The sequence below is a fragment of the Lampetra fluviatilis genome, chromosome 45, assembly GCF_964198595.1.
Source record: "Lampetra fluviatilis chromosome 45, kcLamFluv1.1, whole genome shotgun sequence".
Classification (NCBI taxonomy): domain Eukaryota; kingdom Metazoa; phylum Chordata; class Hyperoartia; order Petromyzontiformes; family Petromyzontidae; genus Lampetra; species Lampetra fluviatilis.
The window spans coordinates 870,646-942,734 of NC_136319.1; the positions used below are offsets into that span (position 1 = coordinate 870,646).

At 47.8% G+C, this 72,089-nt stretch overlaps 1 protein-coding gene across 2 annotated transcripts; it reads right to left on the minus strand.

Moving 5' to 3' along the window:
• Positions 1-21,628: 21,628 nt before the first annotated feature.
• Positions 21,629-55,872, minus strand: LOC144947461 (uncharacterized). Of its 2 annotated transcripts, XM_078876693.1 has the most exons (6): positions 55,748-55,872; positions 28,033-28,128; positions 27,571-27,804; positions 23,483-23,505; positions 22,117-22,134; positions 21,629-21,861 (listed from the first exon to the last, which is right to left on the minus strand). In XM_078876693.1, exons 1-6 carry the CDS (start codon positions 55,772-55,774, stop codon positions 21,687-21,689), a joined length of 573 nt encoding a protein of 190 aa, XP_078732819.1. In that variant the 5' UTR covers positions 55,775-55,872; the 3' UTR covers positions 21,629-21,686. The 2 variants fall into 2 exon arrangements, with proteins under 2 accessions (XP_078732819.1, XP_078732820.1); XM_078876694.1 differs by lacking the exon at positions 22,117-22,134 and having other exon boundaries at positions 55,748-55,870.
• Between the last annotated feature and the right edge of the window lie 16,217 nt (positions 55,873-72,089).

A 72,089-nucleotide genomic window follows, 5' to 3' on the forward strand; every position in this document is an offset into this window, starting at 1 on the left:
CATTATTTGGTAAAATAAAACCTGTTTATATTTTTTTATTTAATTCAGAACAAATTATGCCAAAAGCTTACAGCCACACTAAAGCATAGCTGTGCGTTATCAGCTGTGTGACTACGCATGCAATGATATCATGACTAGACTGAGTGTACTCGTACACCCAGAGGGAAATATATAAGCCATAGTACAAGCATTGTTGTATACACACTGGAAGAGCAGCGGCATATTGGATGGTGCACTGCACAAAGTGGGGTCGATTACTGGCTCAGCAGTGTTGAGCCTGGCTCGTGCTGGAATGGATGACGACCATGCATAGCAGGTGCTAGAGGCTGCGGTGCTACGGGATGGGCAGCAGACGGCAGTGCAGTGTGAACCATTGCTGTACTGCACCTCTGCACTTCTACGGTTACGATCCCCACCTTCACCAACGCGCACTCACAAGAGTGATGAAGTATGGTCAAATAACCCCCATGACCTGCACGGCGTGGGGAGGCCCTCATTCAGCAGTGGAGTGACACAATGTTTGTGCGTGGATGTTATTATGTGAGGCTGTGGTGACTATTGTATACGTGTCGTGTTTATAGAGAGATGCTACGAGAATGGCATTAACATCGTGGTGCTGGCAGAATCACCAATATTCATGACCACTGCACACTAATTTATGGTGATATTAGTAGCATTATTCATCAGTACATATGTAGGACTTGAGAAAACACGCGTCACGCGTTGGCTTGTGATACGGACATGCGGCGGACAGTGAGGGTAGACGGGGACACGGGGAATGGGGCGCCACACTGTTGTTATTGCGCCAATTAAGGGAGTGAGGTAATTAAGGGAGGCCGCAGGTGTTGGGGGTAACTGAGGACGCTGGCTGGTGATTGGTCGAGAGGTGTGAGTGTCTGAGATTGGAGCCGCGGTGTCTACAACAACAACATCACGTGAGGCTGGGGGCTGGGGGCGAATGGAGGAGCGGGGGATGATCTAATTGATTGGAGCAAATTGGTTCGGGGATAAAGGCAAAGGGCGTGGGGAGAAACGGGAATTGTTGTTGGAGTCGGAGTTGGTTGGTGCCTGGGACAAGAGTCAGATAGAGGAAGAGACAGAGCAGCAGACAAGAGAGATAGTATACGATAGCAGCAGACAAGAGAGTATAGTATGCGATAGCAGTAGACCAGAGAGTATAGTATGGTAGCAGTGGACAAGAGGAGATAGAGTAGGGTAGCAGCGGATAAAGAGAATACAGTACAGGACAGCAGCGGAGTAACGGACCTTGATAGAGAAGCTACGACGGAGTGAGACGGCAGGGAGAACAAAGAGCGACCGCGCTAGAGAGAGAGAGAGGAGAGAGGGAGGTCGCTGGAGGAGAGGACGAGAGAGAGCGTGCGGAGCCAGCGGAGCGAGCGAACGGAGAGACATGGAGTGATGTTGATGGGGAGTTGTGCGTTGGAGAGAATGTAGGTACATTGTGCGATGCCGATGGAGGAGATGTGAACTATACGCGTTAATAAAGAACCGAGAAAGACAAAGCTGTTGCATCAGTACGAGTCCTACACGTACACTAGTATTCGTTAGTATTTGTGTACACATGTGTAGGGACTAGCTCGTAGACTATAAGACTTGGAGGCATCGGTATAATACACACCCTATGTGGGTACACACTCCACAGTCACTCGCCTATACACAACTCTACGTGGTGCACACTATTACTGTTGCTAGCTTATACACAACACTACGTAGGTACACACTATTACTTTTGCTAGCCTATCCATAACACTCACTGTATAACACTGACGGCGCTGAACCGAGACGGCCAACAACTCTAGCAGCGCAATATCGAGTGAAGACGACAGCGACGATGGCAATGATCTTGAGCAGCACGACGGGGATCCCACTTCAACAAAAGCCAAGAGGTCCCTCACAAGGACCCTTCATATACTCTCAGCGTGGCCTCGCTCTGTCCCGGCCTCGCCCCCTATCTGGAACCAACTAGCAGGTTTCCGAGGATTCCGGATGGACCCCCCTCCGTGACCTTTCCCCTAGATGTCCTCCTCTCGTGTCTATCATGGGCTGCTGACTTCAATACTGCCGTACACCACAATTCCCCTTTTTCGCCAGCAGCCAGCACTATGCCACTACACATGTGTAGTGGTGATACGCGCTGGGGTAGCGATCGGGTGCCAGCGCGTCGTGATTGGCTGTGTGTGTGGTGACGCGCGCTGACGGTGAGGGATCAGGGGTCAGCGCGGGGTCGTGGGTTGTGTGGTGCTGATTGGCTGTGTGCCGGTGACGCGCTGGAGAGGGAGTGATCGGGTGGCAGCGCGGCGTGATTGGTTGGGGAGTGGAAACACGCGCTGGGGGAAAACGGATCGTAGAGATAGCGCGTCGTGATTGGTTCACTAAGGAGCGATGCTCACGTCGAGGTCCGCATCCGCTCCGTCTCCCGGGAGGAGGGACTATATAAGGTGATGCACACAGGCGTACAGAGAGAGTGTAACCAGCGAAGACTGAAGGCGGAGAGGAAGAGATAGGGCCCTGCGGTACCCAGTCCCGCTGTCCTGTGGGGACCGGGACTCTGTGTAACCCAGAGGCGGAGTATAGGGTGAGCATGCAGTGTCAGCATGCAGAGTGTGTAGCCGGAGGCATAGGGTCTACACGAGACGAGTGATGTGTGTGTAGCCAGAGGCATAGGGTCTACACGAGACGAGTGAAGAGTGTAGCCAGAGGCAGAGAGTCTACACGAGCTAAGTGAAGAGTGTAGCCAGAGGCAGAGAGACTACACGAGCTAAGTGAAGAGTGTAGCCAGAGGCAGAGAGACTACACGAGCTAAGTGAAGTGTGCAGTCGGAAGAATAGAGACCACACGTTGTATTGTGACAAGTCAAGATTCAATAAAAAGTGTGTTACCCGTCAAGGAGTTTCCTGCCGTCATTTCCAATACTTCAACTGGCGTCAGAAGTGAAACTGTCTTCCAAGCATGGATACAAGGAAGACCAGTCGGACCCACGGGATTGACCGCGAGGACGAAGAATGGCCCACGCTGCAAGATCCGCCGACGGCGCCGGATGAGCGACTGGGGACCGAGGCCGTGCTCCGCGAGGCGCACTCTCGTCTGGCGGAGCTGCTGCTCGCCGCCGCGTCCATCCTGGCGGAAATCAGCTCGTCGGCTGGAGCGGGGACGGCGGCGGACATTCTACAGGGTCGCCCCGCAGATTCCCGCCAAAATGACTTGGCGATTCCCGCCATTTCATCTGCGTCGACTTTTGGCGGGAACGGCGACCGCCACGTGGCGGCGGTTCTCCAAGCGCGCCCTCTTACGTCATCAACGCGCGCGGCGGACCGCCATCAGACATCCGCCACTGGGGCCGCCATCTTACACACCGACGGGGCGGCGGGAAGGAACCACGAGGCAGAGGACGACTTCATTTTTCAACAGCGCCTTCCTGCATTGTCAGCCTTCAAGGCGGAAGGCGGGGACTGGGGCCAATTTCAGCGCAGGTTTTTGGCGCATCAGGAGATGTCTGCCTGGTCCGATGCTACGGCGCTGCGGGCACTGCCTGCCATGTTGGACGACAACGCGCTCGCGGCCTTCATGTCAGTATGGAGGTCGGACCGCTCCACGCTTAAGGCAGCGCTGGGTCTCATGGCCAAGGTCTACGGACCTCCCTCGGCGTGTCGCCATCATTTTTATGCAAGGCGGAAGGCGGACACGGAGACCGCGCTCGCCTATCGCACGGCGTTGCTGGCTCTCGCCGATGCTGCATTCCCTCGTATGGACGAGGAGGGCCAGGATGCGATGGTTTTGGAGCAGCTGCTTAAGTTGGCGCAGGACCTGGGGGTCCCCATCAACACGGCCGACGAGATCGATATTTCTTCCTTGCGGGTCGCTACGAGTATACAAGCGCACGAGGTCCTTCAACGCAAACAGGGGGTCGTTTGCAACGCTGCCGTGGCCTCAGCTCCGGGTCCGGTGATCACCGAACCCCAAGTCGTCAGTCCACGAGAGGAGGCGTTCACCGCGGGACGACCAGGGGACTGGAGGTCGGGGGGTCGGTCGCCTCTACGATCGGCCCGCAAGCTGGAGCAACCGAGATCACCAACGACCCTCATCACGTGTTATAACTGCGGCCTCCGGGACCACGTGGCGTCCAGTTGCCGCGCTCCACGTCAGCGCGCCATGGGATCTCGGCTGGACGACGACCAAGGCCCCAAGTCATCCCTACAAACCCCGGCAAGTCGCGGCACCTCACATGCTCGGCCCACACACTCGACACGCATGGGCCGTCGCGGGGCGACGGAGGAGGGCCGGTTAGGGTTCGGGGATTCGGTTCGGCGAGGGGGGTTCGGCCGGGACCGGGGAGACATTGAATGGTTGGAGTTGGGGCACAGAATTGTAGCTGCTTCAGCGGGTTCATCCGTCGTTACGGGATCTATTGATGGGGTCGAGGTCAGGGTATTGGTGGACACGGGGGCGTCAGCGACTATTATATCGGACCTCATTTACAACATTCTCCCCGTCCAATGCCGTCCGCTGCTCCCAGTGGATGTGCCATTTTACGCCGCTAATGGGGGATCGTTGGGCATTATCGGTCAGATTAGGGCGTCCATTTGCATTGGAGATATCAAATTGTCGGGACCCGTTTTCGTTTCGTCTTCTTTGGCGGTTCCTTGTCTATTGTTGTGTTACGGGGCACACTGGGGGGTGGGGGTTTTGTTGTGTTAACGTTGTGTGATGTTGTTGGTTAGCAGCCGGGCCGGCTGCGAGCTATGTGGGAGGGGGTGATGTAGTGGTGATACGTGCTGGGGTAGCGATCGGGTGCCAGCGCGTCGTGATTGGCTGTGTGTGTGGTGACGCGCGCTGACGGTGAGGGATCAGGGGTCAGCGCGGGGTCGTGGGTTGTGTGGTGCTGATTGGCTGTGTGCCGGTGACGCGCTGGAGAGGGAGTGATCGGGTGGCAGCGCGGCGTGATTGGTTGGGGAGTGGGAACACGCGCTGGGGGAAAACGGATCGTAGAGATAGCGCGTCGTGATTGGTTCACTAAGGAGCGATGCTCACGTCGAGGTCCGCATCCGCTCCGTCTCCCGGGAGGAGGGACTATATAAGGTGATGCACACAGGCGTACAGAGAGAGTGTAACCAGCGAAGACTGAAGACGGAGAGGAAGAGATAGGGCCCTGCGGTACCCAGTCCCGCTGTCCTGTGGGGACCGGGACTCTGTGTAACCCAGAGGCGGAGTATAGGGTGAGCATGCAGTGTCAGCATGCAGAGTGTGTAGCCGGAGGCATAGGGTCTACACGAGACGAGTGATGTGTGTGTAGCCAGAGGCATAGGGTCTACACGAGACGAGTGAAGAGTGTAGCCAGAGGCAGAGAGTCTACACGAGCTAAGTGAAGAGTGTAGCCAGAGGCAGAGAGTCTACACGAGCTAAGTGAAGTGTGCAGTCGGAAGAATAGAGACCACACGTTGTATTGTGACAAGTCAAGATTTAATAAAAAGTGTGTTACCCGTCAAGGAGTTTCCTGCCGTCATTTCCAATACTTCACATGTATGCATTCGTATTTGCGTACATATACTAGTGTAGTAGGTTCAAATTAGGTGCACACACACGCAACTTGGAGGCAACACTATTTATTAAACGGTAAATAATATAACACTCTACATGAGGTGGTGACCACCTTCCTCAACTCACTAACACTCTGGAACACGACACAGACTGGACCAGGCAGGCAACGGCCTGCCTGGCCCAGGACGACGACTCGGGACTTGACGACCGAAGATGTCTTCACCTTGGAGTACAGTACAACAGCCGCAGCCTCGCTCTGCGTTCACACCACGCTTATATTTGGTTTGGCGTGGCTGGCTCCGCCCCGGCGTGGCTGGCTCTCTTCAGGCCACGCCTCCCTTCCCAGGACACGCCTCACTTCCCCCACCTCTGGGAGGGTCCGGATCCCTCCACCACGTGACCCCCCAGGCACCCCCTTGGGGCCCCCAGCCTTCGTACGGGCCGACACAGTAGTGACCTTTCTCTGTCACTACATCACCCCCCCCTGTATAAACACACAGCCGTCCCCGGCTGTAACACAACTGTGAAACATCGAAAAGGTGTGCCTCCGAACCAACAACATCAATAAATGACCGGCGACCGATAAGAAATACAATCACGTAATATATACAGAATCGACGAGGGTAAAAGGGAACCGCATAGAAAACGGGGAATTAACAACAATTATACATGAAAACTGGCTAACCCACTTACGCTCCAGCACAGCCCCCCCACCCGTTAGAATCACGCATGCAATGACAGTCACCCGTTAGCACCCCCCCGCCTTTCCAACGTGGCGTCACAACTAGTAGCACGCGTTGGCCATATCGGGGGGGGGAATTTCCATGTTACCACCCCACCGCCTTTCCGACGCGGCGTCACAACCAGTAGCACGCGTCGGCCATATCGGGGGGGGGAATTTCCATGTTACCACCCCACCGCCTTTCCGACGCGGCGTCACAACCAGTAGCACACGTCGGCCATATCGGTGGGATTTTAACCCAGTCTCTCTCCAAGACTCGCATCGCAGCATATAGCTGTACCGACCGAGCTGAGACCCAGTCTCTCTCCAAGACTCGCATCGCAGCATATAGCTGTACCGACCGAGCTGAGACGACCCAGTCTCTCTCCAAGACTCGCATCGCAGCATATAGCTGTACCGACCGAGCTGAGACGACCCAGTCTCTCTCCAAGACTCGCATCGCAGCATATAGCTGTACCGACCGAGCTGAGACGAGCCGGTCTCTCTCGAAGACTCGCATCGCAGCATATAACTGTACCGACCGAGCTGAGATGACCCATCGTTCACTCATTGCACAACATGCACCCTAACAACTGAGGGATACAGTCCCAACGTAACAGGACAACTCCACCTGAACCTTACGAATCTCCAGCCCACTGTTTCAACGCACCTCCGAGTGTCTCACTCTCCGGGCCGTCAGGTCAAGCCATCAGACACAGCATGATGGGACCACACTCTCTGAGCCATGTGAGCACACAGCCCACTTGGCTAGACAAGCCACGGAGTGTCTCGATCTCCGGGCTGTCAGGTCAAGCTGTCAGACAGCATGACGGGACCACACTCTCTGAGCCATGTGAGCGCACAGCCCACTAGGCTAGACAAGCCACGGAGTGTCTCGATCTCCGGGCTGTCAGGTCAAGCCGTCAGACACAGCATGACGGGACCACACTCTCAGAGCCCTGTGAGCGCACAGCCCACTAGGCTAGACATACCACGGAGTGTTTCAATCTCCGGGCTGTCAGGTCAAGCCGTCAGCCATTGCATGACGGGACCACAACGTTCATGTTAGACATGCAACACTCACTGGGCCATCCTGGTCAGGACCTGCGCCCCAAGATAGGTGACAGCCAGCAGCACAATTACAAATCCCTGGCAGCATGTCACCATCGCAATTTAACACCATCACAACACATACAATTTGAATTATGATCCCCCACTGAACTGATCCAATGCCGAACAGGTACGCACAATTTGTGACGATCCCGAATATTCAATGGTCACAACAATACACCTCACATCCCGTATCCGTACACATCATCTCCGAGACTCGCATTGCAGCATGCAGCTGTACCAACCGAGTGGAGAGAGCAACGCAATTTGACGGCAATTAACGGAAACGCACCCCCGATCCATGTAGAACACAAGGGGCATTCCCGCACAAAAGACATCATCTGTGCAACAACGGACAGGAACCAACCAGCGAGTTTGAAACAAACCGAAGCTGTCATTTCTAAATCCCCTTCAACATTAACCATGGGACTCAGGGCATTCGAATTTTGAGAGCAAAAAAACTAGACACAAACCCCAAGAATCGCCGAATTGATTAATACAGTATATGCAGTATACGAAGTTCGTACAGTAAATCGTTTGGCGCAATGCTCCATCCAGTCCCCACATGGCAACACACACAATCAATACTCCAGACAATCCGTACATAGTAAACAATCACAAGCAAGTACCCAACATTCCATACACTGTTAACAATTCCAAGCAAAGCTCCATACGGTCTGTACCTTGGCAACAATGACGATCAAAGTTTCTTACAGTTACACGTGACAATCACGAGCGAACCTCCATACAGTATACACAATAACAATGGCGATTTCGCAACAAAACGATGTAACACGAGTCATTAACACGGCAACCTACAGGATATCAACGGAGCTCGGGACACCAACACGAATTAATCATTAACTACACCCAGAAGATACCGATCTCGACGCCGTAATTAACAGCAACACTTGTTACAAGCAGAAACCTGCATGGTCGCCGCGTCAATTTATCACGCACACAACTGGACGAACACGCTCCGCAACCCAGCGAGTTAAAAAAAACACACGCGATCGCAACCCGGCGCACGTAAGATGGGTGAAGTTATTATTATTCTTGGGGACGGGTGCTTGTCATGTGACGACTCGCCTGGCAACCTTTAAATAGCGGAGCGCGGCAAGGTGGAGCACGGGGACGCCCCAAAGAATCTTGCATGATGAATACGGCCTGCTCTTGCGAACCCATCCACCCTCTCGTGCTCGAGCAGAAGACGGGGGCGCCACCCGAACGTGTGGAACTCCCCCTTCGCAGGCGTTGATGTCGGCGGGAGTGGCATTTCAGCAGCAGGAGCGGCGTTCCCGCCGCCGAAATGGCGGGAGCGGCGCTTTGGCGGGAACCGCGCCCCGACCAGCCGCCGAAATGGCGGGAACCGCGTGGCCCGCATGGCCGGGCCTCCCCTGCCAGCCCCCGCAGCGACGATGGTGTCCTCTCCCCGCGGCTCCGTTGCTCCATTCCCGATGGCGGCGAAGCAGCAGTGTGGTGCCAGTCCCGCCGCTCCGCGTGCAGCGCCATCTCTCTCTCTCTCTTTGTCACCGGGGCTGCCATCCCCGGGGCTGTCCGAAGGATGGTCGTCACACCGTCCCCGTTGTACGAAGGCGTCCAGGTGAGTTGTATATTTGTTTTTCGTGTGCCCATTTTACTTCCCTAGGATAACACCTAGCAATATTTATTTTTCCAACTTCTGACGCCAAATGTAGTAGGTTCAAATTAGGTGCACACACACGCAACTTGGAGGCAACACTATTTATTAAACGGTAAATAATATAACACTCTACATGAGGTGGTGACCACCTTCCTCAACTCACTAACACTCTGGAACACGACACAGACTGGACCAGGCAGGCAACGGCCTGCCTGGCCCAGGACGACGACTCGGGACTTGACGACCGAAGATGTCTTCACCTTGGAGTACAGTACAACAGCCGCAGCCTCGCTCTGCGTTCACACCACGCTTATATTTGGTTTGGCGTGGCTGGCTCCGCCCCGGCGTGGCTGGCTCTCTTCAGGCCACGCCTCCCTTCCCAGGACACGCCTCACTTCCCCCACCTCTGGGAGGGTCCGGATCCCTCCACCACGTGACCCCCCAGGCACCCCCTTGGGGCCCCCAGCCTTCGTACGGGCCGACACAGCAGTGACCTTTCTCTGTCACTACACTAGTATTCATTAGTATGTGTATACAAACAAGTACAGTATTCGTTAGTATTTGTGTACACAATATTATGCATTTCTCATACATGTTATAATCATTGTGCATTTGTGATTTGTTTTTGTTATTTATTGGATTATTACAATAACTTAAATGATAATAGAACGTACAATGTGTATTAGTATATGGTATGCTCGTGTTGCTACTGGGCACGCGTGGCTGTGATCACTATGCGAACTTCATCACTGTTGCCACCACAGATGGACGCTCACCGACTTTGGACACAAACTCAGCCCATGACCTCCTCCAGATTTCCTCGATCTCAGGACGGTGACATGAGCGATGTCTCCCTGGGTTGTCCCCATCACCCACACTGGTTTGATGTCTAGTCACAAGCCCTGTGCTCTGAGAGCTTCTCATCGGGTCAGCACTACTGGGAGCTGGACGTGGGGAGCGCGGGGCGGTCGTGGTATCGGATTGGAGTCGCGTATGGGATGATCGCACGGAGTCCCGACTGGGAGGGAGTGACATCTCCTGGAGTCTAAGGAAAGTTGTCGGCTTCTCAGTGGTGCATGGCGAAGTAGAGACCTCATTGTCAGTGCCGGAACCTCCACGGAGAGTAAGGGTTCATCCGGACTGGGACGCGGGGCTCCTGCCATTTTACAGCGCCGATTCCATGGAGTTGTTGCACTCGTTTCACCAAACCTTTGCTCAACCCCTACATCCTGGACTGTACGTGTATGGTGAAGTTAGTTGCTCATTGACGATTGTGGATCTGAGTCGTGTGTCCTGAGAGAGGTGGGATGTGTTGATACACTGGTGGTGTAATGGATAGGAGTGCAATGATTAGCAATGGTGAAATGGAATGCGTTTATACACTGGTGGTGTAATGGACTGTGGGAGAAATAAAATAATAATTAAAACATAAAAAATATATAAACATACAAAACGAAAATATGCATAATAACGCTTATATCAATGATTATACAAAAAATATATAGAATACAAGTAATAATAATCCCATTTTATAGAGGTTAATTCATTTTCATTGCATCCCGCAATGCTGTACATTCATTACATGTGTAATGCGGGCGTAAACGGCCTCGCGGATATGACGTCACGGGGGGAGGGGTTAGGTCACGTGAGAGAGAGGGGTAAGGTCTTAAGGGAGAGAACCGGAAGAGACGGGAGGAGAGTTTGGGAATAGAGACAGAGTGAGGCCACGCAGGGCGGAGAGTGGAGAGTGTTGAGATCGCCACACGGTGAGACTCTGCACCGTCGGCCAGCGGTGACCGAGCACGGAGGAACGGGGAGCAGCGGTGGAGCTGCAGTGAGAGCAGCCGGAGGACTGCACAAAGGGAACCTGCAGCGGAGCTGCATCAGAGTGGAGAAAGACTACGGGAGCGACGGCAGCTGTCGAGCTGCCAAGCGGGGAGGCTCTGAGCGAGGGCCGTGTGGGACAAGTGTAAAGAACCCAATAAAGGACAACGGAGACAGACCCAGTGAAAGAGTCCTTTATTACATATGTAGTGAGTTCAACTGAGTCGCAGACGTACTCTTTGGAGGCAACACATTTATTAACACCAACACAAAGGGGTAACTTTCCCTTTACCAGATAACAACCCATGGTGGTGGACCACCAGGCTAACTATGCTAATCACACTGGGAGTAGCTGCAATGGACAGGACCCTGGCTTGGGTCCAGGTCAACGTGTTGGTGACTCTCCTCGGACATAGAACGTAGAACGTCGATCTTCAAGATAATAACAGCAACGCTCTCCCCCGGTCCCTGCCATGGCCAATGCAATTTTAGAGAGGTACATAATGGGACTTGTGGGCAATGCAACCACGCTTTGTCGCCTACTGCCCAGGGAAGTGTGTGAACCCATCGCAGTATATTTCGCTCAGTTTAACACACAGGTTTTCGCGATCAATATCATCAATAAATCTGGCTGTCGCCTGATGAAGCTAATAGTAATTACTGGCGAAACGTTACACTCAGATTGTAAATGTTGTGGCGTTACTCTCCAACACACCGGTGTGCTGTAGTAGTAACTAATTGTCATGTTTTGTTTACGTGACAACCCTTACTAAATGGCTGTGTCGGGTAGTGGCGGGTTTAAAGACATTACGCGAGCTAACCCCCAAAAAACTATATAACAGATTATTTCACTCATTATCGGCCTGTGCATTCACCTTTTTCGCCATTGCTACTGTCCATGCTTCGAGAAATCAATTGAGTGCGACCTGCAGAGACGCTGGTCGATCGCAAGCACCCGGCTGGGTTTCTATGGGAGGTTCAGGCTCACGGCTGTACATAAGGTAGAAGGCATGTGGGGCCAGCCTATATGCTGCCAAGACCCCCGGAACAAGGAGATCCCAGTCGGTTTGTGGAGCATCTACAGACTGGCAGAGCATGGCTGCTATTGTTCTGTTCAGCCGTTCCACCATACCATCAATTTGAGGGTGGGATGTGGAAGTGTGAACATTCTTTATGCCGAGTGCCTCGCACACCTCCCGCAGGAGATTTGATGAACAATTTCATCCCTGTATGGTGAGAAGGTGCTTTGGAGGGCCTTTGTCCATTACCTATCCGTGAAGGAATGCATCCTCAATTGATGCGGCCGTCTGATCAGGTAGAGGCCAGGCCATCGCCCACCTCATAAAGTCTTCATCCCCCACCAGGAGAAATGTATTTCCCCTAGGTGAGCATGGGAAGGTTCCGAGTACATCGAGGGCGACTAATTCGTTTACCCTGTAGACCATAATGGACTGCAAAGGAGGCTGTGACCTGTGTGCTGACGGTTTTTGTGCACACAGTCCGTGCAACCCGCGATCAAATCATATATATTGGCAGACATATGCAGCCAGTAGTAATCACGTTGCAACGGTAACAGCGTCTTTCGGCACCCTAGATGCAGTAGTTTGTTTCGTTGGACCTCCCACGTCAATCTGCCTCACACGGATGTGGGCACCACTAGACATTGCCGGCGAGCGATCCCATCCCATCACATCAACAAACTCTCGTGCAGCACAAACTGAGACCCTATTGGGGAGTTTGACACAGATTGGTCCGCATTTATCCAGTGGCACAAGAGTAGCAGGCTGGCATAATCGACCTGCAGCTGTCCACACTCTGTGTACGAGCAGTCCCTGCACGGTTCCTCTGCCAGTGGCTGCGCAGGCTGAACCATTGTTATCGTTGAGCTATCTGACTCTAAAGATAAAGGTACCACATTAGTAAGCACCGTCCCCATCTTAACAGTGGTCAGACCCTCAACATTGAGCACTTGCAGGAACAGTCTGTGGTCCGCATTCAAGACTGTCTCTGTGCCTATCATCATTTACCTGCAGGTCATTGCATTCGACGGGGAGACCACAGTTGGCGAGTCAACCTGCATCGTCACTCGTGGTTTGTGGTATCGGGAGGGTACCATCATCTGCATGCCTGGAGGTACAGTCATGGACTCACTCACTAGCACCTGCACAGACAGCCCTGGTTGCAAACACTGGCCCATCGGTAGCGGGGAAAAAAATGCGAGCTCCCAATGGCATTTCTATGCAACCCTGGTCAGTGAGTATCTGGAGGGCATCCTAATGAAGAAATTGTTTCCCAGCAGGCATGGAACCACCGACATGCTGGAGACCAGTTTCGGTCCCGACAATGTAAGCTCCCCTATTTGCACCCACACGTCAATCTGCCCTACAACCCCCATGTTACCACAATTAGCTGCCACATATGTGCTGGTGACCGGCGCCAAGCGATCGTAACTGGACGGCAACAAGTCATATACATGTTTTCATTATAGTGGCTGATGCCCGTGTCAATTAAAATGCGGACCTCTACTCCTCCGACTGAACCCACCACGGCCGTGATTACCGTGGCTGCCGCGACGACCCGTCGAGCCAGCTTCTTGTCCTGGTTGCCCCATTCGGACCACCAGTGCAGGAGCGAGTTCACCAACTGGTGACGTCACCACCCGCGCGTTCCATGTGTGCGGTGATGTCACCATGCGCGCTGCCATCCACAGAAATTTTTACGTGTCTCCAAAGCAAACAGCATTTAACACGGTAAAACATACCTTACATTTATATATATATATATTTTAACACTAGATAGCAGCACAGCCCTGACGAGCAGAGACAGCGACAAAGATCCAGACTGTTGGGGGTAAGTGCGAGCACCTGTGAAGCCTGGCGATGTGGTACACGAGGGGGTGGGTGGCCAGCACAACGCCCGCCCAACCGCTTTTGTCTCGCCAGTGGGGATGTTTACTACACAGCACACCAGGTACACATTTGAGACTGGGTCGACCTAGTGGAGACCCAGGACCGGTTGTTCAGATAATCATCAACGGTGTTGGAGGCCGTGAGCCGGAATCGAACTCGGTTGGCCCGGGTTCATAGCGCAGCGCGCTGCTAACTGCTGCGCCACCGCTCCAACGCCAGGTGGCAGCATAACCCTGACCAGCAGAGACACAGACACTGGCATTGCCATTACGAGGAGATCCCACGTGGAGATGTTTCAACGTAAACACGCACCATTGACATTACTCCTTCAAACCATTACTGTAGTCTAGAATGTATCACATATTAATAAAAAAAAAATCAAAAAGTCCTTTACCTCTTGGTCTGTAGGGGTCACGGGGACCTTCTTTCCCCACACATCTGATTAGCACGGTTGGCTAAGTACGGTACAAAAGAAGTTCAGCATGCATCAGAATCAAAATCTGTATTTATACTGCAGGAGGAATCTGATGAGCTATAAAGCTCTTTTTCACAGATGGCACAGGGTCAGAACGTTACAATAATACTCAAACACAATAGAAGTGCACATCATATAAATAAATAAAAATTGCATAAAAAATACAAATAAAACTAAACAATTTTTCATATTACCAGATAATATCCCACTGCGCTATTAGCTCTTTTTTCAGAAATGACCTGGCCACAAATGATAGCTCAACCAAGTGGTGGCAGAGGTCCGCAGCTTCATCGGATTTGCCTCTTACTATCGTCCGTTCATCACTGACTTCGCGTCGATCGCAAAGCCCCTCCATGCCCTGACGGCGAAGGGCTTGGAATTCCACTGGGGGGAGGCTGAGCAGTCCGCATTCGACACACTGCGTGATGCCCTGGTAAGAGCACCACCATTGAGCTACCCCGATTTTTCCAGGCCGTTCCTTCTGGACACTGATGCCCGCAATACCGGTATAGGTAGAGTGCTCTCCCAGGTTGTCGATGGCATCGAACGAGTCATTGCATACGGCAGCAGGGTGTTGTCCTCTGTGGAACAACGCTACTGCGTGAATCATCGTGAATTGTTAGCAATTGTGTTTTTCGTTCAGCAATATCGACCGTATGTATATGGCCGGCACTTCACCGTACGATCCGATCACTCGGCGTTACAGTATGCCTTGCGTGTTGATCAGCCATCGGATCAACTGTCACGATGGCTCGAGGTCCTCCAGGATTTTGATTTCACCATCACTTACCGCAAGGGTACCCACCATACCAACGCCGATGCGCTGTCACATCTCCCTCCTGCCGACAACTGCGCGTGTTTTCTTGGGTCGGGTCGCTGCAAACCCCCTGCCGCTGCCCCAGCTCCACCTCTGGTGGCGGCTGCGGTCGTGTCTGCTCCTGCACAAAACCCTCGGGTTGCTCTAACTTCATTTCTTCTGGCCCAGAATGCTGCATGATGTGTCCGACCTCCTTAAGGGCTGCACACAGTGTGCACGGCGGAAACCACCGGCTAAGCCATCCTGCCCGCTGTTACAATCCATCACGGTGCCTCGCTTCAACGAGTTGGTGGCTTTAGATATTTTGGGGCCCTTTCCTACCACTCCTAGGGTTAACAAGTACCTGCTGGTTCGGGGTAGAATACCTCACGCGTTGGCCCATGGCCTGGCCACTTCCCAACCAGTTGGCGGCAGCCGTCGCTGAGGCCTTTGTCCACGGCTACGGCATGGACAAGGGCGCTCCTGAACGGCTCCTAGGAGATGTGACAGGGAAATATTTTTCCGGCACCTTGTTGTGTGATGTCTGCACGCTGTTGGGAACAGAAAAAGTCCATACTTCACCATACCACCCACAAACTGATGGTATGGTAGAGCGTCTCCACAGGACGCTGACGTCAATGTTGTGCCACCAGGTTAGCAACTCCCAGCTCGATTGGGACCTCCAGATTCCCGGGGTCCTGGCCGCATATCGATTGGATCCTCATGCTGCATTCTTCTTGATGTATGGTAGGGACGCCGACCCCCCCTGTGGATGTTCGGCTGCACGTTGACTCGCCCACACCGAAATCCAAAATCTCAGTCCACTTGCGTTTCAACATCAGGAGATTGGCTGAGGCGCGTGAGGCCTCCATCGTCAATTCAGGTTTCTAGCAGAGAGCTAATGAGCGGCTGCGTAACCCCAAGTCATCCACACACGCGTGGTCCAAAGGGGACAAAGCGTGGCTACACTATCCCCAGGTGCCTTTGTCCACATCACCTAAATTGCTTAAGCCCTGGAGAGGCCCCGTCGACATCGTCCAGGTTGTCCATCCCTAATGCATCAAGGTTAAATGGGGTAGACGATACTGGTTCGTTCACCCCTCACGTCTGAAGCCTTTTGTCGCACCGCACCCTCCCATGCCACTTACACACTGCGGGGGCCGGACTTGTGATGTATCAGATGAGCCGGGTGATGCGGCCGTGATTCCTAACCCTCAGATAGATCGCGCCATTGCCCTACCAGATGACGCAGGATTGACGGGCCCGGCCCCTCCACGCTGGCCGCACCTGCCAACGGACAGCCACACGTCCTGCCGAACGTGCCCTCCGGAGAGCCCGTCTTGCCTGCGCCACCTACGACGGGCCAGCTACGCGCACACGCGCAAAGACTTTGCGGTTCTCTTGAGATCGCTCCGTGTTCTCCGCTCACAAACACCGTTCGACTCACCTTCTTCGGGACCACAGGGTCGCCTTGAACTATGCCCATTGCCGTGCCATGTCGAGGGACGGTTGTTTTCCTCGCGGGTCTTGTGTGTGCTAGTGCGCAATCCATTGTATACATGTATATAGTGTGTATTTGTACGGGGGGTTAGGGTATTTATGTCGGTTTTTGTTATTGTTGTGTTGTTTCCATACGAGGCACACACGTTCTGTTTGTTAATTCCGCCTTTTATTGGGAATTTGTTACAGCCGGGATGGCTGGGTGCTACGAGGGGGGGGGGGGGGGTGATGGAGAGGTGTTATTCCGCACTCCCCATATTGTCAGTGGGTAGCATCACTATTGGTTCAACAGGGGGCGGAATAGTGACTACGCCAATGTTAAAGGACTATGTCAAAAGGGGCCAACGGTGATCTCTGGGATAACGGATCCTGGGACACAATCCCCAAACCCCGGGAGGGGGGACTGGGGGATGATGTCACCCTTCCAGGACCTGGTGGAAGGTTCTGGAAGGAAGGCGTGGCCGGGGCGGAGCAAGCCCCAGACCTGTATATAAGTCGGACCTCTGAACGATAGTCAGTTACTTCCCAGCTGAAGACCAAAGACCTGGGCTGAGGATAGGACCCTGGACCCAAGCTCCGCCGTCCTTCTAAGGGCCGGAGCTGAGTCAGGCCAGTGGTCATGACCCGAAGACCCTGGCATGGTCGGGTCAGCATAGCCTCCTCTTGGGCCCCAAGCCGGAGGACTGGGAATTAGCGTGGTCCCAATATTAGGGCCCGTGTAGTCCGGAGGCCATACCTCCCCATGTATCGGGTGGAAGGGGCCGCTACTCGTTTGTGTTAGGGACCCTGTACGATGATGGTGTTAATTAAATATCGTGTTGCCTCAACTGGTGTCTCCTCTGGGTTCTGACCCACTACACATGTAGAGGCGTGGCCAGCTGCAGACTGGGTGAATGCAAGCCAAAAGCGGCGAGAGACTGCTGCCTTAACCTCACCTGTGTGAAGGTGACAGATTTCGTCTAATTATAACATCACTTAATCACATCACTAACAAGTATAACCCGTAAAAACAAAGTTTTTCACTATAAATCCTGTATATGCGTGGCAGCTAGAGTCCTCTCGTCCTCTGGCTTGAGATGGCTGCCACCTATGGGTCAGATGATTGCATTGCACCATTAAGCAATTGGTAATTGAATATAATTATTTTGTCCTAAAAAGTGTAACATTTTTGAAAAAAAAAATTTCACGAACATTAATTGTCACGCACAACGAGTCTGTGTGGAAAATGTCAGCTCGATTGGATCACGGGAAGTGGGTTACAAAACGACCGAAAGATTTGCACGGTCGTAAGCAAGCAAGCACGCAAGCAAGCAAGCGAACTTAATATAAAGGATTTAAAAATGGGCAGAGTACACTTTAGAGGGCTCATACGTTCGTTGATTGTACACCTAGACATTCATATTTTTCTTCATCATACTAGCCTTTTCCCCATCCTAGGACGGAAGCTGTAATATTTACAAAAAAATTGAGCAGAGAATAATTGTATCTTTTGTCAATGTAATGGCAGTGAATCTTGCACGAAAAAATGTCATCAAACACTACACTGCATTTCACTGTAGCACTGTATTAATGGCAGTGATGCTTGCACAAACTATGTCATAAAACACGCCACTTCATGTCACTGTAGCACTGCATTTAACTCACCTTCAATTAGTTCGAAATCACTGCTCTGATACTTTATTTTCTTCTGCTTTCGCTCGCTGGGGTTGTAATCAATTTGAATTAGACACAATGTCTGTAAAACCACGGAGAAATGTTTATAATTTATCATAATTTAGAAGCAAAAATTAAACTTACCTTTTGTTCGAAGTGCTGAAGAAATAAAGACACCAAATACACTTCGCTGCTGCGTATAATTATTTATTTGATTAACTTTCAATAAAGAAACATCAAATTTAAAGCGAATTTGCGTAAAAAATTGTATTTCCGCTCGACCTGTGGAAGTGTAAAAATCAAACTGCTCATGATTATTAATAAGGGGGGGGGGCGGCTCTTTTGCAGTGACGTCACGTACTGTGCTGCGTATATTTATTTTTAACCGTCACTTTCTGTAAAGAAACGTCTGCGTATAATTATTTATTTGATTAACTTTTAAAGCGAATTTTCGTAATTTTTTTAATTTCTGCTCGACCTGCGAAAGTGTAAATATCCACCCCCTCATGATTATTAATGAGGGGGGGGAGCTCTTTTGCTGTGACGTCACGTGCGGATGTAGCACTGTGCTGCGTAGATTTATTTTTGACCGTCACTTTTTGTAAAGAAACGTCATATTTGAAGCGACTTTGCGAAAATAATCTTTCCACTCGACCTTCTTCCGTGTGAGTGTAAAAATCCACCCGCTCATGATTATTTTATTGTTAATGACGGGGAATGGGTGCGGCATGTGGAGTGACGTCACGCGCATTACACACATTTCTGGGCTATTATAGTAGTAATATTGGTTTGTATTATTGCGTCGGTCGCGTGTTTTTCATATAAATCGTATAAGAATAACGATGCAAACTTGACGTCATTATGACACTGCTTGATGCTTTTATTGATTAAATGCTCAGCTATGTAGCGTATTGCGTGTCCAAGTGGTTTATTTCTGTTTTCTTAGTCGTATTGCTTGAACAAACCTGTACTGATGGACGGATCTGTGAACCCGGTGACTATTGTGGAAGTCTTATAATTGAGGTAAGAAAACCCCTTGACACAAGCTTACGAGAATCAATTAAATTAAATATTAAATATATTAAGACCCTCCACATACAAACACCCCACGACCCGCACGGCCTGTGGATGCTGTAAATTATTTATTATTAATATATATTGCTGAATAACTGCATACCTTGACATGGGTGGCTCTTAAATGAAAATATTCATCCAAAGCAGAAATACCCGACTTTAAAGATATATCTCGACATCGTACCCCTTTTTATTCCAGCAGCTAAAGTCTTTGGGTTTTTTTGTCATTCACAAATATCTCCGCAGAATTTCCAACCACACTTTTTTGCCCTCCAACAACCTACTCCACCCTCATAGCACGTGCCTAAAATCCAGCGCTGGATTCCATTGGGGAGGGAGGGATCCCCTGTAATCCAGGTGGATCACTCTCTTTCCATGGGCATTGAGTTCACCATACCCTGACTTGCAAGCAGATGGCAGTATAGCAAGTGGATTCATCTCCACCTGCTCCATCGCGTGTGTCTGGTACTCGGGTTCCCTCCTGCATGTACAATCACTCATTAATGGAGTAGACACGTCGCATTAATTACTGGTTTAAAATATAGTTACCACTGCTGTTAATGAACAATGCCACACCTCCACCCACCAACCCATACTAACAGTCAGACAAGACTAAGACAAAAATCCCCCTTTTAGATGTAAAAGTATGTTTGGGCAAATAGTGGCGAGCACACCAGGGGTTGAGTGGCCAGCTGACCAGCACCACGCCCAGCTGCCTTTGTTTCCCAATGATAATGTTTACAAATCACAACAGGTAGTCATTTGAGGCCGAGTTGACCAAGAGGAATCCCAACGGCGGTTTAGATATTCCTCACTGTTATTTGGCCATGAACGGGAATCGAACTGGGGACACTGGGTTGGTAGCATTACCCAATGTGTACTGTGCCACCGCTCCACACACGGAGTCGTACACAGGCGCACGTGCACGTACATGCTGAGGGGAATCTGCGCTGTGTGATCAGCGCCCTTCTGCCCCCACAGCCACCCAATCCTGATCCCCTCAACGCTTCCTCGGAGCTGCCCCTCCCACTCACGCAGCAACAGCAGCAGCCAGGAATGTGCCGATATCGTCAGATCTCAGCTGATCAGCGCGTCTGGATGGTGCTTGGATGGGTTACCGTGCATACAGCACGCGGTGTCGACTCGTGGGGCTACACTGCCAAGCGTGGTGAAGCATAGCCATATAGTAGCTCTCAGATGTGTTCGCAGGTTGTACCTTGTGCTGTGGAGATGCATAACTAGATTCCTTTCATCTTCTTGGTTCTTTCGGTAAAGTTACGTAGAAGGGAAGTAATAAAATAATAAAAATTAAACATAATAAAATAAAATAATTCTCACGACGTTTCGGCTACAACGCAAGCAGCCGTCTTCAGGTGAAGAATGAGACACTGCCAAGCTAGGAGCTTCTTCTTGGTTCTTTCGGTAAAGTCACGTAGAAGGGAAGTAATAAAATAATAAAAATAAAACATAATAAAATGAAATAATTTCATTTTATAAAATATTTTTTATTATTTTATTACTTCCCTTCTACGTGACTTTACCGAAAGAACCAAGAAGATGAATCCCTGCAGTCACGAAAGCTTTAAATCGAAAAAAGCTAGGAGCTTATATATAAGCTGAGTTGGAGGTGGAAGAAGAAGAGAGCCTTAACAAAAGAATGTGCATATCAAGAGGAATTTAGCATATTCATGGCAAATGCGTAGGCGGTGGGCGGGGGGGTTTCAAAGTCATATTATGCCCATGCATTATGCAGGATCAGCAGCACCAAGGGAGGGTGCAGGGAGTAGCATTAACAAAGGAAAGGAATGTTAATAGTATGTAGCTGCAGTTACTAAACAACCACGTAGAAAACTAAAGTATAAACTACATAAAAAGAACTAAAGTATAAACTGCATAGTACCATCAGTATATTTACTATACTCTACAATAAGCTGAGTTACTAACAGCAAGTAATACATTACAATTCTACTGGGCGTGGTGCTGGCTGCTAGCGACGGGGGATCATCGTCTTTCCAGGTATTGTATATAGAGTGTTTCAATCTGTGCCTATTTTTCTCACTGGGTTTACTCTAGATCCGCCTGATCTTATCTCCTTCGCCTAGTATGCAGGAAGTCGCAGGTTCGATCCCGACACCTGTATATTTGAAGTGCATGTCCTCCTCCTGGTCATGTGGATATTTCTCCAGGTCTTCCGGTTTGTCGCTCCGCAGTTAGAAACATGCTGCTACTATAAATTTCCGCGTGATAATCCACTTCCTTGAGATACAATTTGTAACAAAGTCGCTTCTGGAAAAGCGATAAATAGCTCCGTGGGCTTAGCCTGACAAAAAATATGTTTAGTGCTTTTTTTTTAAGCCATACGTCTCTATGCAATGTCATCTGGCACAACCAAAGGGCATTCGCCTACTGAGCAGTGCTGGTCTGGATCATTGTGTTTGTAATGAACGATGTTGACAGAGATCAGTGTCGAGCACAAAGAGAGACTCACACACGAGAGCCATGAGCTTCATCTTCACTCCTCCTAGTGAGATGTACTCTGTGAGCTCTTGGTGACTGAATGTGGGAGGAGGGGCATCCTGAATGCCCTGCAAGTCCGAGCTCCTGCACTCACAGAGCACAGGACATGGAGTCCATGAAGGGTGCAGTCCCTCTACATCCTTATGTCGGAGCTCAATATTTAAATGTACATACGATCAGTGTTATTATATGTGTGATGGTTCAACCAAAAAGGGAAGCATTGTTACACTCATAAATAAGAATTAATATTCTACTTCTCTAAATAATACCGTTATACTCTATAGTAAATAAAACATTAAATAAAGTAAAGTGAAAAATGTCAGTTTTAATTTCACTTACCTTGAGTCCTCATACTGGCTTTCTTGTCAGAAGGGGGCGAAATTAGTCTCATCGGAATAGATGGCTCCACCGAATAAAATTGTTTTGCGGTTCAGTTCATAAGCTTCATAAGTCGGATGGTTAAAAATAATGTCTTATGGCAGTTCGTCATAAGTGTGGAAGTTTGTAAGTCGGTTCACATCTCGGTCACTGCCTGTGAGTAACATTAGACTTAACGCTGGGGTTAAGGAGGAATGTGGTCATTCACTATTAGTAAAGGTTAATATGCTCATTAAGGAATTTAGTTAAATAATGGTAATGTACACAATGTATATATGGTATAAATTATATCTGGATGATTGATAGTGATTTTAGAGAGATTCGTGAATCACTTTGTTTGAAAATGAAACAAACCAAATATACTGCCATAATCCATATGAAATGTATTTTGGGTTAGATCACGTAAATATAAATGTGGCGTTAAAACCGCCACTACCCGACACAGTCAATTCGTAAGTTTTGTCACGTAAACAAAATATTCTAGATTTGAAGTTTTCGTGACTGCAAGGCCACGTATGTAAACAAAATATGCCAATTCGTTACTAGTTCAGCACACCGGTGTGTTGGAGAGTAAACCGACAACATTTAGAGTACAACATTTTGCTGGTGAATACAACTAGCTTCATCAGGCAATATCCAAAACTGTCAGGAATTCCTTCTGCTTCGGTCTTAAATACAGGGAGTAAAGGTGATGTCATCAATGTGGGCCTATCAGGTGTGAAGATGGGAGAGGTTAATGTAGTTATATAAATTACAATGGTTTATGTTAATCTGAGAATATCCTGTACCTATTAGTTGGGTTATTCACAATTAATGAAAATCCATAATTGATAGTGTTTGTACATTATGTTGATCTAAGAGAAAACGCAGTGTAGATTATTGGCTCCTCACAGTTATTCAACGTACAATGAAATGCTTATTTTTAAGTTAGTTTTTAATTAATGTCTTGTACCTCCAACCAGTACAGTTGACAGTAGCTATATACACATTCAGTCACAGTTAATCGACGTACGGAGACCTGCATAGGCATGCAATTAAACAGGGAGTTTACTTGATGATACGCTTCTAAGCAGCATTAAGCTTGTAACAATCAGAATGGTTAAATTGTGTTTCATTCATATCAATTTCAATACATTATATAATTAGTCTTGGCCAATCGTAACTAGTTATACAGAAAACCTCACCATTATCAAAATCAATTGAATGTCCTTGTTGGCATAACTGCCGACATACAATATCGTGTATTACAAAGCACATCACGACCGTTCACTGATTAGCCCACTAGGTGGCAGAGAGAGCTCGGGTTTGAGTCTGGGTTGGTACTGACCTGAGTTTCTCATGCACGGAATCCTGAAAAATACAAACCCACATTCCACACAAAGTCACCTGCTGTTTACAGTGTAATGCAACATCGTGGAATAAACAAACACCTGAAAATTGAAAATAGTGAAAAACAGGGTTATCTATGGAACCTTCATGCAAGTATCAAAATTATTAAGGTAAAAATAAGCATTACATTTCTGGCAATAAAGGCATCACTGCTCAACATGAGCTATTACAACTTTCATACTTGCATTGCCTTTGTACTTTTAACTTTTTGGCGTTCTCTGTTCTAACATTGGTGCAGGGACAAGGCCATGATTAAGGCTTTCTCTGGTGTAGGCCAAACAGTATCAAAGACAATGCATATATTATCAGAACATGTTTGTTTGCATGTTTTAGCCACAATTATGTGTGTTTAGTGCAGACTTTATACCTTACGATACATATAGATATGGTGTTTGAACATCTTACCACCTATAACAATAGGTTTTTCCCCTTTTTTCTGGCACAAAAAACTGAAACCTTTGTACGAGGAATCATGTCTGCATTAACCACAATACTTGTGGTCAGAATGCAAACAAAAACACATACTTTGATAATATATGCATTGTTCATGAAACGGATTGGTCCACACCAGAGATAGCTTTCTTTGAGCCTCATCTCAAACGGTGTTAGTTCTGAGGATGCCAAAAGGCGTACAGCTCAAATACAATGCACTATCAGAGTAATGAGAGACCCGGGTGAGCATCTACAGTACCAAAATATAAGAATAGGTTTTTCTCCTTTTTCTGGCAACAAAACTGAAGCATTTTACGAAGAATCATGTCTGCGTCAACCACAATACTTGTGGTCATTACTCTGATAGTGCATTGTCTTTGTAAGCCTTCTGGCATCCTCTGGTCTAACACCGTTCAAAAGAAAGCAGTCTCTGGTGTGGACCAATCAGTTTAAAGGACAATGCATATATTATCAGAGTATGTTTTTTGTTTGCATTCTGACCACAAGTATTGTGGTTAATGCAGACATGATTCCTTGTTAAAAGGGTTCAGTTTTGTTTCCAGAAAGAAGGGGAAAACCCTATTCTTATCTTACCACCTGTTTTCTTTCCAGAAAACGTAAAGCCTATTCTTATTTTTTCATCAAAAACAGGATTTGTTTAACTGAACACCAACAGACCTCTACAGATGACAAAACCACTCTTTACAGATCTACCGTATTTTCCCGCAAAAACCCGCGGGGTATACCACTTTCTACAAACAAAACAAGACCCTGCGGGGTATATGGAGGTGCGGGATATCCCAAAAATATTTTACACGTGTGACATGGTAGGACTATCCACTATGCAACACTTACCTTTGACTAAAGCACTGCTGAATAAACCACTCACACTAAAATTGCACATGTTATCACGTTATAAATGAATTGTTTATACAATTAAACGACAATGTTTGAAGTGCACGCACTGTTTACCGGCGACGGGAGAGCTGAGAGAGGTGGGGGTTGGCGGGTGGGGCAGCTGGGGGGAGAGAGAGGTGGGGGGGGGCGAGGCGACGGCGTACCATAGTTCTGCGCAGTGCGCAATCTACCAGTGCTAAACTATACTTACTTATCTACCAGTTATGTGTATTTATTGCATATGTTACTTATTTACTATTTTTAGGTTTTTTCGGTAAAGTCACGTAGGTAAAAACATTAAAAAGTTAAATAAAATAAAAAATAAAAATCACGACGTTTCGGAGGCAACACAAGCTTCCGTCTTCAGGTGGTACCGTCACAGCCACGACAGCTGTATCAAGTAAATTAGAGATTGCAGGAGTTACCACTGCGTTTATATAATGGTTGGAGAAGGTGGTGGGGCAAGGGCCGCATACTTATTATTAATATGGTAAGGTGAGGTTTGAGACTAAGAATAGACTGCATAACAAAGGCTGAGCCTTTGTTATGGAGAGGTGCGGTTTGTGACTCAACCTGTAACAAGAAGACCACCACTAAACATGGTCAAACAGTAATGGTTGTCTGTCAAATAAGATTGGCAAATAAGTGTAGTTAAATCTTTTTTGCATGGTTAATCACATCTTTCCAATGATTACTCATTTTGTAACCGTCATCACGGTGGAAATTATGTCTGTGTTTGTATATTTGTATGGCTTCGTGTACAAACCTTTGATGGTAGCCAGGCGGTTTGCAGAGAACCTTGGTCTCGGAAAATACAATTTCATGAGAGCACACCGAGTTGTAGCAATGATCGGCAACGGCCGAATAATCAGTTCTGCCATGTTTCAGATCTGACTTGTGCTCGCGGACACGATCAGAAACATGACGTTTCGTTTCTCCAATGTAGCAATCACCACAAATGCAGGCGTGACCAAAAAGATCTCCAAAATTCTAAACAAACATAAGATCCAAGTCCGATTCAGTACAGTGCATAAAATCCGTGATCTGATTCCATCTGTGAAGGATGTCGTTCCTGACTTACAGTATCCTGGAGTCTACAAATTGAGTTGCATTTGTGGTGATTGCTACATTGGAGAAACGAAACGTCATGTTTCTGATCGTGTCCGCGAGCACAAGTCAGATCTGAAACACGGCAGAACTGATTCTTCGGCCGTTGCCGATCATTACTACAACTCGGTGGGCTCTCATGAAATTGTATTTTCCGAGACCAAGTTTCTCTGCAAACCGCCTGGCTACCATCAAAGGTTTGTACACGAAGCCATACAAATATACAAACACAGACATAATTTCAACCGTGATGACGGTTACAAACTGAGTAATCATTGGAAAGATGTGATTAACCATGCAAAAAAGATTTAACTACACTTATTTGCCAATCTTATTTGACAGACAACCATTACTGTTTAACCATGTTTAGTGGTGGTCTTCTTGTTACAGGTTGAGTCACAAACCGCACCTCTCCATAACAAAGGCTCAGCCTTTGTTATGCAGTCTATTCTTAGTCTCAAACCTCACCTTACCATATTAATAATAAGTATGCGGCCCTTGCCCCACCACCTTCTCCAACCATTATATAAACGCAGTGGTAACTCCTGCAATCTCTCATTTACTTGATACAGCTGTCGTAGCTGTGACGATACCACCTGAAGACGGAAGCTTGTGTTGCCTCCGAAACGTCGTGATTTTTATTTTTATTTTATTTTACTTTTTAATGTTTTTACCTACGTGACTTTACCGAAAAAAACCTAAGAATATTAATCATTGCAGTCACGAAAGCTTCAAATCTAGAATTACTTATTTACTGTTTTAAGTTCACTCTTTTCCAGTTAGTTTGTTTTCTTTGTGCACGTTATGATTTTAATGTTAACAATTGATAGTGGAATGTATTACAAATGTAAACTTCGTATTAATATGATGGAATTAAGCTGCGGTGACGACGTTAAATATATGAATGCATGCGGGGTATATGGAGGTGCGGGCTATCTGATTTTTTTTTTACACAAAACGCTATTTTTGCGGGGTATATGCGTCTGCGGGTTATATGCGTATGTGGGCTATATGCGGGAATGTATATACGGTAGTCCAGCACCTAATTTTTTTTTATTAAATAATGTTCAATTTTTTTTGGAGCTATGATTAAACGACACTTTTTTTTTACCTGGTAAGCCCGACTGAGCTATTTCAGTAGCGACCTGGCCACAAATGATATTTCAACGTAGTAGCTTATCATGTGGACATTAATAAGTCACAAAATACTAGAAACGTGTGATGTTGATTATAAATATGGAGGGAAAAACTGGAGGACCCGCATGAATATCCACACAACCACGGGGAGAAAGAGAGAGAGATACACAGACTCCAAATAAAGAGCAAGCATCATCAAGGTCAGGGTTAAACCCACAACCTCCTCCATATCAGGTGAGGCAAACGGCGAGGTTGTACTGGACAAATTCAGGTAATAATGTCACCCTGAAGCAAATTTGTGTCTATTTATGGACACCACAGATTCCTCCAATATCGAAAAACACTGAAATAAAATGCCTACAATGTCAACGCCTCACTGAGTTGTGACCCTCTCTTGGTTGTAGACAAACTGTCTGATAAACCAAGGCTGTAAGGGAATGGAGGTGGGGCCACCTGCAGGAAGGAGAGTGGGTCCTGCATGGCGAGGGCAGCGAGCAGCTGGTTGATCTCCCGCTCCAGGCCGCATACTCTGTTCTCGTAGCGAGCGATATCTGCCTGGATGCGGGACAGCACGAAGCGGCCCTCCTCATCTACGCGCTCCAGCGCCTCCCTCTCCTCCTCCCTCAGCTGCTCCCACCTGCGCTCATACTCTCGACTGATCCCCTCCTTGATCCCACGCAGAGACTCCTACACAGAGATGCGATGATGCATTACAGAATCGCTCATCATTTAACACAGTTCAACGTGAAATCATTAATCATTTCTACAGCACTATATATCCATACAGTAGACTTAAATTATGCAAGCATGGGGGAAATGAAACGTATCAATGATAATTAATAACGGGATTCAATTTAATACAATTCACAGGCGAATAATAAGAGGGAGTCGTGAAGCTGCCATCTCTCTCTGTACCTGCACGCGACGGTAGTCGTCCCTGAGCGACTGAGTATGTGATGCTGCTGTCTTCTTGTTTTCCTCTCTCCTCGTCTTCTCGAGTCTGAGCTCCTCCTGCGTGGGGTAGAGGAACAAACGTGCTCAATACTTTCATCATCAGCGTCATCATCAGCAGCAGATGGTCACCACATTGTGCGCTTTCAGATGTGCTTCTGCGGCCATCTAGAACGCTTTTCCTTTCGATATTAGAAAGCCACTAGAGCTACGCAATTTTAACCAATCTAAATTGAAAACTTCTTTCTTTAGAACGGCTTTTTGAGTTTAGTTTGTTATCCTTCCCCCGCAACTCCGATTCACACGGTTGACTAAGTACGGTACCAAAGAAGTCAAACATACATTCATACAAACTGTATGTATGTATGTGTCTCTGTGTGTGTCTCTCTTCGAGGGGGCTAAACGGGCGCGGGACGGGCTAGAGGGGAGATGGAGTGATGTGGTACAGGAGGACGTGGAGCTGAGTGGACTTGCCGATGACTGGTACCAGCGGTGTCAAGATCGGCCTCAGTGGAGGAGGCTCGTGAAGGACGCTACTGGGCAGTTGGAGGCAGTCGCCCTCCAACAACAACGGAGGGCGGAGGAGCGACGCTCACAACAACGAGCGGAGCGCCGGGTGGCTAAGCACAGCAAGTTGGCACAGTAGGGGGCACAGGTGGTGCATCAGCCAGTCATCTCGGTCATCTCGGTCAGTCGACCCGTGGCAACTGGGTCTGCCCCGTGACCTCCTGCCAGCGGGCGTTCGACACTTCACGTGGCCTCAAGGTGCACATGGCCTAGCACAAGCGTCGTGGTGACGTCACCGCCACTTAGTGGCGAATGGCGGTTGTTGTTGTTGTCTCTCTTTGTATCTCTCCCCCATGTGTGTGTCTCTCTCTGTGTCTCCTTCTGTGTGTGGCGAATGTGTGAGGGAATGAGTATTGTGAGGGAGTAAGAAGGGGAATGAGTGTGTGTGAGGGGTTAGGGGGTGAGTGTGTGAGGGAATGAATGAGTGTGTGGGGGAGTGTGTGAGGGAATGAGTGTATGAGGGGTTAGGGGGTGACAGTGGTCGTGGTGGTGTCCCAGCGCTGCGGCCTGGTGCCCGGGAAGCCTCATTCTCGCCTGGCTCGGCGGCGGGGCTCGGCTCGACATGGCCAGGCCGGAGCTCGAGCTCCGAGGCCGGGGCCGCTTCGGGCTCGGAGGATGAGGCGCTGGGCGTGCGGCCTCTGTGGCCCCGCAGGAGGCAGCGGCTCTCCTCGCATCTCTCGGCCGAGGAGAAGCTCCTGCTATGACGCAGCCTCTTGGCCATGATGGCGTGGAAGAGGCAGTGATGGCGGGGAGGAGGCCGCGATGACGGGGAGGAGGCCACAATGTGGGATGGCCGCCTGAGGCGCGCTCCCAGCGCGCGCTCCCAGTGGCTGGCGGGGCCGTTTGTGGTGGGTGAGAGGCGCGAGCCGAGGGAGCCGACGGGGCCGAGGGAGCCGACGGGGCCGAGGGAGCCGACGGAGCCGACGGGGCCGAGGGAGCTGACGGAGCCGATGGGGCCGAGGGAGCCGACAGAGCCGAGGGAGCCGACGGAGCCGAGGCGGCAGACGGAGCCGAGTGGAGGAGGCCGTGATACACTCACTCATCTTACACTGACTCACTCACACATCATACACTGACTCACCTCACACGCTGACTCACTCACACATCATACACTCACTCACACAACCACTGACCCATTCAATCATCATCCACTAATTCACTCATCATACACTCACTCACACTACCACCGACTCACTCACACATCATACACTGACTCACTCATCATACGCTGACTCACACATCATACACTCACTCACACTACCACTGACTCACTCACACATCATACACTGGGAGTGTCATGCTGCCAGCTCTGGCTGCAAGTTTGGTCGTACATGTTATAAACAGTATATCGTTTATTGTTACATTTAAATCACAGTTCCTATGATTATTGTTGTTACATTGTTTTTATAGCGTTATTGTGGTGATTTCGAAAACATATGGTTAATCTAAATTGTGTTATGGTTATTATTGTTTGATTTGTATCACACTGGGATTTTTGCACAGCGTTTTTTTTTAGATTTGCTGGTTTATCCAGGATGTTTCTGTTGCGCGTCTTCGCTTTGAGAGTTCATATTTTGTTTGTTGCGGTTGCACCCGACTTAAGAGCCGCATGGCTCACAGGGGTATTCTTTTCTTTCTTCTTCTTCTTTTCTTTCTTTCTTTCTCTTATATATAAAAGTCTCCATGCGCACGCGCTTGCGGGGGATTTGGCTCTCGGACGGAGGGGTTTAAGACCGAAATAATTTGCCAGCCGGCACGCCCTAAGCCCCGTGGTGGGAATAGGCTATTCCGTTTTCACGTCCGTAAATTTTAAAGTCGTTTAATTAACAAATTAGTGGCATTCTTATTTTAATTATTTACTTATTGCACGACATCGACCGTACCAACTCACGACAATTGCCTGGGAAGGGCGGACCCTGCCAAGTCATGTGCGTTCGCTCCAGCTCACGGGGGACATTTCATTTTATGCGTTTAACATGGAATAAATATACCCATCACGCTGCCGATTTCTCTTCACAGTGTGATGTCCTCTTCCCCCCCCCCACCCCAATGCGTGCAGTCACTGCTATAAAGTCCTTAGATATTAATTTAATATTAATAAAGCACTTACATAGTACTGTATTATTCTGCCTCGGGCGGGGGGATGGTGGGGGGGGGGGTAGCGGCCCAGCCCGCAGCCTGGCAATGTCTCACCTCCTCCGGCTTGCCAATCTAGGCGAGGCCGCGGGCTCTGCACGGGACGAGACGTCACCACGCCAATGTAAAGTACAATTTTATTGCATCTTTCGCTAAGATTTGAAGGTTTATTGTTTACTATTATTAAACAAATAAGTTTACAAATATTACAATGAAAATGTTTCTGTGCATGTGAGTCGATGGGTTTCTATGTGTGTGGCTCCATGTCTGTCTGTAAGTCCATGTGTGTGTCTGTCTTTCTCAAACGGACAACGCCCCAAGTGTGTGTACACGTACAAGTGTTTGTATGTGTGTCAGTCCATTTGTGTGCATATCAGTCGCTGTGTGTGTGTAAGTCCACATGTGTGTGTAAGTCCATACGTGTGTGTTTCACTCGATGTGTGTGTGTCTAAGTGAATGCGTGTGTGTGAGTCGATGTGTGTGCATGGCTCCATCTGAGTGTGTAAGTCAATGTGCGTTTGTGTGTCTATGTGTGTCAGCAGATGCGTGTGTGTTAATCCATGTGTGTGTATCTAAAAGTAGATGTCTGTGTGTCACAGTCCATATGTCTATGTGTGTGGAGGGCAATGTGTGTGTCAGTCTATGTATGTGTGTGTAAAGTCCATGTGTGTGTCTTAGTCGATGTGTGTGTGTAAGTACATGTGTGTTTACGTCAATGTGTGTGTGAGTTCACGTATGTCTGTGTGTGAGTTGATGTGTGTGTGTAAGTCGCTGTATGTGTGTACGTCGATATGTGTGTGTGTAACTCCATGTGTGTGTATCTAAAGTGCATGTCTATGCGTGTGTGAGTACATATGTGTATGTGTGTAAGTCCATGTGTTTGTGTGTGTGAGTCGATATGTCTGTGTGTGTCAGTCCATGGCAGTCTGTGTTAGTTGCTTTGTGTGCATGGCTCCATGTAGTCAGTGTAAGTCCATTTCTTTGCGTGTCTGTAGGTCCATGTGTGCGTGTGAGTGAATGTATGTGCTTTATTGACCTGCTCAAGGCCGATGATACCATCAGTAGGCCTGGCCTCTGGGTTGTTTTTCATGCTTTCGGAGTCCCTCAAACTTTGCTCACGATCCTTAAGGACCTTCATGATGGTGAGCGGCCCCGCGTCAAACTACGTGGCCATCAGTCAGAGCCATTCCCTCTACACCTTGGGGTGTGACAGGGATGTCCTCTGGCTCCATATTATTTAACATATCTTTTGAGCACGTAGTTCGTCAAGCCTTCAATGGCTGTACCCGAGGAATTACCATATGGTACAGATACAATGGGAGGCTGATCGATGCCTGGGTGCGGTCAAGGGATGCCTCCCTATTGCTCAACCATATTATGTATGCCGATGCTCTGGTGATTGTTGCTCACTGCTGCTCAACCTGGAGCTTGCCACTAAGAGGTGGGGCCTTACCATCAGCCCCACCAAAACTAAGCACCTGCCTGGGTATTTTGTACCATCGAACAATCCACCCCCACAACTCAAAATTGGTGATGCGGCAGTTGTGGAGAGATTGCCGGGATTCCCATACCTGGCCAGTGTGCTCATGACCGGCTCCGGTTTAACAGCAGAGGTCTCACTCCAAATCAGTCGAGCGCCATTATCTTTTCATCGGCGGCGTTACACTGTGTGGAAGCTACCTGCTCTCTCGCTCCGCATGAAGCTCCAGGTCTTCTCGGCCACGGTCATTCCCTCCCTTCTCTACGCTTGCGAAACTTGGATCCCCCTAATGGAACATCTTAGCTGCTTAGAAACATTTAGGATGGCCTGCCTATGATCCATCTTGTGTTTAACCAGGCTGCATTGTGTGAGGAGCTCACAAATCCTTGAAAGATAATGACAAAGTCCCATCAGTGAGCTCCTCCGGCAGGCAAGGCTGTGTTGCCCGAGTCATGTAGCCCGCATGCCCAGCCACCGCATGTGTCTTGCCTCACGGCAGATGTGGAGCGTGCGTTCACAGGAAGTTCCTGTTTTTTTTATGCTAATGTTGGTCACGTGACCAGGAAGTGACGATGTTAGATTTCCACTGTACCACGCGGGCGTCAGCCATTACACAGATAAGTCAAGATGGCGGCACGCATCACATCTCAGTGAGACCACAGCCGCACTTGTCCATTGTGGGAGCTTAAGAAGCATTATCTGTAAGTTGTTTATATTCCTATAATATTGGAAATGCTGTTGTAATGTTGGAATGACCGTTATAGCAATGTAAATGCCTTTATGGTGCCGTTAAGTTGTTGTAGTAAATACGAGGCCTAGTTAGTAACGAAGCCTGTGACTTTCCTTATTGTGGATGTTACTTGTGATTTAGTAGGTCGAGTCAGACTTGTGCCTATGTTGCGATCCTGAGAGTGATGACGAAGTATCTCATCCACAGTTTAGTGTTAAGTGTAATGCTGTACATTTGGGGTGCAGTGGGATGAATACACTACGTGCCTGTATGCAACGCACCAGCTTGTGCCTTTGTCTAGTTGTTCAGGGGTAATGTGGGGGCCTGGTCCTTCCAGGATCTATTGTTATCTGAGACAATGTTCTGATGCTGTGGTGTTCATTGTGTGGGTGTTTCCGAATTATAACAGATGCTGTTTTCTCACCAGTTTTACCTGTTACAATCAATAAATGACGATCGGAGTTGGACGGTCATCCTGGCTCCGAGGGTTTATTGAACACATGGTTATCTACTCGACTAGCGGTGCAACGCAGCGCACAGCGAGGCCGAGATAGTAAAAAGATACTTTTCTTAAAGCTCCCAAGAAGTCCTGCAGCCAGCCCTGCAGCCAGCCCTGCAGCCAGCTCTGCAGCCAGCCCTGCAGCCAGCCCTGCAGTCAGCTCTGCAGTCAGCTCTGCAGCCAGCCCTGCAGCCAGCTCTGCAGCCAGCTCTGCAGCCAGCCCTGCAGCCAGCTCTGCAGCCAGCCCTGCAGTCAACTCTGCAGTCAGCTCTGCAGTCAGCTCTGCAGCCAGCTCTGCAGCCAGCCCTGCAGCCAGCTCTGCAGCCAGCTCTGCAGCCAGCCCTGCAGCCAGCTCTGCAGCCAGCCCTGCAGTCAACTCTGCAGCCAGCTCTGCAGCCAGCCCTGCAGTCAGCCTGCAACAAGCAAGGAGCTCTGCAACGAGTCTACATTAAAATCGTGCTGCAAGCATCGCAGCATGGAAAGCCACAGTTCAGCAAGGAGAGATGCTGAAGAAGGTGAACCAAGCAATCCAGGATCTCCCATCCTGCCTCAAGAGGACCAAGGGAGTTCAAGGCCCCAGAGGGAGGTCAGGTTGACGCAATGGGCCTTGGAAAGCTATGAGGCTGAGAAACAGGACCTTGATGCCAGGATACAATGGGCATGGAACCGGGTTGAAGCAGATTTATCTGAAGCTTCAAATGCCTCAGACACAGTGGCCTCAATTCAGCGGGCCATCCAGCGAGTGAATGTGAGCAGCTCAAGCTACAAGCTCCTGGCAAATAGATACATCTCCCTCCTGATGAACGTGAAAACAGATGAGGGCATTGAGGGAGTGCGCAGACAAGAGCACTTCCTCGAACTGCTCGATGATAATGTGCAGGCAGTGATACAAGATGCAATGGACCGTGTGGAGGGCTTAAGAGAGACACGATCTCAGCACTCTGTCTCATCCAGGTCCACCACAAGATCTAAAGCCTCAGCACACTCACATATATCATCTACTGGTATGGCAGCAGCTCAGGCACGCGCCGCAGCAGAAGCAGCAAACGCCCGTATTGCCTACATGGCTGAAGAGGAAGCCATGCTAATTGAAAAGGCTCGCATACAAGAAGAAGCAAGAATAGCAACTGCCGCAGCACGGAGGAAAGCAGAGCTCGCAGAGCAAGAAAGTATATTAGCAACTGCTGCCGCACGGAAGAAAGCAGAGCAAGAAAAAGCAGAGCTTGAAGAGCAAGAGAGTACATTAGTGGCTACTGCCACACGGAAGAAAATTGAGCTGGATGCTAAGTTAAGCACCCTACAACTCAAAAAGGAAGCAGCTCCTGCAATGGCCCAGGCAGAGGTGCTCGAAGCAGCAGCCAACCTGGATAAGGAAGAGAATTGGAGTGAGTTTGGCACTCAGAAACCTGTCAAGGACCGTGATCAACTCACCAGAAAACATATTTTGGACTGGTCTGAACAATGCATCAATGCTCCTCCACCAAACCATACTGAACAAAGGGTGGACGTTCAGGCATTGCCATCTCCACTCCGAATGAACATGAATGCTGTCTACAGGAATGGTGGAAATGCATATCCCGCTCTGGCAGTTAGTCGCCAACTCAGCGTCGCGCACGTGGGGTCAGACGTGGATGCACCAAGTCAGACCCACATTCCAGACAGTCACATAAGGGGATCCAACCAACGTGATCGAAACCCTTTGGGCCCACAGTCCAACGCCATTGCAAATGACGGCATGCTAGGCAATACAGCCAATAATGCCGCCTCACAAGCGCCAGTATGGACACACCCTGGATCAGCAGGACTAGGAGACTTTGCTAGGTACCTGGCTCACCGCGAACTAATCAACACAGGACTCGTTATGTTTGATGACCACTCTGAGAACTATCGAGCCTGGAGATCTACCTTCAGGAATGCAATCCGAAATGCAGACATCTCTGCAAGTGAAGAACTCGACCTGTTGGTGAAATGGTTAGGAAATGAATCTGCAGAGTACGCAAAGAGGATCCGGTCAGCAAACATTGACGACCCCGCCTCAAGCCTGCATGCGGTGTGGGAGAGGCTCGAGGAGTGCTATGGAAGCCCAGAAACCATTGAGAAGGCTCTCTTCAAGAAGTTGCAGAACTTTCCAAAAATCTCTGGTCGAGACAATAAAAGGTTACGGGAGCTTGGAGATCTTTTGATGGAGCTTGAATCAGCCCAGGCTGATCCCTACTTACCAGGTCTCATTTTCTTGAATACCTACCATGGCGTGAACCCCATCGTAGAGAAATTGCCATTTGACGTGCAGGAAAAATGGAGAACAGCGGGTTCAAGATACAAGTCAGAGCATCAGGTTGCATTCCCCCCATTCTCTTTTTTCTCAAAGTTTATCCGCAACCTGGCTAAGACTAGAAATGACCCGAGTTTCATGTTTGGCACCACGGGGATTTCCAGTCCAGATCTCCCAAAAATGGAAAGGACAACGGCGAAACGAGGAACAGCGAGAGTGCCAATTTCCGTGCACAAGACTGAGGTCTCTCCTGCGACATTCGCAAACTCCGTCCAGGCAACCACCACAAAGAAAAAGATAGAGGATCCAGAGAAGCAATGCCCATTGCATGATAAACCTCACTCCCTCCAGAAATGCCGTGAGTTCAGGAGGAAGCCATTGGAAGAGCGGAAGAACATGCTGAAAGAATTTGGAGTGTGCTTCAAATGCTGTGCTTCTACTAACCACCTTGCAAGGAATTGCAAGGCAGATATCAAGTGCAAGGAATGTGGCAGCGACAAACACGCAACTGCTCTGCACACATTTTACTCGAAACCCAGTAGCACTAAGGCTTCCGATCCCGAAGCAGAGCACGGCGGGGAGCAAGGCGAGACCGCCGCACTCACTTCGTCAATCACAACCAAATGCACAGAAGTCTGTGGAGAAGGCTTCAAAGGAAGATCTTGCTCAAAGATATGCCTCGTCCGAGTCTATCCCAAAGGACATCCTGAAAGGGCAGTAAGGATGTACGCCATAATGGACGACCAGAGCAACAGGTCTTTGGCAAGGTCAGAGTTCTTTGATCAGCTAAGTGTAGGTGGGAATTCCTTTCCATACACGCTCAGAACATGCTCAGTACTGATGGAGACAGCGGGAAGAAGAGCGAGCGGCCTCATGGTGGAAACCATAGATAGCACCATGAAGCTAGCCCTTCCTACGGTGACAGAGTGCAACGAGATACCGGACGACAGGAGTGAGATTCCCACGCCCGAAGTTGCACGTCACCACCCACACCTGAAACCCATAGCAGAGTTCATCCCACCATTGGATCATGCGGCACAGATTTTACTTCTGCTCGGCAGGGACATGCTGAGAGTCCACAAGGTTCGTAACCAACGCAATGGACCTCACGACGCTCCCTATGCCCAGAGACTCGACCTAGGATGGGTCATCGTAGGTGACGTTTGTCTGAAGGGAATATACAAACCAGACCACATTAGCACATTCAGAACGAGTGTGCTCACGAATGGACGCACGTCGCTCTTCAAACCGTGCCCCAACCACTTCACGCTGAAAGAGGAACTCGGCGAGAGAAGTCAAGGCTGTACCGTGCAGACTTACGAAGAAACCACCATGACTTCACTTGTGCATCCACCGTCTTCGTTGGAGTTTGTTCCTCCACGTTTCTCCAAGCCAGTCCTGACTGACGGGAAGAAGACTAAGGTGAAGCCGCTGCTCGTCGCTCTGCTGGTGGTCGTGGCGGTGGTCGCTGTGACCGTGGCCTCTCCGTTCCTCGACTCGGAGCTATCGTCCGAGTGGGAATTCTGGAAAGAGTTCCGCGGCAAGGCCCCACAACCGGAACATACCATCTCAAGGCTCGAGCTGTGTGGAGCCATTCTTGCTACAGAGGTGGCGGAACTGATCTTAGACGAATTTGACGTCAAACTGGACGCAGTCAAGTTCTACACGGACAGTAAGTTCGTACTAGGCTACATTAACAACCAAACCAGAAGGTTCTACACCTACATCAGCAACCGGGTGGAGCGCATCAGGAGATCGACGCAGCCGGAGCAATGGAATTACGTTCCAACTGACCAGAATCCAGCAGATCTCGCAACTAGGTCCGTCCCTGCATCTCTGCTGAATCAAACCATCTGGCTGACGGGTCCAGCGTTCCTGTTACGACGTGACGTTGGCCCATGTACTACCAAGGAGACCTTTGGACTCTTAGAGCCCGAGTCCGACAAGGAGATTCGTCCTCTAGTGACAACTTTCGTAACAAATGTGCGACCAAGAAGTCCACTGAGTCCACACCATTTTGAACATTTCTCGAAATGGACGATGCTCGTGCGAGCGATAGCACATTTAACACATATCGCAGACTGCTTCCATCGCCCGATGAGAGGCACCACTGGTAGCTGCAATGGATGGCATTACTGCACAGTGCCACGCACTGAAGACGAGCTTTCCAGAGCAAGGAAATCAATCTTCCGCTGTGTGCAACAGGCAGCTTATGCAAGTGAGATCAAGGCCATTAACAAGGGAGAAGACCTTCCTAGGGTCAGCACCCTCAGGAAGCTAAACCCCGGGATGGACAAAGACGACTTGCTCAGGATCGGTGGTCGGCTAGGGAATGCAAAATTAGATGAGAATGAACGAAACCCCCTCATAATCCCAAGCCAGAGCCACATCGCAATCTTACTCGTGCGCCACTACCACGAGAAGGTCAAGCACCAAGGTCGGCACTTCACAGAAGGAGCAATCCGATCTGCAGGGCTGTGGATCATTGGAGCAAAGAGGTGCATCGCCAGCACAATCCACAAGTGTATCCGGTGTCGCAAGCTACGTGGAAAACAGGAAGAACAGAAAATGGCAGACCTCCCAGCCGATCGACTCAGTGTGGAACCTCCCTTCACCTCTGTAGGGATTGACGTGTTCGGACCGTGGACAGTCATCTCTCGCCGCACAAGAGGAGGGCTCGCGAACAGCAAACGTTGGGCAGTGTTGTTCACCTGTATGAGTACACGAGCAGTGCACATCGAAGTCATCGAGTCCATGGACTCTTCGAGCTTTATAAATGCACTCCGGAGGTTCTTCGCCATCAGAGGGCCAGCCAAGCAACTCCGTTCTGATTGTGGAACCAATTTCATAGGAGCATGTGAAGAGCTTAAGATCAATACGGAGAATGTCGAAGATTATTCTGTCAGGAAATACCTTGGTGACCAAGGCTGCACATGGATCTTCAATCCTCCCCACTCTTCGCACATGGGTGGAGCCTGGGAACGCATGATCGGGATTGCTCGACGCATTCTGGACTCCATGCTATGTGATGTCGGGTCCACACGGCTCTCTCACGAGGTCTTGACCACTCTCATGGCCGAGGTCTCAGCCATAATTAACTCAAGACCCCTGATCCCCGTCTCAACCGACCCGGAGTCACCATTCATCTTGACTCCTGCTACACTTCTTACCCAGAAGACAGATGTGCTCACAGCACCTACCGAGGAGGCCAGCACTGCAGACCTCTACAGACGTCAATGGAGACAAGTGCAGAGCTTCGCGAACACGTTCTGGCGTCGCTGGAAAAACGAGTACCTTATGACACTCCAAGTGCGCAACAAGTGGCAGTCTAATAGACCAGACATCCAAGAAGGCGACCTCGTCCTACTGAAGGACAACCAAGCCAAACGGAATGAGTGGCCAATGGGCCGCATCCTCAAGTCGATTCCAAGTGCCGATGGAAAAGTTCGAAAGGTCGAGGTTATGAACTTTCATCAGGCCCATAGTCGAGATAGTACTACTTCTCTCTCGCAAAGATATGGACAAATAAGTCGACCCGTTGAAGTTGTTATACACTTGTTTATGAGATAGGAAATAAATGGTGGTATCTCCTAGATACCAGACGGGGAGTGTCTTGCCTCACGGCAGATGTGGAGCGTGCGTTCACAGGAAGTTCCTGTTTTTTTTATGCTAATGTTGGTCACGTGACCAGAAAGTGACGATGTTAGTTTTCCACTGTACCACGCGGGCGTCAGCCATTACACAGATAAGTCAAGATGGCGGCACGCATCGCATCTCAGTGAGACCACAGCCGCACTTGTCCATTGTGGGAGCTTAAGAAGCATTATCTGTAAGTTGTTTATATTCCTATAATATTGGAAATGCTGTTGTAATGTTGGAATGACCGTTATAGCAATGTAAATGCCTTTATGGTGCCGTTAAGTTGTTGTAGTAAATACGAGGCCTAGTTAGTAACGAAGCCTGTGACTTTCCTTATTGTGGATGTTACTTGTGATTTAGTAGGTCGAGTCAGACTTGTGCCTATGTTGCGATCCTGAGAGTGATGACGAAGTATCTCATCCACAGTTTAGTGTTAAGTGTAATGCTGTACATTTGGGGTGCAGTGGGATGAATACACTATGTGCCTGTATGCAACGCACCAGCTTGTGCCTTTGTCTAGTTGTTCAGGGGTAATGTGGGGGCCTGGTCCTTCCAGGATCTATTGTTATCTGAGACAATGTTCTGATGCTGTGGTGTTCATTGTGTGGGTGTTTCCGAATTATAACAGATGCTGTTTTCTCACCAGTTTTACCTGTTACAATCAATAAATGACGATCGGAGTTGGACGGTCATCCTGGCTCCGAGGGTTTATTGAACACATGGTTATCTACTCGACTAGCGGTGCAACGCAGCGCACAGCGAGGCCGAGATAGTAAAAAGATACTTTTCTTAAAGCTCCCAAGAAGTCCTGCAGCCAGCCCTGCAGCCAGCCCTGCAGCCAGCTCTGCAGCCAGCCCTGCAGCCAGCCCTGCAGTCAGCTCTGCAGTCAGCTCTGCAGCCAGCCCTGCAGCCAGCTCTGCAGCCAGCTCTGCAGCCAGCCCTGCAGCCAGCTCTGCAGCCAGCCCTGCAGTCAACTCTGCAGTCAGCTCTGCAGTCAGCTCTGCAGCCAGCTCTGCAGCCAGCCCTGCAGCCAGCTCTGCAGCCAGCTCTGCAGCCAGCCCTGCAGCCAGCTCTGCAGCCAGCCCTGCAGTCAACTCTGCAGCCAGCTCTGCAGCCAGCCCTGCAGTCAGCCTGCAACAAGCAAGGAGCTCTGCAACGAGTCTACATTAAAATCGTGCTGCAAGCATCGCAGCATGGAAAGCCACAGTTCAGCAAGGAGAGATGCTGAAGAAGGTGAACCAAGCAATCCAGGATCTCCCATCCTGCCTCAAGAGGACCAAGGGAGTTCAAGGCCCCAGAGGGAGGTCAGGTTGACGCAATGGGCCTTGGAAAGCTATGAGGCTGAGAAACAGGACCTTGATGCCAGGATACAATGGGCATGGAACCGGGTTGAAGCAGATTTATCTGAAGCTTCAAATGCCTCAGACACAGTGGCCTCAATTCAGCGGGCCATCCAGCGAGTGAATGTGAGCAGCTCAAGCTACAAGCTCCTGGCAAATAGATACATCTCCCTCCTGATGAAGGTGAAAACAGATGAGGGCATTGAGGGAGTGCGCAGACAAGAGCACTTCCTCGAACTGCTCGATGATAATGTGCAGGCAGTGATACAAGATGCAATGGACCGTGTGGAGGGCTTAAGAGAGACACGATCTCAGCACTCTGTCTCATCCAGGTCCACCACAAGATCTAAAGCCTCAGCACACTCACATATATCATCTACTGGTATGGCAGCAGCTCAGGCACGCGCCGCAGCAGAAGCAGCAAACGCCCGTATCGCCTACATGGCTGAAGAGGAAGCCATGCTAATTGAAAAGGCTCGCATACAAGAAGAAGCAAGCATAGCAACTGCCGCAGCACGGAGGAAAGCAGAGCTCGCAGAGCAAGAAAGTATATTAGCAACTGCTGCCGCACGGAAGAAAGCAGAGCAAGAAAAAGCAGAGCTTGAAGAGCAAGAGAGTACATTAGTGGCTACTGCCACACGGAAGAAAATTGAGCTGGATGCTAAGTTAAGCACCCTACAACTCAAAAAGGAAACAGCTGCTGCAATGGCCCATGCAGTGGTGCTCGAAGCTGCAGCCAACCTGGATAAGGAAGAGAATTGGAGTGAGTTTGGCACTCAGAAACCTGTCAAGGACCGTGATCAACTCACCAGAAAACATATTTTGGACTGGTCTGAACAATGCATCAATGCTCCTCCACCAAACCATACTGAACAAAGGGTGGACGTTCAGGCATTGCCATCTCCACTCCGAATGAACATGAATGCTGTCTACAGGAATGGTGGAAATGCATATCCCGCTCTGGCAGTTAGTCGCCAACTCAGCGTCGCGCACGTGGGGTCAGACGTGGATGCACCAAGTCAGACCCACATTCCAGACAGTCACATAAGGGGATCCAACCAACGTGATCGAAACCCTTTGGGCCCACAGTCCAACGCCATTGCAAATGACGGCATGCTAGGCAATACAGCCAATAATGCCGCCTCACAAGCGCCAGTATGGACACACCCTGGATCAGCAGGACTAGGAGACTTTGCTAGGTACCTGGCTCACCGCGAACTAATCAACACAGGACTCGTTAAGTTTGATGACCACTCTGAGAACTATCGAGCCTGGAGATCTACCTTCAGGAATGCAATCCGAAATGCAGACATCTCTGCAAGTGAAGAACTCGACCTGTTGGTGAAATGGTTAGGAAATGAATCTGCAGAGTACGCAAAGAGGATCCGGTCAGCAAACATTGACGACCCCGCCTCAAGCCTGCATGCGGTGTGGGAGAGGCTCGAGGAGTGCTATGGAAGCCCAGAAACCATTGAGAAGGCTCTCTTCAAGAAGTTGCAGAACTTTCCAAAAATCTCTGGTCGAGACAATAAAAGGTTACGGGAGCTTGGAGATCTTTTGATGGAGCTTGAATCAGCCCAGGCTGATCCCTACTTACCAGTTCTCATTTTCTTGAATACCTACCATGGCGTGAACCCCATCGTAGAGAAATTGCCATTTGACGTGCAGGAAAAATGGAGAACAGCGGGTTCAAGATACAAGTCAGAGCATCAGGTTGCATTCCCCCCATTCTCTTTTTTCTCAAAGTTTATCCGCAACCTGGCTAAGACTAGAAATGACCCGAGTTTCATGTTTGGCACCACGGGGATTTCCAGTCCAGATCTCCCAAAAATGGAAAGGACAACGGCGAAACGAGGAACAGCGAGAGTGCCAATTTCCGTGCACAAGACTGAGGTCTCTCCTGCGACATTCGCAAACTCCGTCCAGGCAACCACCACAAAGAAAAAGATAGAGGATCCAGAGAAGCAATGCCCATTGCATGATAAACCTCACTCCCTCCAGAAATGCCGTGAGTTCAGGAGGAAGCCATTGGAAGAGCGGAAGAACATGCTGAAAGAATTTGGAGTGTGCTTCAAATGCTGTGCTTCTACTAACCACCTTGCAAGGAATTGCAAGGCAGATATCAAGTGCAAGGAATGTGGCAGCGACAAACACGCAACTGCTCTGCACACATTTTACTCGAAACCCAGTAGCACTAAGGCTTCCGATCCCGAAGCAGAGCACGGCGGGGAGCAAGGCGAGACCGCCGCACTCACTTCGTCAATCACAACCAAATGCACAGAAGTCTGTGGAGAAGGCTTCAAAGGAAGATCTTGCTCAAAGATATGCCTCGTCCGAGTCTATCCCAAAGGACATCCTGAAAGGGCAGTAAGGATGTACGCCATAATGGACGACCAGAGCAACAGGTCTTTGGCAAGGTCAGAGTTCTTTGATCAGCTAAGTGTAGGTGGGAATTCCTTTCCATACACGCTCAGAACATGCTCAGTACTGATGGAGACAGCGGGAAGAAGAGCGAGCGGCCTCATGGTGGAAACCATAGATAGCACCATGAAGCTAGCCCTTCCTACGGTGACAGAGTGCAACGAGATACCGGACGACAGGAGTGAGATTCCCACGCCCGAAGTTGCACGTCACCACCCACACCTGAAACCCATAGCAGAGTTCATCCCACCATTGGATCACGCGGCACAGATTTTACTTCTGCTCGGCAGGGACATGCTGAGAGTCCACAAGGTTCGTAACCAACGCAATGGACCTCACGACGCTCCCTATGCCCAGAAACTCGACCTAGGATGGGTCATCGTAGGTGACGTTTGTCTGAAGGGAATATACAAACCAGACCACATTAGCACATTCAGAACGAGTGTGCTCACGAATGGACGCACGTCGCTCTTCAAACCGTGCCCCAACCACTTCACGCTGAAAGAGGAACTCGGCGAGAGAAGTCAAGGCTGTACCGTGCAGACTTACGAAGAAACCACCATGACTTCACTTGTGCATCCACCGTCTTCGTTGGAGTTTGTTCCTCCACGTTTCTCCAAGCCAGTCCTGACTGACGGGAAGAAGACTAAGGTGAAGCCGCTGCTCGTCGCTCTGCTGGTGGTCGTGGCGGTGGTCGCTGTGACCGTGGCCTCTCCGTTCCTCGACTCGGAGCTATCGTCCGAGTGGGAATTCTGGAAAGAGTTCCGCGGCAAGGCCCCACAACCGGAACATACCATCTCAAGGCTCGAGCTGTGTGGAGCCATTCTTGCTACAGAGGTGGCGGAACTGATCTTAGACGAATTTGACGTCAAACTGGACGCAGTCAAGTTCTACACGGACAGTAAGTTCGTACTAGGCTACATAAACAACCAAACCAGAAGGTTCTACACCTACATCAGCAACCGGGTGGAGCGCATCAGGAGATCGACGCAGCCGGAGCAATGGAATTACGTACCAACTGACCAGAATCCAGCAGATCTCGCAACTAGGTCCGTCCCTGCATCTCTGCTGAATCAAACCATCTGGCTGACCGGTCCAGCGTTCCTGTTACGACGTGACGTTGGCCCATGTACTACCAAGGAGACCTTTGGACTCTTAGAGCCCGAGTCCGACAAGGAGATTCGTCCTCTAGTGACAACTTTCGTAACAAATGTGCGACCAAGAAGTCCACTGAGTCCACACCATTTTGAACATTTCTCGAAATGGACGATGCTCGTGCGAGCGATAGCACATTTAACACATATCGCAGACTGCTTCCATCGCCCGATGAGAGGCACCACTGGTAGCTGCAATGGATGGCATTACTGCACAGTGCCACGCACTGAAGACGAGCTTTCCAGAGCAAGGAAATCAATCTTCCGCTGTGTGCAACAGGCAGCTTATGCAAGTGAGATCAAGGCCATTAACAAGGGAGAAGACCTTCCTAGGGTCAGCACCCTCAGGAAGCTAAACCCCGGGATGGACAAAGACGACTTGCTCAGGATCGGTGGTCGGCTAGGGAATGCAAAATTAGATGAGAATGAACGAAACCCCCTCATAATCCCAAGCCAGAGCCACATCGCAATCTTACTCGTGCGCCACTACCACGAGAAGGTCAAGCACCAAGGTCGGCACTTCACAGAAGGAGCAATCCGATCTGCAGGGCTGTGGATCATTGGAGCAAAGAGGTGCATCGCCAGCACAATCCACAAGTGTATCCGGTGTCGCAAGCTACGTGGAAAACAGGAAGAACAGAAAATGGCAGACCTCCCAGCCGATCGACTCAGTGTGGAACCTCCCTTCACCTCTGTAGGGATTGACGTGTTCGGACCGTGGACAGTCATCTCTCGCCGCACAAGAGGAGGGCTCGCGAACAGCAAACGTTGGGCAGTGTTGTTCACCTGTATGAGTACACGAGCAGTGCACATCGAAGTCATCGAGTCCATGGACTCTTCGAGCTTTATAAATGCACTCCGGAGGTTCTTCGCCATCAGAGGGCCAGCCAAGCAACTCCGTTCTGATTGTGGAACCAATTTCATAGGAGCATGTGAAGAGCTTAAGATCAATACGGAGAATGTCGAAGATTATTCTGTCAGGAAATACCTTGGTGACCAAGGCTGCACATGGATCTTCAATCCTCCCCACTCTTCGCACATGGGTGGAGCCTGGGAACGCATGATCGGGATTGCTCGACGCATTCTGGACTCCATGCTATGTGATGTCGGGTCCACACGGCTCTCTCACGAGGTCTTGACCACTCTCATGGCCGAGGTCTCAGCCATAATTAACTCAAGACCCCTGATCCCCGTCTCAACCGACCCGGAGTCACCATTCATCTTGACTCCTGCTACACTTCTTACCCAGAAGACAGATGTGCTCACAGCACCTACCGAGGAGGCCAGCACTGCAGACCTCTACAGACGTCAATGGAGACAAGTGCAGAGCTTCGCGAACACGTTCTGGCGTCGCTGGAAAAACGAGTACCTTATGACACTCCAAGTGCGCAACAAGTGGCAGTCTAATAGACCAGACATCCAAGAAGGCGACCTCATCCTACTGAAGGACAACCAAGCCAAACGGAATGAGTGGCCAATGGGCCGCATCCTCAAGTCGATTCCAAGTGCCGATGGAAAAGTTCGAAAGGTCGAGGTTATGAACTTTCATCAGGCCCATAGTCGAGATAGTACTACTTCTCTCTCGCAAAGATATGGACAAATAAGTCGACCCGTTGAAGTTGTTATACACTTGTTTATGAGATAGGAAATAAATGGTGGTATCTCCTAGATACCAGACGGGGAGTGTCTTGCCTCACGGCAGATGTGGAGCGTGCGTTCACAGGAAGTTCCTGTTTTTTTTATGCTAATGTTGGTCACGTGACCAGAAAGTGACGATGTTAGTTTTCCACTGTACCACGCGGGCGTCAGCCATTACACAGATAAGTCAAGATGGCGGCACGCATCGCATCTCAGTGAGACCACAGCCGCACTTGTCCATTGTGGGAGCTTAAGAAGCATTATCTGTAAGTTGTTTATATTCCTATAATATTGGAAATGCTGTTGTAATGTTGGAATGACCGTTATAGCAATGTAAATGCCTTTATGGTGCCGTTAAGTTGTTGTAGTAAATACGAGGCCTAGTTAGTAACGAAGCCTGTGACTTTCCTTATTGTGGATGTTACTTGTGATTTAGTAGGTCGAGTCAGACTTGTGCCTATGTTGCGATCCTGAGAGTGATGACGAAGTATCTCATCCACAGTTTAGTGTTAAGTGTAATGCTGTACATTTGGGGTGCAGTGGGATGAATACACTATGTGCCTGTATGCAACGCACCAGCTTGTGCCTTTGTCTAGTTGTTCAGGGGTAATGTGGGGGCCTGGTCCTTCTAGGATCTATTGTTATCTGAGACAATGTTCTGATGCTGTGGTGTTCATTGTGTGGGTGTTTCCGAATTATAACAGATGCTGTATCTGTGTTTTCTCACCAGTTTTACCTGTTACAATCAATAAATGACGATCGGATTTGGACGGTCATCCTGGCTCTGAGGGCTTATTGAACACATGGTTATCTACTCGACTAGCGGTGCAACGCAGCGCACAGCGAGGCCGAGATAGCATGCCTAAACAGCTTTTGTTCGGCCGAATCGAGGGGGCTAAACGGGCACGGCACGGGCTAGAGAAGAGATGGAGTGATGTGGTACAGGAGGACGTGGAGCTGGAGCTGAGTGGACTTGCCGATAACTGGTACCAGCCATGTCAAGATCGGCCTCTGTGGAGGAGGCTCCCGAAGGACGCTACTGGGCAGTTGGAGGCAGTTGCCATCCAACAACAACGGAGGGCGGAGGAGCGACACTCACACCAACGAGCGGATCGCCGGGTGGCTAAAGCTCAGCAAGTTGCCAGAGTAGGGGGCACAGGTGGTGCATCAGCCAGTCGTCTCAGTCAGTCGACCTGTGCCATCTGGGTCTGCCCCGTGACCTCCTGCCAGCGGGCGTTCGACACTTCACGTGGCCTCAAGGTGCACATAGCCTGGCACAAGTGTTGTGGTGACGTCACCGCCACTTAGTGGCGAATGTTATTGTTCAGTCTATGTATGTATGTATTAGTCGATATGTGTGTGTAACTACATGTGTGTGTCTAAAGTCGATGTTTGTAGTGGGTGACGTCACGTCACGCTCACCCTGGGGAGAGAGTGGTGTCACAGAACGTAACGTCAGGCGGACCTTGGGGGACGGTGACGTCATGCCCCCTGGGGGGTATTTAAGGGGGGACCCGGGATGTAACCAGGGTTCGTCGGGGGTAGGAGTGGGGACCCGGGGTAGGTAATCCTCACACGAGGCTAGGGGAGGCTACTCTGCCCGACCGGCCGAGGTTGGGGTAGTCACGGCTCGGGTGGTTTTGGTTCGGCATCAGCCCTTAATAAACTTGGCGTGAGCCCCTAACGGAACCTGCCTCGGAGTCGTACATTGCGCCGCAACACATACATAGAGACATACATCTCCTTTCCACTGTTTCATCGGCGAACACATAAGATGTGTTATTAAAATACTGACACGTGAAGTAGAATTGACAACATTAAATGTCTTATTTACAGTTTATGGACAGTGGTGCTCATATGAAGTGCATTTAGTGCATGCAAAGTCTTTGTCCTTCAGGCTTGCATCATACCACCTTCCAAGGCTTTTTACCGGCTGCTCAGACACTGTTGGGATTTGGTCATCTCCGATGAATAATTTCAGGTCAGAGAGTACTCCCTTCACAATCGAGATGCAGCGTGACTTGGATGGTTTAATCTTCATACGGGCCCAGCTGATGTTCTCCTCGAGTTTTCTGAGCAGTCTCCTGGTGCATGGGACAGTGGTGGTCAATGTTGTAATGCTGTCCATGTAGGCTCTGAGTGGAGGGAGGCGGAAACCAGAGTCGACTCGCTGTCCACCAGCAACCCATTTTGAGGATCTGATGATAACCTCCATTGCCATTATGAATGCCAACGGAGAAATGGTACATCCCGCCATTATACCTACATTCAGGCACTGCCATGAGGTGGTGAACTCTAAGGTGGTGAAGCAGAACTGCAGATCCTGGAAGTACGATTTCACCAGGGTTGTGATGGTGTCTGGTATGTGGAAAAATCTGAAGGCAGACCACAGGAGTTCATGGGGCACAGAGCCAAATGCATTGGCGAGGTCGAGGAAGACTACATGGAGTTCCCTTTTCTCCACCTTGGCCATTTGGATCTGGTGCCAGATCATGCTGGAATGTTCCAAGCAGCCAGAGAACCCTGATATTCCTGCCTTCTGTACAGATGTATCGACGTACGCATTCCTTTGCAGGTACTCGGCCATCCTCTGGGCAATGACCCTAAAGAAGATTTTACCCTCAACATTCAGTAAGGAGATTGGGCGGAATTGGCTGATGTTCACTGCATCCTTCTCCTTAGGGATCAGGACTCCGCCTGCCCTACGCCACACTTTGGGTATTATTTTTTTTTGCCAAGCTGTTCTCATAAGCCTCCAGAGGAACCTCAGGACGTCTGGTGCGTTCTTATACACTTTGTACGGGACTCCATTTGGCCCCGGGGCTGGTGCTGTTCTTGCCCGTCGAACTGTGTTTTCCACCTCTTTCCATGTCGGAGGGCTGGTCTCAATATGATGTTCCGGGGGTTCAATGGGTGGGATATCTGATGGGATGGCAAGATGTTCATGTCGCTTTGAGTCAAAGTTTGTTGTTCTCAGGTGCTCCTCTAGGTATTTCTTTGTTGTTTTTAGAGCTCCACTTTTTTCCTTCGTGAAGATACTTTTAAGGAACTTGAAGGGATCTTTATAGAATCGAGTTCTAGTTTGTTCTTTCTTCCTTCTGCGTTTCCGTAGGTTCTCTGCTCTACGGAGGGATGCCAACCGGGTTTTGATGTCAACCTGAAGTGCCTCTATGCCCTCCTTTTCCACATCCGAGGCTTTCTTCCACTGTTTCTTAAGCTGTCTCCTTTCTTGAACGAGGCGCTTGATTTCTTGTTGCCTCCTGGAAACTGGTGGGGTTGGAACCTTTCTCCCGCCTTTTGCCTCTTGCACTCCAAAGCTTTCTGCCCCGTACTCATAAATGATGTCCCCCATCCTTTCCAACTTCTTCTCCACTGTGCCTCGAAGTTTCTCGAGGGTCAAGGTAAGGTCAGTATTCACTGTTTCCCACAACTTCTTGTCACTGGCGCCAGGCCACTTCACATACGGTCTGTGCCCTGGTAGTCTCCTCTCGACTGCAGGTCTGGGAGGCTGGGTGAGTTCCACTCCTGTTGTTGGTTCCACCTCAGTTGTTACTTCGGTGCTTGAGTTTACGTCCTCCATGACAGTGGTACTGATGCACTGCAAACTATGGTTTGCGTCCAGTTGCTGTGCTTCATTCGACTGATTTGATCGCTTTCGCAGAAAGTAATCAATGCGATGCCTCTGTCTCTCTTTACCCAAACACCCCTTCTTCCCCTGGTGGATCCTCAACCCATGGTGTGATGTAACTTTCTTCCAACCACAGACAAATACCTGCATCTGTTTGTGGCCCGCTGTTGCAGCGGAACTTGTGACAGTTGCTGTGGTGTTCTCTTGTGCTGTGCTCTCATTACTCGTAGTCGTTTCCGGTCCAGTCGTTACCATGTTGTCAGCCGATGAGTCTTCTTCCGCCCCCGCTCTCGCAGACTCTAGGGGTATTCTCGTATGTTGACTCTCTGTAGCTAAAGCGGGTGTTTCCAACATACTGCGAAGCATGGGAAACTACAGAAATGGGAAGCTAACCCATGACTGTCCCAGTGTGGTCTATTCCCTCCTGTCAACCGTATCTCCGTGCCACCACAAGGACTTTCCCCTGTTGTCAGCTGATCTTTCTCAGCAGTCACTGGACAAGTCCAGATATTCAGATTCCAAGAACACATGATGAGATGTTACTATCCTTTGTGCAAGCACTTCCAAGAGTTCATGAACAGTGAGCCTGGTGAAATTTGGGGAGCGCATCGTCAGTAGTGTACCTTTGGTTCCTAGGGTGTTTTGGCCTTTCACACTATACACCCTCCCCAAAGGCGGCCAGCGACAGGGTGATCAATCCTACGCTTGCGTCCCATTCCCAATTAGTCATAGGAGTTGCCTTGTTGTTGATAGCCAACATCCCATGGGACTATGCATGGCAGGGGCGTCCTCCTCCCTGAGTCAAGCATTGTTGACCGCATACCTCCTGGCCCTATATTACGTATAAATTAAACATCATTGCAACATTAGTTGAAAACATTCATGGCGATTTATTTACAACAATTAGATTACGCAACTTCTAATCCCGTTTATTGGAAGTAAATTTGTTTCTTGCGGATGGAGTGGTGGCCCAGTGGTACGCGCATTGCACTGCCAATTGGGCCACCTGAGATCAATATCTGGCCAAGTCTAACATCGTTCATCCCTCACCCAACTTCAACACCTGCATTGTTTATTTATGCTTTTATTATTTTTACAGTATTATCACAAACTAATGTGTGCAGGTTAACGGAGTATTTTTTTCACAGCCGCTTGTCATTTAGCATTATCCCGTAAAAAGTTTGATCACACAGGAATGCCGCAACACTTTTGTTTTTTATTAGGAAAATATATTACCTCGTCAGAAATAACGTTTAGTCTCTGAAATCAAGATAAACTTGTGCCAGTACAGTATGGTATCAAATAGGCATTTACTTATTTTGCCCATGGCAGTCAGCATATATGTTATCTTCCAAATGGACTCTTTCAAGTTAAACCCTGGGGCCCCGAAACTTGCCGTTCCTCCTCCACTCAAACAGCTGGGCTGAGCAGCTCAGCTGCGTTGCCACTCACTGCTCATCACGTCCATTCTCATTGATGTATGCACACTTTCAGTTTAATATTTTAACTCGTGTGCCTACATTCGGATGGCTCTGTCATGTATGGTTTCTGTGATAAAACAAAATATATTTTAAATCGTTGTTATTTTCTCCATACTTTATGTGAAATACAATGGGTGGGTAGTATTCGGGTGATTGAATAAGTTCATCCAAACTGTACCAGGATTGTTCACCCGACGCTGAAGGGACGAGCCTTCTCTAGCACACCCTGCCACCGGACGTCCAAAACGCGCCGAGTGTCTCTCAACTCCGTGGTCTGTACAAGACGCATTTATTCAGACTCGCATTCCCACAACATTCATAATTTAAGAAGGGGGAAAATACCGGTTCCTTCAGTTATTATTTATGTTATTTACTACTTAATTTTCTAATGCTATTCGTTGCGCACATTTCCGCTTTATTTTGCTCAGTCAGTGTTAGCCGCTGAAGTCGTGACAGGTTTATTTTTCCACTAGCGGTAAGTACCCGGCGTTGCTCGGGCGAAAAAGGCAGACACACACATGGACTTGCACACAGACATTGACCCACACACATAGAAACACATCGACTTAGACGCACACACATATATGGTTAAACCCAGGATGGATCATTAGCAGGCCAGCCTAAATGTTTCTAACCGGCGAAGATGTTCCATTAGGGGGGTGCACGTTTCAAAAGCGTAGAGAAGGGAGGGAATTACCGTGACCGAGAAGACCTGGTGCTTCATGCAGAGCAAGAGACCAGGTAGCTTCCACAGCGTAACGCAGCCAATGAAAAGATAATGGCGCTCGAGTGATTTGGAGTGAGACCTCTGCTGTTAAACCGGAGCCGGTCATGAGCACACTGGCCAGGTATGGGAATCTCGACAATCTCTCCACAACGGCCGCATCACCAATTGTGAGTTGTGGGGGTGGATTTTTCGATGGTACAAAATACCCAGGCAGGTGCTTAGTTTTGGTGGGGCTGATGGTAAGGCCCCACCTCTTAGTGGCGAGCTCCAGGTTCAGCAGCGGTGAGCAGCAATCACCAGAGCATCAGCATACATAGCATGGTTGAGCAATAGGGAGCCATCCCTTGACCGCACCCGGGCATCGATCAGCCTCCCATTGTATCTGTACCATATGGTAATTCCTCCGGTACAGCCATTGAAGTCTTCACGAACTACGTGGTTAAAAATGGGTTAAATAATGTGGAAGCCAGAGGACATCCCTGTCACACCCCAAGGTGTAGAGGGAATGGGTCTGACTGACTGCCACGTAGTTTGACGTAGGGCTGCTCACCATCGTGAAGGTCCTTAAGGATCGTGAGCAAAGGGCGAGGGACTCAGAAAGCACGAAGAACAACCCAGCGCCTAGGCCTACTGATGGTATCATAGGCCTTGAGCAGGTCAATAACGCACACAGATGGACTAAGACGCACACATGGACTTACAGACACGCGAAAAAATTGACTTACACTGACTAACATGGAGGCATGCACACACAGCGACTAATACACACGCACATGGACTGACACACACACACATATCGACTCACACACACATAGACTTCCACTTGAGATACACACACATGGAGTTACACACACATATCGACGTACACACATACAGCGACTCACATACATACATCGACTCACACACAGACATACGTGGACTCACACACATTGACGTAAACACACATGTACTTACACACACACACACATCGACTAAGACACACACACATGGACTTACACACACATACATAGACTGACCCACACATTGCCCTACACACACATACACATATGGACTGTGACACACAGACATGTACTTTAGATACACATGGATTAACAGGCACATAGACTCACACACACGCATTGACTTACACACACACAGCGACTGATACGCACACAAATGGACTGACACACACACACACATTTGTACGTACACAGACACACATGGGGCGTTGCCCGTTTAAAAAAGACAGACACACACATGGACTAACACACAGACATGGACCCACACACATAGAAACCCATCGACTTACATGCACACAAACACATATGGACTCACACACACACAGACATCGACTTTAGGGACACATGTAGCTTCTGCAAACGAACATTATAATTGTAATATTAGGCAACTTATTAGTTTCATAATAGTAAACAATTAAGCAGAGTTGCTATGTGCACACAAACATTATCATAGTAATATTTGTAAACTTCTTTGTTTAATAATAGTAAACAATAAACCTCAGTTCTTAGCGAAAGATGCAATAAAATTGTACTTTACATTGACGTGGTGACGCCTCGTCCCATGCAGAGCCCGCCGCCTCGCCTAGATTGGTAAGCCAGAGGAGGTGAGATATTGCCAGGCTGCTGGCTGGGCCGCTACCCCCCTCCCCCCACCATCCCCCCGCCCGAGGCAGAATAATACTATGTAAGCGCTTTAAGAATATTAAGTTAATATCTAAGAACTTTATAGCAGTAACTGCACGCATTGGGGTGGTGGGCTAAGACGCACATATGGACCTACAGACACGCAAAAAAATGGACTTATACTGACTAACATGGAGGCATGCACACACAGCGACTAACACACACGCACATGGACGAGAGACACACACGCACATGGACTGAGACACACACACACACATATCGACGTACACACATAGAGCGACTCACACACACACATACACCGACTCACACACAAGACATACGTGGACTCACACACACACATTGACGTAAACACACATGTGTGTTACACACACATATGGACTAACACACACACACATGGACTACAAAAAACACATTCATAGACTGACACACACATAGCCCAACACACACATACACATATGGACTGTGACACAGACATCTACTTCAGATACAAACACATAGATTAACATACACATATCGACTCACACACACGCATTGACTTACACACATCGAGTGACACACGCATGATAATGGTTTTTTTACCCTTCTATCTGGCAACAAAACTGACACCTTTTTACAAGGAGTCATATTTGCATAGACCACAATACCTGCAGCCATTATGCAAACAAAAAAACATAACTCTGATAATATATTCACTTTCCTTGAAGTTGATTGGTCCACATCCGAGACAGCTTTCCTTAGAGCCTATTCTCACATGGGTTGGACCAGATGACGCCAAAAGGCGCACAACTCAAGGACAATGCACCATCAGAGTATGAGAGCTCGGGGTAAGCATTTACACTATTGGAACCTCATTTGCGCCTTTGGCGTCATCTGGTCCAACCCATGTGAGACTAGGCTCTAAGGAAAGCTGTCTCGGGTGTGGATCAACTTCAAGGACAGTGCATATATTATCAGAGTTATGTTTTTTTTGTTTGCATTATGGCTGTAGGTATTGTGGTCTATGCAAACTTGACTCCTTGTAAAAAAGGTGTCAGTTTTGTTGCCAGATAGAAGGGTAAAAAACCAATGATCATATTTTTTACTGGCAAATGAGGTTCCAATGGTGTAAATGCTTACCTCGAGCTCTCATACTCTGATGGTGCATTGTCCTTGAGTTGTGCGCCCTTTGGCGTCATCTGGTCCAACCCATGTGAGACTAGGCTCTAAGGAAAGCTGTCTCGGGTTTGGACCAATCAACTTCAAGGACAGTGCATATATTATCAGAGTTATGTTTTTTTGTTTGCATTATGGCTGCAGGTATTGCGGTCTATGCAAACATGACTTCTTGTAAAAAAGGAGTCAGTTTTGTTGCCAGATAGAAGGGTAAAAAAACAATCATATTTTTATTGGCAAATGAAGTTCCAATGGTGACACACACATGTATAGACTTACACACACATGTGGAGTAACACACACACATATGGGTTGACACACACATACACATCGACGTACACGCACACATCGACTGACACACAGACACACAAACGCACATTGACTTACACACTCAGATGGAGCCATGCACACACATCGACTAATGCACACACACATCGACAGGCACAGCAATCCCCGATGATGGCACAGCTATCAGTATCGCAGTACTACGTGTGAGTAAATAGCGTGACGTGAGCGATGGAAACAATAGAAATGCATAGAAGAAATACGCAGAAATAAGTGTCAATGAAAGAGCAGCAGTACGCACAGGTAAGTTGAGAAGCAGGTTACAGTCGAGATTATAGACTGCCAGTACGCCGCCTCAATGACATAAGAATTGCTATAGTCGACATGAAAGGCTAGCAGTGCACTGAGTGAGGTAAAGAAGCAGGCAACCGAGTATATACTGGCATACACTCATAATGGTGAAAAGGAAAATGAGCAGTGTAGATAATAGGTTGGCAGTGCACTGACGTTAATTAATCAGCAGGCAGCAGGCGACATCACAGACTGGCAGTAGACCGCGGCAGCGTGATAAAAGCGCAGGAAAAAAAGGGAAAATTTTGCAAGCTAAAAATCTAAAAAGTGTTTTGTGCCCACAAACATTATTATTGTAATATCTGCCAACTTATATATTTCATAATAGTAAGCAATGAACATGAGTTCTTATCTGCACACAAACATTATCATAGTAAGATTTGCCAACTGATTAGTTTAATAATAGTAAACAATGAACCAGAGTAGGTATGTGCACACAAATATTATTATTGTAATGTTTGTCAATGAATGTGTTTAATAATAGTAAACAATGCACTTACGTTGTTAGCGTAAGAAGCAAGGAAATTTGTAATTACCATCGGCATCTTGAGGCCTTGTGCCATGCGTAGCCCCCGTCCTGGCCTACATTGGCGAGGCAGTGGAGTTGGCACGTTGCCAGGCTAGGGATTGGACCGCTACCCTCCCCCGAGCATCCCCCGCCCGTGCAAGAATAATGCTATGTAAGCAGTAAAAAAATATTATCCATGGAGTCTGCAGTATAAACTGGACGCATCGTGTTGGGGTTTGGGCAAGAGGACATCACACTGTGAAGAAATATCCGCAGCGTCATGTGTGTATGTATTGCCAGTTAAACGCGTAAAATAAAATGTCCCTCGTGAGCTGGAGCGAACGCGCATCACTTGGCAGGGTCCGCCCCACCCCCCAGACAATATGCGTCAGTTGGTACGGTCGATATCGCGCAATTAGTAAATAATTAATAATAGAAACGGCATAAATGTGTTAATTAAACTACTTTAAAGTTTACGGATGGGTAAACGGAATAGCCTATTCCCACCGCGGGGCTTAGGACATGCTGCCGGGCAATTTTTTTTCTACGTGAAGCCCACCGTCCGAGAGCCAAATCCCCCGCAAGCGCGAGCGCGTGGAGACTTTGATATATACGAAGATTCCTGTTGCTCTATGTCCCCTGTACAGGTCCAGTTCTGCTGTAATGTGCACTGATGCCCACTTTATTGAGGGCGATATTGGCACGTTAAATAAAGATTTATTGTTTGATTGAAGAGAACAAATGCAAATCCCTTCCACGTCCAGAAAATGTTATGTTACATGTATAAATATGTAAATACTTTGCTCAGGAGTATCCTGAAGCTCATTAAATAACTTACTCTTTATGATTATAATCTCAACCTCACTGTAACAAAGACTGAAAACTGTCAAAGCTCCGCACATTTCTACTTTCAACTGAAGAAGCTTTAAATATTGACGATGTTTCCAGCACGTGGAGAGAACATCAGACATCACGCAGAACAAGGGATAGAACCTCAAAGCGCATCAGGGAGGAACGATGCGTATCTGCACACCGCACTCTGATCTGCATTCTGCTCACCAATCCAAGCACTACACTCCATGCTCAAACTTGCTCAACTTCTGAGATTTGGACGGATCGGACACCTTGCGGTTGATTTGGCCACAGCCTCTTGAAATCAACCGTGCACATTTATATATTATTCAGTACACCCCGCGAATCCATTTAGTGGAGTGGTAGTGCCCTCACGCGGCGTCCACCAACAACGTTCCAGGCACTGCTGGGATGCAAGCGATGTCTGGAATTGGTCACGATTGTGACTCAGTCAAAAACTCTGGACCGCTGCTGACAGTAAAGTAATCACTCCCCTCACCCCAACATCCCCATCTCCCCACCCCTAGGTGCCCCCCTATCGCGTGACAACCGCCAAGCCCCACTCCAAACCACCCAGCCAACCTCCCCCACCCACCTCACGCAACCTTCTCTGGCTCCCCGCACCCCTCCCCACATTCGCACAGCACAAGACCCCCTACCCTACCCACGGCCCCTGCGCGCTCCCCCATCCCCTCGCACCTCCCGTGATTGTCTGGTCTCTAATTGATTAGGGATGGGATAAGCCGAGTACTTGTCACTAGTTAGATGATAGTAAGCTGGTCACTCAGTGATTCCTTCATGCAGTCCATCATTACCGGTCCGTTAGGGAAGTCACTCTCTCAACACAATACATTTCATAGTCATGGTGTTGATGATTGTAATTTATAGCTGATGATTATTATGACGATGATGGTGACGATGTTGGTGACGATGTTGGTGGTCATGATGATTATGCTGCAGCATCTCTATTCAGTAAGCGATCTATTAAAATCAATTGTGTTGAAGCGCACAGGATAATCAATCATTCACGATGTATCCAAATGTTATGCTAATTGTAACTTGTATCACAGTGAGGCTAACAGAGCGAACCTCACTGTCCATTTCAGGCAGAACAAATGGGACAAACGATACAAACCAGACGGAAAAACACAACAGAAAAAAAAGAATCGATTAGTGAATAGAATCATCAATCTGAACCGCCACAATTCCTCAAATCGCTGCAGGGTAAATCTCCCCTCGCCTCATCCCAGTGTTTGGCTCTGATGTTAAAACCAAAACTCATGCGAGATGGCGATCTCTACTTGAGAGAGAGAGAGAGATGTGATGGAGGTTTCGTGCATTGGGAGCCAGCAGTGGGACCCCCCTGCTCTCCATCATTTTCAGCGTCACGCTCCTCAAAACAGGTGCCTGGACCACTGAGAGATCGGACGTCTGATGCCACATTTGGATTCGGCATGATTCAAACCCGAGACAGACTTGGCTACTGTTAGGTAAGTATTCATATGCCAGTTAAAAATATGATCATACATTTAAGCATGTTCTTATCATCAGGCCCCCATGATGCAGTGTCCCAACCCTTATCAGCTCTATCTCTCTGGCCTCTCTATGTGATATGAAGAAGGGCCATTGGCCAAACGTCGCCTGTTGGAAGTTTATTTAAGGCAGTGTAATTAACGATTGCATTGAGTTTGAGAGATGACACTGAGAGGCAGTGCGGTACTGTAATAGTTTAAATCAGGGGTCCTCAAACTTTTTAAACAGGGGGCCAGTTCACTGTCCCTCAGACCGTTGGAGGGCCGGACTATAGTTAAAAAAAACTATGAACAAATTCCTATGCACACTGCATATATCTTATTTTGAAGTGAAGAAACAAAACGGGAACAAATACAATATTTAAAATGAAGAACAAGTAAAGTTAAATCAACAAACTTGCCAGTATTTCAATGGGAACTATGGGCCTGCTTTTGGCTAATGAGATGGTCAATGTCCGGTTCCATATTTGTCACTGCTAGTCGTAACAAGTGATGCAAGTGTGCATCCGTTAGTCTAGATCTGGTTGGAGATTTTAAATGTTTCATTCTGGAAAAAGTCTGTTCACAGACATAAGTGCTGCCAAAGATGGTTGCCATTTTGAGTGCATGGTTCCTGAGATGAGGATATGTCTCAGAGGGGAGAGATGCATAGAAATTATGAAGGCTGCTTGACTTGAATGCGTCTTTCAGAGAGTCACAATTCTGCAGTTCAGCCAGTTCCATTTGGTAAATTGTATCCACATTTTCAATGTCAATAGAAAATGGGTTACTGAAAAGCTGTATGTCCTGTTCATGGAGATGAAGCTCTTTAAATCTAAATTGGAACTCCTTTTCCAATTTTTCCAGTGAATCCACACATGTTTTGTTTGGGAATTGCAACCAATGGTTTTTCCGCTAACAGATTTTGAGTTGTGGGGAGATGACAGAAGTTTTCCTCCTTAACTTGGTTGATGAGGAGGCCTAATTTTACTTCAAATGCTTTGACATGTGATTGCATATCACAGATGAGCTTCCCCTTTCCTTGAAGTTGCACATTGAAACTGTTGAGTAGATCTGTTACATCTGTCAGAAAGGCAAGGTGCCATTTCCATTCTGCATCATTGAGCTTTGGTACTTCTTTGTTTTTTGAAAGCAGAAAAGCTGTAATCTGTGGAAGTAAGTCATAGAAACGTTTCAAAACTCTCCCTCGACTCAGCCAACGGACTTCTGTGTGGTACAGAACATCTTCATAGTCAACATTTAGTTCAGACAGAAATTCCTGAAATTGTCTGTGGTTTAGTGCATGAGCTCTAATGAAGTTAACACAAGATACCACAATTTTCATAACAGAGTCCCACTTCAGTGATTTACTACACAGCGCTTGTTGGTGGATGAGGCAGTGTATGGCTATTGTATGAGAATGGTTATGTTTGTACATCTCTTGGTTAATGCGAGCAATTACTCCTTTCTTAGACCCCACCATGCTAGGAGCACCATCAGTTGTCACACTGGCTAGTTTAGCCCAGTTCAGCTCCAAACCATTCACAGTTTGGAAAACTTTTTCATAGATATCCTCTCCTGTAGTTGTTCCTTTGATGCTTTGCAGTGCAGCAAGCTCTTCTGTGACTTCGAAATAGTCATTCGTCCCACGAATAAAAATGAGAAGTTGTGCAGAATCACGAACATCATTGCTTTCGTCGAGTGCCAAGGAAAAATAGGAAAGTTTTTTGTAGAGTTTTGCAAATGCTGATGCAAATGGTCTCCCATTTCTTCAATCCTCCGTGTAATTGTAGGTCCTGAAAGACTCACTGTACTAAATAAATCGGCATTCTTTAACAAATTCTCCCTCCACGAATGGTCTGCCAGTGCACGCTATTAGCTTGGCAACTTGAAAACTTGCTCGCAGTGATGAAATATTTAGCTGCTTCTGCTTCACAAAAGTATTTTGCAGAGTTGTTAATGTATTTTTCAGTTTTAATATTTTATCTTTTCTCACTTCTCCGACCAAACAATCATATTTATCTTTATGTTGAGTTTCATAGTGTCGACGTAAATTGTATTCTTTGAACACAGACACTATATTCTGGCATATCAGACACACAGCTCTTTCCTTGTACTGCATGAAAAAGTAATCATAAGTCCACTGTTCTTTTAATATCCTACACTCCGAGTCAATTTTTCTCTTTCTTGACATCATTGTTTCCTAGGGAGTCAAAATTGCTATTAGTAAAACACCAATATATATACAGCGCTACAAAAACAATATACCAGCAATAACTTTGCCCACACAGAGACATACAGACTGCACTGCCCATCAATGCAGTCTGATTGGGGGAACTCCGCTTTTACCCCAGGCTCACACTGGTGCGGGTGGTGCCATTAAAAAGTTAATTACACCTGCAGTTTTGTTCACAGATCCCAGTACATCCCCAGCACACAGGAATATTACTGGGAGTGGAGCCGAGGGGCAAGTGAGGGAGCTGAGGGAGGGAGAGCCAGTCAAGCGCAGCCAGGGGAGGGCTGGCAGCCTTAGGCATGGGGGGCAAGTCCAGTCAATTGGCCCATTGAACCATTCACCAGCGCAGCCCAATGAGTGCCCACCACCGCAGCTCAATCAGTACTCACCAGCGCAGCCAAATCAGTGCTCGCCACCGCAGCCCAATCAGTGCTCGCCACCGCAGCCCAATCAGTGCTCACAAGCGCAGCCCAATTAGTGCTCACCAGCGCAGCCCAATTAGTGCTCACAAGCGCAGCCCAATTAGTGACCATGGGCCGGATAAATGTCCTCGGCGGGCCGCATGTGGCCCGCGGGCCGTAGTTTGAGGACCCCTGGTTTAAATGAATCTGATTAATACTTGGCAAGATTACTTTCCTCGTGATCCACATCATAGCACACCTATCTGTGTTGTGCAATTGCTGCTTCACCACAAATTGGTTCTTGTTTTATTGACCCTGAAGAGATCATGGGCAGTGTCAACCTCTGGCCAGCTTCTCAACTCAAGTCCTTCCGACTTCGAGTGGAAATCTCTGACGACACCTCCGATTAGCGTGGTTGGCTATGTGCGGTTCAAATGAAGTTCAAGAGACATATGTAGTGACGCAGTTCGGAGACAGTCGTCGTTGGAGGCACTTTTATTTTACACAACATGGGGAGTACACGCACCCTACGTGGGTGTACATTATATATTTATTATGCACACACAACCGTCTATCGTTGGCGGCACTATTTAGCTTGAACAGTTGGCAGGCTGTCTAATTAGCGGCGTCCAACGATGGTGAAGACGGCGACGACCATGCTGGCGAGTGTCTAGCGGTGGTGAAGACGGCGATGATGATGGTGGCGAGTGTCCAGTGGTGGTGAAGACGGCGATGATGATGGTGGCGAGTGTCCAGTGGTGTTGAAGACGGCGATGATGATGGTGGCGAGCGTCCAGCGGTGGTGAAGATGGCAGCAGCGACGATGGTGGCGAGATGATAGCACATCAATGGAATTTGCTTCCAGCAACAGCCGTGAGCTCCTGCTCAGGGCTCCCTCTTATGCTCCTGGCGTGGCCTGCCCCGCCCTGGCCACGCCCCCCTTCTGGAACCTACGAGCAGGTTCCTGGGGCTTCCAGATGGACCCCTCCATGAACTCTGCCTTAGTTATCCTCCCCCCGTGTATCGTCGCCTGCTGACGTGTGCACTACCGTACCACTTTCAGTCAGTAGCCGGCGCTATTACTCTACACATATGTACAGAGGGGCGCGATGCATTCGTCTCACCATTCCAAATGTGATGAAGCTTGGAGAGCTGAGTCTGTTATGAGCGGTCAATAAAATGGCTGTGGATGTTGATGCACAGGAGGGCTGTTCAAATATGTAAAATTTTGTTTGAAGATGGGTTTTAAACGAGGTTTCTGTGTCGTAAATCGATCAATGGTGGCCTCCTACTGCATACACATCGTAAATGTCAGCAGGGCTTCATCTGACCTCAGCATCTCGGTGTATTCTCCATGAGAGATGGCTCACCCTCTGTCTCAGTGACACCTCTTATGCTCACACTCACGCTACCACTAACACCGCGATGCTGTAATGCTTAATTGTGGATAATCATGGCGTGCACACACAGCTCAATAAGCATCAAGAAAGTGAACATAATCAGAGTGTACCCCAAGTTGCACAAAGTTATTTTTTACAATACACAATGTACTGGTTTTCCAGACAAATACCAACCTAAGAATGACCTTGTGACTTCCTATAGCCAACTAATCTGTACAGTATATAGGACTTCATTTTCTTACTTATTGTAAAGTAAAAAATTATTCCCAGTATCCAAAGATCTGTTACCTCTACAAATAATGCCTAAAAAAATGTCAGAACAGTATAATAATCGTAGATCACATGAGGATATGTTTGATGAACGTAGTCAGAAAAGGCATGCGATTCTACTAACTAAAGTGTGACCAGTGTGTGCTGTATGGCTCGCTGTGTTGTTCACACAATCGTCTCAGGATGTACGGCTCAGATCCACAATCGTCACTGAGTCACGATCTTCACTACACACCATCAGCTCTGGATGTATGGGCTGAGCGAAGGTTTGGTGAAACGCGTATAACAACGTCATGGAGTCCGCGTTGTAAAACGACAGGAGCCCCGCGTCCCAGTCCAGATGAATCCCGTATCTCTGCGGAGGCTCTAAGACCGACAGTGAGGTCTTAACCCCGCCATGCCGCGCTGAGAAGTTGTTTTCTTTCCTTATACTTCAGGAGACGTCATTCCCTCCCAAGATGCACTCAACACCTCCCATTTTCAGTGGGATCATCCCGTACGCGACTCCAATCCGACACCGCAAATTGTGCCAATTTTTGTAAAAATGTCATGTTCAGTCCTGCACTAGACATGTAGCACTCTTGGCCTATCAAATTATAGCACTAGGGGACTGGCTTCTAACATGGTATAGCATTAAACATGGTTAATACTTTGTATGTTTAAGGGGCCGTCCATAAATGACGTCACGCGATTTTGGACGATTTTGACCCCCCCCCCAGCTCACGCACCCTTCCCGAGCACCTCGCACCCGTCCCCCACATCCGCAGAGCGCATGGCCTCCTCCCCTACCCACGGCTTCTGCGCGATCCGCCACCCCCTCTCCGCCCCCAAAATCAGGGCCCCCTCCAGAGCACAGTGAGCGTGGGAGCATAGGTACACAACACTCGTTTGCTTATTTACTCACATATTGGGTTATGACATCACGTACACATCTTTTGCAATTGAAAGAAACATCGGTTTTATTACCAATCATTTAATTAAATATAAATATTATTTAATAACTTTAATAATAAAGTAATTAAAAGATCCCTTTAATATATGTCTGTACAATATAGTAGATACCTCACTGCATTCTCAACCTAGCACCTGAGTTCGATTCATGGCTCTGGCTATCATCGGTGGCCAGTGACATCTGAACTGGTACTGGGTCCTCCTTTGAAGTACGGTAAAAAAAAAGCCCAATTACTGTCGCTCAGTGGAAAGGGTTTCACCTGCCAGTGCATTGACAGAGGGGTGTCATTAATTATTATCACTTTAATTAAAAACAAATAGCTGTTGTTGGATGGGATTACATAGACTCGTCTGAAAAAACCCAGGCAAGCCTCTTGAAATGTCAGGCAATTTGAATGGCTACTGAGTTTCCAGGCAGGTGGATTTATAAATTCAGGCAGTTCATTATGCGTTGTGTGACGTGTGCTGACGCTGGGGTTTAAAAATATTGCACTGTTGATGTTAGAAGTGGTTGATGTCTCCCATAAGGCACTAAATCATGGACCACATTGAGGCCGTCAACGTTAAAAATAAAACTCGACAATCACTTGTAAAAAGAATATCAGTCGAAAACAGACATATGTAAAGAATATAAACACCCAGGTCTGTATTCTTAGGTTTTTTCGGTAAAGTCACGTAGGTAAAAAAAATTAAAATTAATAAAAGTAAAATAAATACAAAATAGAAAAATAAAAAATCACGACGTTTCAGAGGCAACACAAGCTTCCGTCTTCAGGTGGTACCGTCACAGCACGATAGCTGTATCAAGTAAGATAAATTCCAAGAAAATAGTCATTGTATATATATATATATACTGGTATGTCATTCTGTGACTCTGTCATTGTGATTAACGCGGCACGGATTGGTTTAAGTGCGTCACGTGACCACGAGCAAGCAGCCAACCAGAGGTGCGCCCCTCCCATACATGTACGCCCCCGAGGTGATGTTGCACCCTAATAAGGCGCTGTGTGTGGGCAGCTGATCTGCCAGCACACTCACGGGCCGACAGGGGTGAGGGCTGCGGGGGAGGGGGACCCCCCCACCACTTCCTAACACCCCTTATAAGCTTCCAAATAATCCTAACAGTTCTTTCACTGAATAATAATTCATAGGTCTTAGAAGTGAATGTAAATATCACAACTAAAGTTTAAATACATTTTCATTCATTCACATTAAAGTTATTCTTAGGTTTTTTTTCGGTAAAGTCACGTAGGTAAAAAATTAAAATTAAAATTAATAAAGTAAAATGAAATAAAAATAAAAATTCACGACGTTTCGGAGGCAACACAAGCTTCCATCTTCAGGTGGAACCGTCACAGCCACGACAGCTGTATCAAGTAAATGAGAGATTACAAGAGATACCACTCCGTATATGTAATGGTTGAGGGGGGAAGGGCCAGGAACGGCACACTTTTTATTAATATGGTAAGGTGAGGCTTAAGACTAAGAATAGACTGCATAACAAAAGACTGAGCCTTTGTTATGGAGAGGTGCGGTTTGTGACTACAAAAGTGTGGAAAAAAAACTAAACCTGGTAAAACAAAACTGGCTGTCTATCAGCAACCTGTAATAGTTGTCTGTCAAATAAGATGGTCCAAATGAGTGCAGTTAAATATTTTTTGCATGGTTAATCACATCTTTCCAATGATTACTCAGTTTGTAACCACCATCACGGTTGAAATTATGTCTGTGTTTGTATATTTGTATGGCTTCGTGTACAAACCTCTGATGGTAGCCATGATACTCTGACCGCACCATCCGCCAAGCTGTTTCTCCCACCATACAGAAACAGCCACATGAAACTCCGACCAAAACTATCACGTTACCATACATAGCAGGCGTGACCAAAAAGATCTCCAAAATTCTAAACAAACATAAGATCCAAGTCCGATTGAGTACAGTGCATAAAATCCGTGATCTGATTCCATCTGTGAAGGATGTCGTTCCTGACTTACAGTATCCTGGAGTCTACAAACGGAGTTGCAGTTGTGGTGATTGCTACATTGGAGAAACGAAACGTCATGTTTCTGATCGTGTCTGCGAGCACAAGTCAGATCTGAAACACGGCAGAACTGATTCTTCGGCCGTTGCCGATCATTGCTACAACTCTGTGGGCTCTCATAAAATTGTCTTTTCCGAGACCAAGGTGCTCTGCAGGCCTCCTGGCTACCATCAGAGGTTTGTACACGAAGCCATACAAATATACAAACACAGACATAATTTCAACCGTGATGGTGGTTACAAACTGAGTAATCATTGGAAAGATGTGATTAACCATGCAAAAAAGATTTAACTGCACTTATTTGGACCATCTTATTTGACAGACCACTATTACAGGTTGCTGATAGACAGCCAGTTTTGTTTTACCAGGTTTAGTTTTTTTTCACACTTTTGTAGTCACAAACCGCACTTCTCCATAACAAAGGCTCAGTCTTTTGTTATGCAGTCTATTCATAGTCTTAAGCCTCTCCTTACCATATTAATAAAAAGTGTGCCGTTCCTGGCCCTTCCACCCTCAATCATTATATATACTGAGTGGTATCTCTTGTAATCTCTAATTGACTTGATACAGCTGTCGTGGCTGTGACGGTTCCACCTGAAGACGGAAGCTTGTGTTGCCTCCGAAACGTCGTGATTTTTTATTTTCATTTTATTTTACTTTTATTAATTTTAATTTTACGTGACTTTACCAAAAAAACCTAAGAATATGAATCCTTGCAGTCACGAAAGCTTCAAATCTACACATTAAAGTTACATCGCGGGATCGTCAAAAAAGGTATGTAGAGTGAAAGTTTTAAGTGAAAGCCGCGTAAAACCGCTCTTATTCGACTTATAGAAAGTCATCAAGTACAGCAAAGCCGTTCGCGTTGTTCTTTTTGTTTTTTAATCGTAATTCACTATCAGCCGTACATCCGATCGTGTCTCAAGACATTAAGTTAGTAAGTAGTTGAAGGTGAGTTTTTAAAAAATAAATCTGACAAAAAATGCCCACGGTTTTAATTACATTAGTACTGTAGTTTTTTTGGTGCTTAAATCCACTGCTGGATTAAGGCCCACCGCACGCTGTGCGAGTGGATCGTAAGGATTTACTTGACCAGCCTGGTGGGGGCCGCCGCAGGTTGTGGTTGTTCGGGGGCGCCATAGCGTTGGTGGTTTAACACAGTCACAGATTAAACTCGCTTCACAATCACCTTCATTCACACTGCACCGCATTTCTGTTTCAACGCTTTGAAGGCGAGGAGTTTTTTTTTTACTTTCCAACAACGCTCGAGGCTTGGTGAGGGCCAGGTCGATGGCTGTGCAGGGAACGTGATCGTGAAGCCGTCTGCAATGCCTCTGTCTGCATGAGTGGTTTTGCGGTCGCTAAGCTGTGCTACGTCGTAGGCAGCACAGACCAGTGCAGAACCAGCTGTTCTTGTACTGTAATATGTTCCGATGTCGCTGCGTGCCGTCTTCACCAACCCGCAATGGCCTGCGTGGGGAAGTATGGTCAAATTACCTCCACGCCCACACGGCATGGAGGGAGGCTGTCATCCAGCAGCGGATTGACATCGTCATTCATCACTGACCCATCTGAACAATCCATCATTGTTCACGTGTATTTTATTTTTTATTTTTACAGTATTATCACACCCGACTGTATGCATGTTAACGCGTCATTTTTTCACAGTCGCTTGTCATCCAAGGGCGACTTTACCGGTTGAGCAACCAGTGACGCGTGCCTGAAGATCCCTGCGGCAGCGTCTTATGACCGCTTGGGAAGAAAATTGCTCAACACGCAGCCCAACCCAGAGAACCACATTTGAAAATGTTGCATTGGTGGGGCTATACATAAATATAACGATATATTTCTCTCGAACGCAATAAGACAGCACAGAAAGTAAAAACACAGCAAGTACCACATTCCAATACACAAAATAAAGGCTGGCAATACAAGGACATAAAAAATAAATGAGAGAAATACAAATACAGAGATCTACGTATAACCTGCATAGACTTGTGGGGCTGTTCCTGTTAGCGTACATGTATTAAGTCTGGAATGTTGTACGAGAATGTGGTTATGAGGATAGCACCACACCCTACCGCCTTTGTTTCCATGGTGGCTATGTTTACACAACGCACCAGGTACTCATTTGAGACTGTGTTGACCTAGGGGAGGCCCATGGCCGGTTCATATCATCACCACTGGTATTTAGCAGTGAGTGGGAATCAAACTCGGGTCGCTGGGTTCCTAGCGCAGTGCTCTGACCACTGCCACCATTCCCTACGGAGTCGTAAACAGGCGTACGTACATGCTGCAGGGAATTCCCGCTGTGTGATCAGCGCCCTACTGCCCCCACAGCTATCCCCTACTGACCCCTCTCCGCTTCCTCAGAGCTGCCCCCTCCAACCACACAGCAAAAACACAGAATACGCCGATTTTATCAGATCTCAGCTGATCAGCGCGAGTCTGGATGGTGCTTGGATGTGTGACCGTGAATACAGCACACGGTGCCAACTCGTGGGGCTGCGTTGTCTGTAGAGGGCGGTGCAGTTGAGCTGCACTACGCTCCAAGATTCACGCATCTCGCCTTCGCCAACACGCACTGACAAGCGTGGTGAAGTATGGTCAAATAGGTAGCTCACCGATGTGTTCGCAATATTGTACCTTGTGTTGTGGATATGCAGAACTAAATTCTCTCCACCCAATGCCCACTTCCCCTTGTTTGTGACGATTCGTTTACAGGTCACGCTAGAGGGAGAGCGTGAAATCTTACGATTTCCACAATGACCCACTGAGCAAGCCAAGACCAATGCCTAAAAGTACGAGCAAATATTATACTCTCAGTTTCCATATTATCCCCGTTTATTACTTTAGGATAATACATTCCTTTTTTTCAACCAATTTAAATCTTCACAACTGAAATGCCTTCACTTGTGCTATCTTGATGTTTATTTACCCATTATCGTCTATTTTTGACATTGGCAATTCAGTTCCGCATTTTCGGGTTAGCGTCTCCCATAAAAAAAGTCAGATCACACACGAATGCAGCAGACCTTTGATTTTTATTAGGATAATCAATTACCCCATCAACACATTTTTCCTTAGAAATAATATTTAGTGTCTCAAATCATTACAGTACAATACAAAATGTTTTCCATTTTGCCCAGGATATAAGTGTTCTTCCAAATTGACTATTGATTTCAAACGAAAGCCTAGCCCCGAAACTCGCCTTTCCTCTTCTACTCAAGCAGCTGGGCTGTGAGCAGCTCAGCAGGTGGCAAAGGCGCTAATTAATTGCAGACGTTAAGGACAGGCACCTAAAAGCGCTATGGTACTTAATGTGTGGGAAGTGTTACATGTGATATTTTATTACTTTTTATAATAATTTGTATATCTCGCGTGAACAAAAAGTTTTTCAAGAGTGGAACATGTTGGGGCTGAATGGTAACTCAACTTTTAAAATGTGAGTTCTTGAGAAAACTTTGATCGTTTCACCGATTTTTACTTAACGAGCAATTTTCGATACCTCGCCTGGTATACAGGAGGTCGTGGGTTCGATCCCAACTCTGACTCCTGCTGTATATTTGGAGTTTGCATGTTCTTCCTGTGGTCGTGTGGATTTTTCTCCGGATCGTCGACTTTTTCCTTCCACATTTAGAAACATGCATTTAGAAAATGTGGCTGCTATAAATTTTCACGCGATAAGCCACTTCGTTGAGCTATAATTTGTGGCCAGGTCGCATCTGAAAAAGAGCTAAATAGCTCAGTGAGCCATACCTGGCAAAATAAAATTAGTAATAGTTATATTTCACAATTTAATCATCTCGTTGTGTTGAGTGTGGAGCTGTCCAATGCTGCCATCTAAAGGTAAAATAATACAACTGCGATTTTTACCGCGTTAAAAACCAACGGGATTGATGTGGATGTTGGTTGTTGTCGAATGCTCTGGTGGCCACTAATTTAAGTACTGACTGGCCTCAAACCTGCTTGACTTCCAGGTCTGTTGACGGGGTCGATTAAGTAACAATTTTTTTTATCGGACAACCCACTAAGTTATGGTACTCAACAGTTTTGTGAAAACTGAGGAAGCGAGTTTGTCAATTTTGTTTCAATGCATTTTTAAAAAATTGGAAAATGCAAACCAATCATTTTCATTTCATTAAAAATACTAATATTTTTTATGATTACACTTTTTTTTTACCCCAGCAATTATATTCCAAATTTGCTAGGAGCGTCATATTCTCCTCTGCTGTCCTCATAGTCGGGAACTCTCATTCCCACGCATCAATGCCATTGACTCTCTACCAAAATCCAAGTCAAGGCTCAACATTTTCATTGTCTCCTTCACATAAGCCTGTTCGTTCTATACAAATAAATGTCGGCTTGAGATGCGTTAACATTTAGATGCTCAACAAATCCACGTTGTATTGGACATTGTTGTGAAAATATATCCATAAGGAAATGCCATTTTACCTCTTCATCCTTAGTCAGGGCAGACATTTTATAAGCCATATATAGAGTGGTCATTTAATGTCATTCAATACCATGAGTAAAGTGTCAGTGAATTTTGCCAAATTTCGTGATTAGCAACCGAGCTGAGACCATCCACTTACTACACTTGAGAATTCAGATTAATATATGGATGACGACGCCAATAGCAAGGACAAAATAAGACTAACATTTAACGACAACAATATTTATTTTAATCACAATAAACCCAAGAAACAAACTGATTCCCAAAAAACCAAGACAGGAACACCGAATACCAATACACAAGCCCATATAGTAGAAAACCAGTGAATGCAACTTAATTTATATTCTTGATTCGTTCGGGAAAGTTACATAGTATGGAAACATTAAAATATAAAACAATAAAATTATCACGACGTTTCGATTGCAACACAAGCAATCGTCATCAGGTGTGAAAACCACAGCAAAAAAAAATGAAAAAAGTGGCGTTTTTTTTCCTTAACGTTAGCACCACGGACAGCGACTTGGCAGTTGTTCAGATGGACGAGTCCATCTATGTTCCTAAAAGAGGAGGGGGAGAGGAAGAGAATGGAAAGCGGTCTGAAAGTCACCGTAAGCGTGAACACAATCAATTAAGACCCGAAATGGTTTATCAAATCCTTCCAATGATTGCTCAGCCAGAATCCATCTTCTCGGTTGAAATTGACTGTGTTTGTACATGTGGACAGCCTCATGAACGAATATCTCATGGTAGCCAGATGGCTTGCAGAGAACGTCTGTCTTGGAGAAGTCAATGTCATGTGAGCCCACTGAATTATAACAGTGGTCTGCCACGGCCGAGGTGTTGGTCCTACCGTGTTTTAGGTCTGCTTTGTGTTTACTGATGCGGTCCGTGACATGTCGTTTGGTTTCTCCAATCTAACTACTACCACAGAGGCAACTTACTTTGTAGTCACCAGGGTTAGGGATCACATATTTTACAGACGGAACCAGGTCAGGGATTTTATGTATTGTGTTGAATCGGACCTGGATCTTGTGTTTATTCAAGATTTTGGAGAACTTTTTTGTGATCCCAGCAATGTAGGGTAAGGTGATGGTTTTGAATGGCTCCTCAAGAGGGTCCTTCTTCATGGTTGGAGTGATGGCTTTGCGGATTGTGTAGTCGGAGTAACCATTAGCCTTAAGAGCTTAGTGTATGTGCTTTAGTTCACTGGCGATGTGTTCCTGATCAGAGATGCATTGGGCTCTATGGTGTAGAGTTTTGATGAGGGAATTCTTCTGGGATGGATGGTGGTGGGAATCCTGTTTTAGGTAAGCATCCGTATGGGTAGCTTTCCTGTAGACAGAGTGGCTCATTGAACCATCAAGTCTCTTTTTTATTAGGACATCCAAAAAAGGTAGCTTGCCATCTTATTCAACTTAATTTGTTACAACAATCAAAAGTCAAAGGGGCATTCTGATCAAACCCACGTGTCGTGATGGCCACTGCCTGTGTGTAGCCCTAATCTGTAAACTGGGGCTGTGATTACTTATAGGGTTTATACCCATTCTGTTTTTTAACTAGTTTCGACATCCACATTCCTCTCGGCCAGGACACGTGGCTCAGATCCACAATCGTCACTGCATTACCATCCTTACCCCAAACTCCCAGCCCAGGATATATAGACTGAGCACAGTTTTGGTGAAACGAGTGTAATATTGCCATTGAGTCGTAGCTGTAAAACGACAAGAGCTCCGCGTCCGCGTCCAGATGAACTTCCCAGGGAGGCTCCGGCAACAACAGTGAGGTTTCTCCCCCTCCATGGTGCACTGAGTATCTGTTGTTATTTTTTCTTAAACTCCAAGACTCTTTGTTTCCTCCCAGGTGGCATGCTTCACTACTCCCTTTTCGTCTGGTCGTCTCGTAGACGACTCCAACCCGCCAAGACCCAGAGCACTCCACAGCGACCTCCCAGTAGAGCTGACCCGACAAGAAGCTCTCAGGGCACAGGGCTTGTGGCCATGAATCAAACCGGTGTGGGTGATAGGGACGCGCCTGGAAGACATCTGTCCACGTGACCATCCTAAGAACTGAACAATATCTAGAGATTGTTATTGACTGAGTTCATATCCAGAATTGGTGCATGTCCATCTGTAGCAATGATAGTAATATATGCATAATAGTGATAATAAATGTATAATAATACCACAAGTAGAATAACAATGAGTGTAAAAATAATTGCTTAGTAATTAACGAGTTAGATCTGCAGTTTTAAT

Excerpts from the sequence above, each read along its gene's own strand:
- LOC144947461 (XM_078876693.1), bottom strand. The coding sequence starts at position 55,774 with ATGGCACAAGGCCTCAAGATGCCGATG. Across the intron at positions 28,129-55,747 it reads AAGGCCTCAAGATGCCGATG|GAGGAGCTCAGACTCGAGAA; the intron begins GTAATTACAAAT and ends TACCCCACGCAG. Across the intron at positions 27,805-28,032 it reads ACGACTACCGTCGCGTGCAG|GAGTCTCTGCGTGGGATCAA; the intron begins GTACAGAGAGAG and ends ATCTCTGTGTAG.